We start from the raw sequence: 72089 nt of genomic DNA on the forward strand, positions 1-72089 counted from the left end.
TATTTTTGTTTTATGTCTATATACAGGTTTGTGTGCACTTTTACTAAACAGAAATCGTCATTTGCCTTCGCTTTCATCTGATCTGGAAGGTCTCAGCATCACCATCATGGTGGGGATACGGGCTCTGTGCAGGTTGCCTCCTTTGTTTTTACAAGATATGCTGGTCTCATTGATCTCCCCCCCTGTGGGCAACTCCAAATGTAATTATAACTGTCATTACATAACTCACAAACCCCACTACTATGTCTTTGAATATTGTCTCCTATAACGTGAATGGCTTAAACAACCCCTACAAAAGATTTACTCTTTGGAAAGATATGCGGACCCTTAAAGCGGATATAGTGCTGCTTCAAGAAACTCATTTATTAGAATCCGATAATCATAGACTCCGTAATAAATATTTTCCGCAAATACTCTTCTCAAACAGTAAGAAGAAAAAAGCGGGGGTTGCGATAGCCATCCACAAGGATTTACCTTTTAAAATAATAGATACAATGAAGGACGAGGAAGGTAGACAAATTAGTATTAAGGGGAAACTGGGAGATGTTAATTTCACCATCGCTAACATACATGCCCCCAATTCAAGCCAAATTCGCTTTCTTAATAGATTCAAAAAAAAACTGGAGGACTTCAGTGAGGGTCATGTTGTATGGGACGGGGATTTTAATCATATTGTTGATCCCCATCTGGATTGCTCCTACCCACTGACCTATTATAAACAACAAAATTTATCTAACTGGCTAAGACAATCTGGACTACAAGACAGCTGTAGAGTGCTGAATACTAATTCAAAAGAATTCACAAGATACTGCCCTCACAACAAATCTTTCACTAGGATTGACCATATTTTTACAAGTCTTTCAGTTTTAGATCTATATGAAAAATTTGTCACGGGCCCAATCACTTGGTCAGATCATGCACCTATCCTTCTAAAACTCAAAAACGCAGATAGAGAAAATAAGTCATATAATTGGAAATACAATAAATTCATAACTGTCACACAGGATAATTCCAAATTAATAGAAAAAGCCATCTCCCATTACTTTGTTGAAAATTCTACACAAGATATTAATCCGGAAACATTATGGCAGGCTCACAAGTGTGTAATTAGGGGAATCTTGATTCAGCTTGGAGCTAAACAGAAAAAAATTAGAGAATCTAAACAGAAAGAATTGTTAGACAAAATAAAAGCTCTAGAGGCTGCCGCCCAAAATGATACAAGTTTCGATAGACATAAAGAGCTACACACCTGTAGATTAGAGCTTAGGAACCTATTAATTGCCCAATATGAGAAAAAAGCCACTTTTCTTGGGGCTGGGTACTATACAGATAATAATAGGCCAACCAGATTGATGGCCAATAAATTTAAACCTATCAAGATGAAAAAAGTGGTGGATAGAATCTCTTTGGCTACGAGTGATGTCCTAAAACCAAAGGATATTGCAGGAGCTTTCAGAGATTATTACTTTAATTTATACAATTTGAAAGATAGTAAAAATGTCTTACCTCCCTCCCAAGACCAAATTGATTCTTTTTTGGAGAAAATGAAACTTGGAAGCCTCACGTTAGATCAGAGGGAAATACTAGACATGCCCTTTAGCGAGAAAGAGGTCATAAACGTTATTAATGCCTTTAAACTCAATAAGGCGCCGGGCCCAGACGGTTTTACTAGTGAATATTACAAACAGTTTAAGCAATTGCTTATTCCCCATCTAACCCAAACACTCAACTTTATTAGAGTGAATGGAACATGTAGCAGGGAGATGCTCAGAGCCACAATAGTGGTTATCCCCAAAGCTGACAAGGATGCAACCAAGGTTGAAAATTTTAGACCAATATCATTGCTAAATACTGATATCAAAGCATACGCCAAAATTATAGCAAATAGGTTACAACACATTATCCCAGATATCATTCACCCTGACCAAGTAGGTTTTGTGAAACAGAGACAAACTTACGATAGCACTAGACGGGTGTTAAATCTTCTTTCTCTCTGTAATCGCAGGCAGACTCCCAGCGTGTTCATCACTCTGGATGCAGAAAAGGCGTTTGATCGTCTAAGCTGGGAGTTTGCATTTGCGGTACTAAAAAAATTAAATTTTAGTCCAGGTTTAATCAAAAGCATCCAAACTCTATATTCTGCTCCGTCAGCTGCTGTATTGGTCAATAATACGTTATCAGACCAGTTCCCAATTTCTAACGGAACCAGACAGGGGTGCCCACTTTCCCCTCTGATTTTTATCCTTAGTCTGGAACCATTAGCACAATACATCAGGAATTCTGAGGAAGTTAGAGGTATACGCTCAGATAACACTGATCACAAAATCGGACTATACGCAGACGACATTATCCTTACATTGTCGGATCCAGTTAATTCAATCAAGCATGTCTGGGAAATCATAAATGAGTTTGGTAAAGTGTCCTTTTATAAATTGAATTATTCAAAAACTATAGTGTTGTCTCTCTACCTGTCACTTCAGATGAGGCGACTTCTGCGCGGTTCCTATCCTTTCATCTGGGACCGCACTCAGACCCCATATCTTGGCATTTTGTTGACTGACAATATAAATAAACTATATAGGATCAATGCTGAACATGTCCATAATGAGGTGGAGAAAGTTATTAAAACCATCTCAAAATCCCCTTCCTCGTGGCTCGGGAAAGTCACCTTATATAAAATGTTTGTCCTTCCTAAAATCTTATATTTCTTTAGAAATGTCCCCCTACCACTTCCCAAATCTATTCTACAAAAATTAACAAACCAAATGAATAAATATATATGGTCTGGGGGGAAAACCAGAATAAAAAAACAAATTTTGATTCGATCTAGGGAAAGTGGTGGAATAGCTTTACCTGACATAAATGCATATTACCATTCCATTATACTTGACCAAACTAAGTCATGGTTCAAAAATACTGATGGCCTGGAATGGCCAAAAATGGAATTGGCCTCCATGCCCAATCAGGAACCTCTTCTATATCTATATAATTTTTTCATAAAACAACAAAAGATCAAAGATGTCCATAATCCCATCATCAGGGCATCGGTTGAAAGCTGGCTATACTTTCAATCCCAAAAATCTAACAAACTTCCTTATTTTATTAAACCACTTCCCATCTCATTTTTACTTCCAATTAGACCCTCACTTAGATTCCGCTATGAGCTTTGGTCGAGACAGGGGATTAAATCCATTTATGATTTGGTGGAAGATAATCATTTTATTCCCTTTCATATACTAAAAGACAAATTCAAAATTAATAGTAGTGAATTCATGGATTATTATTTTCTTAAAGAAGAATATAAAAAACAGATAGGCATACCCAAGAAAATATTTTTCAACCAAACTGCTATTAACTTCCTTACAAATCCACCTCCAAAAACCAAGAGCTGTTTGAGTGCCTTTTACAATATCTTAACTGACAAATATACTTTTAGTAGCTCGGGTCCTTTCGAAAAATGGGAACAAAGTTTAAATGTAAAAATTTCGCCACTTCAATGGTCACAGTCCTTTAAATTAGCGACGAAGGCCTCCAGATGCTCAAATATTCTTGAAACTCATTACAAATTGACCCAGAGATATTATTTGACTCCTAATAGACTGAAACATTTTGTTAAAGACCATGATGGAATGTGTTGGAGGAAATGTGGACAGTCAGCAAATCTATTACATACTTTCTGGTCCTGTCCCCTTCTTGCAAATTTTTGGTCTGAAGTTTTTGTGATTATTTCTTTTTTGATTAAAAAAACCATCTCCCCACGTCCTGATATAGCTCTACTACTCATTAATTTAAACCACCTCAAATCGGACAAATTTTTAACCAGTCATATTTTCATGTCTGCAAGTTATTTGATTGCCAGGGAGTGGAATAGTGTTCGTCCCCCTAATGTGAAACATTTAATATTGTTGATTGACAAACATTTTGTATACGAAAAAATTTACTATACAAGCCTTCTCTCTGAGGATCGCTTTCAGATCAGATGGGGTAAATGGCTACAGTTGAAGGAAAAACTTGATGTTTTCTTTCACTAAATGAACATTTATACTTACTGTGGACATGTATCCATTACAATTATCCGGATTGTTTGTACTGTCGTATATATTCTTTAGATACAGTCAAAGAGCTATTTGACGATTCTTCTTTTTCAAAATGTACAATTATACCTGTTGTAGACATTTTCACTACAGTCACTTAGACATTGTTTATGTCATTGTTTATTTTTTCTTATGTTCATTTTTGTTATATACCCAATAAAAACCAATTTTGAAGAAAAATGTGAAATGTTTTCCGTTATCTCTTATACTAATAGAGACTGATGCTCACTGCTTCACTTATGCTTGTAGGCCATTGGAAATAGCAAGAAAACGCATCATTCTAACAGAAGTTTTGACCCAGTGGGGAAATGGGGAAAAATGTGCACTCTCCACCCTACACTCTACAATCTACACCCTACACGCTACACCCTACACCCTACATGCTACACCTTACCCTCTACACCATACACCCTACACGCTATACGCTACATGCTACACTCTACACTCTACACACCACACGCTACACGCTACACGTTACACGCTACACCCTACACTCTACACCCTACACACTACATGCTACACCCTACACCCTACTACCTACACGCTACACGCTACACGCCACACTCTACACGCTACACGCTACACTCTACACCATACACTCTACACAATACACCTTACACTCTACGTTCTACACCCTACACGCTACACGCTACACCCTACACGCTACACTCTACGCGCTACACGCTACACTCTACATCCTACACGCTACACCCTACACGCTACACGCTACATGCTACACGCTACACGATACACGCTACACTCTACACTCTGCATACTACATGCTACATGCTACACGCTACACCCTACACCCTACACGCTACACGCTACACTCTACACCCTACACGCTACACTCTACACCCTACACGCTACATGCTACACTCTACACCATTCACGCTACACTTTACACCCGACAGACTACACCCTACACCCTACATGCTACACGCTACACTCTACACTCTACACACTACACTATACACCCTACACGCTACACTCTACACCCTATACGCTACACCCTACACTCAACACCCTACACCCTACACCCTACACGCTACACGCTACACGATACACTCTACTCCCTACACGCTACACCCTACACTCTACACCCTACACGCTACACGCTACACTCTACACCCTACACCCTACACCCTACACGCTACACGCTACACACTACACGCTACACGCTACACTCTACACGCTACATGCTACACCCTACACGCTACACTCTACACCCTACACGCTACACCCCACACTCTACACGCTACATGCTACACGCTACACTCTACACCCTACACGCTACACCCTACACCCTACACGCTACACTCTACACGCTACACGCTACACGCTACACCCTACACGCTGCACTCTACACGCTACATGCTACTCGCTACACTCTACACCCTATACGCTACACCCTACACTCTACACCCTACACGCTACATGCTACACGCTACACTCTACACCCTACACGCTACACGACACACTCTACACCCTACACCCTACATGCTACACGCTACGCTCTACACCCTACACGCTACACTCTACACCCTTCACGCTACACTCTACACCCTACACGCTACAACCTACACTCTACACCCTACACCCTACACGCTACACTCTACACCCTATACGCTACAACCTACACTCTACACCCTACACCCTACACCCTACGCGCTACACGCTACACGATACACGCTACACTGTACACCCTGCACGCTACACTACACTCTACACCCTACACCCTTCACCCTACACGCTACACGCTACACCATACACTCTACACCCTACACGCTACATGCTACACTCTACACCCTACACGCTACACCCTACACTCTACACCCTACACGCTACACCCTACACCCTACATGCTACACTCTACACCCTACACGCTACACCCTACACTCTCCACCCTTCACGCTACACCCTACACTCTACACCCTACACGCTACATGCTACACGCTACACTCTACACCCTACACGCTACACGACACACTCTACACCCTACACCCTACATGCTACACGCTACGCTCTACACCCTACACGCTACACTCTACACCCTTCACGCTACACTCTACACCCTACACGCTACAACCTACACTCTACACCCTACACCCTACACGCTACACTCTACACCCTATACGCTACACCCTACACTCTACACCCTACACCCTACACGCTACACTATACACGCTACACTCTACACCCTACACGCTACACTCTACACCCTACACCCTACATGCTACACTCTACACCCTACATGCTACACTCTACACCCTACACGCTACACCCTACACTCTACACGCTACACCCTACACCCTACACGCTACACCCTACACTCTACACCCTACACCCTACACGCTACACGCTACACTCTACACCCTACATTCTACACTCTACACCCTACACGCTACACCCTACACCTTACACGCTACACGCTACACGCTTCACCCTACACGCTGCACTCTACACGCTACACACTACACCCTACACCCTACACCCTACACGCTACACCCTACACTCTACACGCTACATGCTACATGCTACACGCTACACTCTACACCCTACACGCTACACCCTACACCCTACACGCTACACGCTACACGCTACACGCTTCACCCTACACGCTGCACTCTACACGCTACACGCTACTCGCTACACTCTACACCCTATACGCTACACCCTACACTCAACACCCTACACCCTACGAGCTACACGCTACACGATACACGCTACACTGTACACCCTACACGCTACACTACACTCTACACCCTACACCCTTCACCCTACACGCTACACGCTACACCATACAATCTACACGCTACTCGCTACACCCTACACTCTACACGCTACACCCTACACCCTACATGCTACACGCTACACTCTCCACCCTTCACGCTACACCCTACACTCTACACCCTACACGCTACATGCTACACGCTACACGCTACACTCTACACCCTACACGCTACACCACACACTCTACACCCTACACCCTACATGCTACACGCTACATGCTACACGCTACACTCTACACCCTACACTCTACACCCTACACCCTACACGCTACACTCTACACCCTATACGCTACACCCTACACTCTACACCCTACACGCTACACTATACACGCTACACTCTACACCCTACACGCTACACTCTACACCCTACACCCTACATGCTACACGCTACACGCTACACCCTACACTCTACACCCTACACCCTACACGCTACACGCTACACGCTACACTCTACACCCTACATTCTACACTCTATACCCTACACGCTACACCCTACACCCTACATGCTGCACACTACACGCTACAATCTACACCCTACACGCTACACCATACACTCTACACCCTACACGCTACACTCTACACCCTATACGCTACACCCTACAATCTACACCCTACACCCTACACCCTTCACGCTACACGCTACACGATACATGCTACACTCTACACCCTACACGCTACACCCTACACTCTACACCCTACACCCTTCACGCTACACGCTACACGATACATTCTACACTCTACACCCTACACGCTACACCCTACACTCTACTCCCTACATGCTACATGCTACACGCTACACCCTACACCCTGCACGCTACACGCTACACTATACACCCTACACGCTACACTCTACACCCTACACACTACACTACACCCTACACGCTACACCCTACACTCTACACCCTACACGCTATACGCTACACGCTACGCGCTACACTCTACACCCTACACGCTACACTCTACACCCTACACGCTACACGCTACACCCTACACGCTACACCCTACACGCTACACTCTACACCCTACACGCTACACACTACACTCTACACCCTACACCCTACACGCTACACTCTACACCCTACACGCTACACCCTACACTCCACACCCTACACCCTACACGCTACACGCTACACGCTACACTCTACACCCTACACGCTACACGCTACACCCAACACCCTACACTGTGCACCCTACACGCTACACTCTACACTCTACACTCTACACCCTACACCCTACACGCTACACCCTACACGCTACACCCTACACGCTACACTCTACACCCTACACGCTACACTCTACACCCTACACACTACACTCTACACCCTACACCCTACACGCTATACTCTACACCCTACACGCTACATCCTACACTCTACACCCTACACCCTACACGCTACACTCTACACCCTACACGCTACACCCTACACTCTAGCGTGTAGCATGTGGCGTGTAGCGGTTAGGGTGTAGGATGTAGAGTGCAGGGTGTAGCATGTAGCGTGTAACGTGTAGGGTGTAGAGTGCAGCATGTAGGGTGTAGCGTGTAGAGTGTAGCATGTGGGGTGTAGGGTGTAGAGTGTAGGGTGTAGCGTGTAGCGTGTATCGTGTAGCATGTAGAGTGTAGCATGTAGGGTGTAGGGTGTAGAGTGTAGGGTGTAGCATGTAGGGTGTAGAGTGTAGCGTGTAGCGTGTAGGGTGTAGAATGTAGAGTGTAGGGTGTAGCGTGTAGTGTGTAGGGTGTAGAGTGTAGGATGTAGCGTGTAGGGTGTAGAGTGTAGCGTGTATCATGCAGCGTGTAGCGTGTAGGGTGTAGAGTGTAGAGTGTAGGGTGTAGCGTATAGGGTGTAGAGTGTAGCGTGTAGGGTGTAGGGCGTAGAGTGTAGGGTGTAGCGTGTAGGGTGTAGAGTGTAGCGTGTAGGGTGTAGGGTGTAGAGTGTAGGGTGTAGCGTGTAGGGTGTAGAGTGTAGCGTGTAGGGTGTAGAGTGTAGCGTGTAGCGTGTAGCGTGTAGAGTGTAGAGTGTAGCATGTAGCATGTAGGGTGTAGGGTGTAGAGTGTTGGGTGTATCGTGTAAGGTGTAGCGTGTAGCGCGTAGCGTGTAGCGTATAGCGTGTAGGGTGTAGAGTGTAGGGTGTAGCGTGTAGGGTGTAGAGTGTAGTGTGTAGCATGTAGGGTGTAGGGTGTAGCGTGTAGGGTGTAGAGTGTAGGGTGTAGCATGTAGGGTGTAGAGTGTTGCATGTAGCGTGTAGGGTGTAGGGTGTAGAGTGTAGGGTGTAGCGTGTAGCGTGTAGGGTGTAGGGTGTAGAGTGCAGTGTAGCGTGTAGGGTGTAGAGTGTAGCGTGTATCGTGTAACGTGTAGCGTGTAGGGTGTAGGGTGTGGGGTGTTGAGTGTAGGGTGTAGCGTATAGGGTGTAGAGTGTAGCGTGTAGAGTGTAGGGTGTAGAGTGTAGGGTGTAGCGTGTAGGGTGTAGAGTGTAGCGTGTAGGGTGTATAGTGTAGCGTGTAGCGTGTAGGGTGTTGGGTGTAGCGTGTAGGGTGTAGAGTGTAGCGTGTAGGGTGTAGAGTGTAGCGTGTAGCGTGTAGCATGTAGAATGTAGCGTGTAGCGTGTAGCGTGTAGGGTGTAGAGTGTAGCGTTTAGCGTGTAGCGTGTAGGGTGTAGAGTGTAGCGTGTAGCGTGTAGGGTGTAGGGTGTAGAGTGTAGAGTGTAGGGTGTAGAGTGTAACGTGTAGTGTGTAGGATGTAGCGTGTTGCGTGTAGCGTGTGTAGTGTAGCGTGTAGGGTGTAGAGTGTAGCGTGTAGCGTGTTGCGTGTAGCATGCAGCATGTAGGGTGTAGAGTGTAAGGGTGTAGAGTGTAGCGTGTAGGGTGTAGGGTGTATCGTGTATCGTGTAGGGTGTAGAGTGTAGCGTTTAGCGTGTAGCGTGTAGGGTGTAGAGTGTAGCGTGTAGCGTGTAGGGTGTAGTGTGTAGGGTGTAGCGTGTAGGGTGGAGTGTAGCGTGTAGGCTGTAGGGTGTAGAGTGTAGGGTGTAGCATGTGGGGTGTAGGGTGTAGCGTGTAGGGTGTAGAGTGTAGCATGTAGCGTGTAGGGTGTAGAGTGTAGCGTGTAGCGTGTAGGGTGTAGGGTGTAGAGTGTAGGGTGTAGCTTGTAGCGTGTAGGGTGTAGGGTGTAGAGTGTAGGGTGTAGCGTGTATCGTGTAGGGTGTAGAATGTCGAGTGTAGGGTGTATGGTGTAGAGTGTAGCGTGTAGCGTGTAGCGTGTAGTGTGTAGGGTGTAGAGTGTAGGGTGTAGCGTGTAGGGTGTAGAGTGTAGCGTGTAGCGTGTAGCATGTAGGGTGTAGAGTGAAGGGTGTAGCGTGTAGGGTGTAGAGTGTAGCGTGTAGGGTGTAGAGTGTAGCGTATAGCGTGTAGAGTGTAGCGTGTAGGGTGTAGCGTGTAGCGGGTAGGGTGTAGAATGTCGAGTGTAGGGTGTATGGTGTAGAGTGTAGGGTGTAGCGTGTAGCGTGTAGGGTGTAGGGTGTAGGGTGTAGAGTGTAGCGTGTAGCAGGTAGGGTGTAGAATGTCGAGTGTAGGGTGTATGGTGTAGAGTGTAGGGTGTAGCGTGTAGCGTGTAGGGTGTAGGGTGTAGGGTGTAGAGTGTAGTGTAGCGTGTAGGGTGTAGAGTTTAGCGTGTATCGTGTAGCGTGTAGCGTGTAGGGTGTAGGGTGTAGGGTGTAGAGTGTAGCGTGTACCGTGTAGAGAATAGCGTGTAGGGTGTAGGGTGTAGCGTGTAGAGTGTAGCGTGTAGGGTGTAGAGTGTAGGGTGTAGCATGTAGGGTGTAGAGTGTTGCATGTAGCGTGTAGGGTGTAGGGTGTAGAGTGTAGGGTGTAGCGTGTAGCGTGTAGGGTGTAGGGTGTAGAGTGTAGTGTAGCGTGTAGGGTGTAGAGTGTAGCGTGTATCGTGTAACGTGTAGCGTGTAGGGTGTAGGGTGTGGGGTGTTGAGTGTAGGGTGTAGCGTATAGGGTGTAGAGTGTAGCGTGTAGAGTGTAGGGTGTAGAGTGTAGGGTGTAGCGTGTAGGGTGTAGAGTGTAGCGTGTAGGGTGTATAGTGTAGCGTGTAGCGTGTAGGGTGTTGGGTGTAGCGTGTAGGGTGTAGAGTGTAGCGTGTAGGGTGTAGAGTGTAGCGTGTAGCGTGTAGCATGTAGAATGTAGCGTGTAGCGTGTAGCGTGTAGGGTGTAGAGTGTAGCGTTTAGCGTGTAGCGTGTAGGGTGTAGAGTGTAGCGTGTAGCGTGTAGGGTGTAGGGTGTAGAGTGTAGAGTGTAGGGTGTAGAGTGTAACGTGTAGTGTGTAGGATGTAGCGTGTTGCGTGTAGCGTGTGTAGTGTAGCGTGTAGGGTGTAGAGTGTAGCGTGTAGCGTGTTGCGTGTAGCATGCAGCGTGTAGGGTGTAGAGTGTAGGGTGTAGAGTGTAGCGTGTAGGGTGTAGGGTGTATCGTGTATCGTGTAGGGTGTAGAGTGTAGCGTTTAGCGTGTAGCGTGTAGGGTGTAGAGTGTAGCGTGTAGCGTGTAGGGTGTAGTGTGTAGGGTGTAGCGTGTAGGGTGGAGTGTAGCGTGTAGGCTGTAGGGTGTAGAGTGTAGGGTGTAGCATGTGGGGTGTAGGGTGTAGCGTGTAGGGTGTAGAGTGTAGCATGTAGCGTGTAGGGTGTAGAGTGTAGCGTGTAGCGTGTAGGGTGTAGAGTGTAGGGTGTAGCTTGTAGCGTGTAGGGTGTAGGGTGTAGAGTGTAGGGTGTAGCGTGTATCGTGTAGGGTGTAGAATGTCGAGTGTAGGGTGTATGGTGTAGAGTGTAGCGTGTAGCGTGTAGCGTGTAGTGTGTAGAGTGTAGGGTGTAGCGTGTAGGGTGTAGAGTGTAGCGTGTAGCGTGTAGCATGTAGGGTGTAGAGTGAAGGGTGTAGCGTGTAGGGTGTAGAGTGTAGCGTGTAGGGTGTAGAGTGTAGCGTATAGCGTGTAGAGTGTAGCGTGTAGGGTGTAGCGTGTAGCGGGTAGGGTGTAGAATGTCGAGTGTAGGGTGTATGGTGTAGAGTGTAGGTTGTAGCGTGTAGCGTGTAGGGTGTAGGGTGTAGGGTGTAGAGTGTAGTGTAGCGTGTAGGGTGTAGAGTTTAGCGTGTATCGTGTAGCGTGTAGCGTGTAGGGTGTAGGGTGTAGAGTGTAGCGTGTACCGTGTAGAGAGTAGCGTGTAGGGTGTAGGGTGTAGCGTGTAGAGTGTAGCGTGTAGTGTGTAGTATGTAGCGTGTAGCGTGTAGGGTGTAGGGTGTAGGGTGTAGCGTGTAGGTTGTAGAGTGTAACGTGTAGGGTGTAGGGTGTATCGTGTATCGTGTAGGGTGTAGAGTGTAGCGTTTAGCGTGTAGCGCGTAGGGTGTAGAGTGTAGCGTGTAGCGTGCAGGGTGTAGCGTGTAGGGTGTAGCCTGCAGGGTGTGGAGTGTAGCGTGTAGGCTGTAGGGTGTAAAGTGTAGGGTGTAGCATGTAGGGTGTAGGGTGTAGCGTGTAGGGTGTAGAGTGTAGCATGTAGCGTGTAGGGTGTAGAGTGTAGCGTGTAGCGTGTAGGGTGTAGGGTGTAGAGTGTAGGGTGTAGCGTGTAGAGTGTAGGGTGTAGGATATAGAGTGTAGGGTGTAGCGTGTAGCGTGTAGGGTGTTGAATGTCGAGTGTAGGGTGTATGGTGTAGAGTGTAGCGTGTAGCGTGTAGCGTGTAGTGTGTAGGGTGTAGAGTGTAGGGTGTAGTGTGTAGGGTGTAGAGTGTAGCGTGTAGCGTGTAGGGTGTAGAGTGAAGGGTGTAACGTGTAGGGTGTAGAGTGTAGCGTGTAGGGTGTAGAGTGTAGCGTATAGCGTGTAGAGTGTAGCGTGTAGGGTGTAGCGTGTAGGGTAGGGTGTAGAATGTCGAGTGTAGGGTGTATGGTGTAGAGTGTAGGGTGTAGAGTGTAGCGTGTAGCGTGTAGGGTGTAGGGTGTAGAGTGTAGGGTGTAGCGTGTAGGGTGTAGAGTGTAGCGTGTAGCGTGTAGAGTGCAGCGTGTAGCGTGTAGGGTGTAGGGTGTAGAGTGTAGGGTGTAGCGTGTAGCGTGTAGCGTGTAGGGAGTAGGCTGTAGGGTGTAGCGTGTGGGGTGTAGCGTGTATGGTGTAGGGTGTAGTGTAGCGTGTAGCATGTAGGGTGTAGAGTGTAGCGTGTAGCGTGTAGGTAGTAGGGTGTAGGGTGTAGCATGTAGAGTGTAGGGTGTAGAGTGTAGAGTGTAGCATGTAGCGTATAGCGTGTAGGGTGTATGGTGTAGAGGGTAAGGTGTAGCATGTAGGGTGTAGGGTGTAGCGTGTAGGGTGTAGATTGTAGAGTGTAGGGTGGAGAGTGCACATTTTTCCCCATTTCCCCACTGGGTCAAAACTTCTGTTAGAATGATGCGTTTTCTTTCTATTTCCAATGGCCTACAAGCATAAGTGAAGCAGTGAGCATCAGTCTCTATTAGTATAAGAGATAACGGAAAACATTTCACATTTTTCCTCATTTCCCCATTGGGTCCTATACTAATAGAAACTGCTGCTCACCGCCTCACTTATGCTTGTAAGCCATTGGAAAGAGCAGGAAAACGCAAAAAATTTCAACCTCTGATCATTGTAACAGAAGTTATGACCCAATGGGGAAAAATGTGAAATGTTTTCTGTTATCTCCTATACTAATAGAGACTGCTGCTCACTGCTTCACTTATGCTTGTAGGCCATTGGAAATAGCAGGAAAACGCATCATTCTAACAGAAGTTTTGACCCAGTGGGGAAATGGGGAAAAATGTGCACATTACACCCTACACTCTATAATCTACACCCTACACGCTACACCCTACACCCTACATGCTACACCCTACCCTCTACACCCTACACCCTACACGCTACACGCTACATGCTACACTCTGCACCCTACCCCCTACACGCTACACCCTACACCCTACTACCTACCCGCTACACGCTACACGCTACACCCTACACTCTACACCCTACACCCTACACGCTACACCCTACACCCTACTACCTACCCGCTACACGCTACACCCTACACTCTACACCCTACACCCTACACGCTACACGCTACACTCTACACGCTACACGCTACACTCTACACCCTACACTCTACACCATACACCTTACACTCTACGTTCTACACCCTACACGCTACACGCTACACCCTACACGCTACACTCTACGCGCTACACGCTTCAGTCTACACCCTACACGCTACACTCTACACCCTACACCCTACACTCTACACACTACAGCCTACACGCTACATGCTACACTCTACATCCTACATGTTACACCCTACACGCTACACGCTACACGCTACACTCTACACTCTACACGCTACACGCTACACTCTACACCCTACAGGCTACACTCTACACGCTACACCCTACACCCTTCACTCTACACCCTACACCCTACACGCTACACGCTACATGCTACACTCTACACTCTACACCCTACATGCTACACGCTACATGCTACACGCTACACGCTACACTCTACACCCTACACCCTACACGCTACACCCTACACGCTACACCCTACTCCCTACACGCAACACTCTACACTCTACACCCTACACCCTACACGCTACACGCTACACTCTACAACCTACACTCTACACCATACACCCTACACTCTACATTCTACACCCTACACGCTACACCCTACACGCTACACTCTACATGCTACACGCTACACTCTACACCCTACACGCTACACTCTACACCCTACACGCTACGCCCTACACTACACGCTACATGCTACACTCTACACCCTACACGCTACACCCTACACTCTATACCCTACATCCTACACGCTACACACTACACGTTACACTCTACACCCTACACGCTACACCCTACATTCTACACCCTACACCCTACACGCTACATGCTACACTCTACACCCTACACGATACACCCTACACTCTACATGCTACACCCAACACTCTACACCCTACACCCTACACCCTACACGCTACACTCTACACCCAACACACTACACCCTACACGCTACACGCTACACTCTACACCCTACACGCTACACGCTACACTCTACACCCTACACGCTACACTCTACACCCTACATGCTACACTCTACACCATGCACGCTACACCCTACACCCTACACGCTACACACTACACGCTACACTCTACACGCTACACCTTACACCCTACACGCTACACTCTACACGCTACACTCTACACCCTACACGCTACACTCTACACGCTACACGCTACACTCTACACCCTACACGCTACACGCTACACTCTACACCCTACACCATACACGCTACACTCTACACGCTACACGCTACATGCTACACTCTACACCATACATGCTACACTTTACACCCTACACACTACACCCTACACCCTACATGCTACACGCTACACTCTATACCCTACACGCTACACTCTACACGCTGCACCATACACCCTACACGCTACACACTACACGCTACACGCTACACTCTACATGCTACATGCTACACCCTACACGCTACACTCTACACACTACACGCTACACCCCACACTCTACACGCTACATGCTACACGCTACACTCTACACCCTACACGCTACACCCTACACCCTACACGCTACACTCTATACGCTACACGCTACACGCTACACCCTACACGCTGCACTCTACACGCTACATGCTACTCGCTACACTCTACAACCTATACGCTACACCCTACACTCAACACCCTACACCCTACACCCTACGCGCTACACGCTACACGATACACGCTACACTGTACACCCTACACGCTACACTACACTCTACAGCCTACACCCTTCACCCTACACGCTACACGCTACACCATACACTCTACACCCTACACGCTACATGCTACACTCTACACCCTACACGCTACACCCTACACTCTACACCCTTCACGCTACACCCTACACTCTACACCCTACACGCTACATGCTACACGCTACGCTCTACACCCTACACGCTACACGCTACACTCTACACCCTACACCATACACGCTACACTCTACACGCTACACGCTACATGCTACACTCTACACCATACACGCTACACTTTACACCCTACACACCACACCCTACACCCTACATGCTACACGCTACACTCTACACCCTACACACTACACTATACACCCTACACGCTAAACCCTACACTCTACACACTACACCCTACACGCTACACTCTACACCCTATACGCTACACCCTACACTCAACACCCTACACCCTACACCCTACACGCTACACGCTACACGCTACACGATACACAATACACTCTACACCCTACACACTACTCTACACCCTACACCCTACACGCTACACCCTACACTCTACACCCTACACCCTACACGCTACATGCTACACTCTACACCCTACACGCTACACCCTACACTCTACACCCTACACGCTACACCCTACACCCTACACGCTACACGCTACACTCTACACCCTACACGCTACACCCTACACTCTACACCCTACACCCTGCACGCTACACGCTACACGCTACACTCTACACCCTATACGCTACACCCTACACTCTACACCCTACACCCTACACCCTTCACGCTACACGTCACACGATACACGCTACACTCTACACCCTACACGCTACACCCTACACTCTACACCCTACACCCTACACGCTACACGCTACACCCTACACCCTACACGCTACACGCTACACGATACACGCTACACTCTACACTCTATGCCCTACTCTCTACATGCTACACGCTACACCCTACACTCTACACCCTACATACTACATGCTACATGCTACACGCTACACCCTACACTCTACACGCTACACGCTACACTCTACACCCTACACGCTACACTCTACACCCTACACGCTACATGCTACACTCTACACCATACACGCTACACTTTACACCCTACACACTACACCCTACACCCTACATGCTATACGCTACACTCTACACTCTACACACTACACTATACACCCTACACGCTACACCCTACACTCTGCACCCTACACCCTACACGCTACACTCTACACCCTATACGCTACACCCTACACTCAACACCCTACACCCTACACCCTACACGCTACACGCTACACACTACACGATACACGATACACTCTACACCCTACACACTACTCTGCACCCTACACCCTACACGCTACACCCTACACTCTACACCCTACACGCTACACCCTACACCCTACACGCTACACCCTACACTCTACACCCTACACCCTACACGCTACACGCTACACGCTACACTCTACACCCTATACGCTACACCCTACACTCTACACCCTACACCCTACACCCTTCACGCTACACGTCACACGATACACGCTACACTCTACACCCTACACGCTACACTCTACACTCTACACCCTACACCCTACACGCTACACGCTACACCCTACACCCTACACCCTACACGCTACACGCTACACGATACACGCTACACTCTACACTCTACGCCCTACTCTCTACATGCTACACGCTACACCCTACACTCTACACCCTACATACTACATGCTACATGCTACAAGCTACACCCTACACTCTACACGCTACACGCTACACTCTACACCCTACACGCTACACTCTACACCCTACACGCTACATGCTACACTCTACACCATACACGCTACACTTTACACCCTACACACTACACCCTACACCCTACATGCTACACGCTACACTCTACACTCTACACACTACACTATACACCCTACACGCTACACCCTACACTCTGCACCCTACACCCTACACGCTACACTCTACACCCTATACGCTACACCCTACACTCAACTCCCTACACCCTACACCCTACACGCTACACGCTACACGATACACGCTACACTCTACACCCTACACACTACTCTACACCCTACACCCTACACGCTACACCCTACACTCTACACCCTACACCCTACACGCTACATGCTACACCCTACACCCTACACCCTACACCCTACACGCTACACGCTACACCCTACACCCTACACCCTACACGCTACACGCTACACGATACACGCTACACTCTACACTCTACGCCCTACTCTCTACATGCTACACGCTACACCCTACACTCTACACCCTACATACTACATGCTACATGCTACACGCTACACCCTACACTCTACACGCTACACGCTACACTCTACACCCTACACGCTACACTCTACACCCTACACGCTACACCCTACACTCTACACCCTACACCCTACACGCTACACGCTACACCCTACACCCTACACCCTACACGCTACACGCTACACGATACACGCTACACTCTACACTCTACGCCCTACTCTCTACATGCTACACGCTACACCCTACACTCTACACCCTACATACTACATGCTACATGCTACACGCTACACCCTACACTCTACACGCTACACGCTACACTCTACACCCTACACGCTACACTCTACACCCTACACGCTACATGCTACACTCTACACCATACACGCTACACTTTACACCCTACACACTACACCCTACACCCTACATGCTATACGCTACACTCTACACTCTACACACTACACTATACACCCTACACGCTACACCCTACACTCTGCACCCTACACCCTACACGCTACACTCTACACCCTATACGCTACACCCTACACTCAACACCCTACACCCTACACCCTACACGCTACACGCTACACACTACACGATACACGATACACTCTACACCCTACACACTACTCTGCACCCTACACCCTACACGCTACACCCTACACTCTACACCCTACACGCTACACCCTACACCCTACACGCTACACCCTACACTCTACACCCTACACCCTACACGCTACACGCTACACGCTACACTCTACACCCTATACGCTACACCCTACACTCTACACCCTACACCCTACACCCTTCACGCTACACGTCACACGATACACGCTACACTCTACACCCTACACGCTACACCCTACACTCTACACCCTACACCCTACACGCTACACGCTACACCCTACACCCTACACCCTACACGCTACACGCTACACGATACACGCTACACTCTACACTCTACGCCCTACTCTCTACATGCTACACGCTACACCCTACACTCTACACCCTACATACTACATGCTACATGCTACAAGCTACACCCTACACTCTACACGCTACACTCTACACCCTACACGCTACACTCTACACCCTACACGCTACATGCTACACTCTACACCATACACGCTACACTTTACACCCTACACACTACACCCTACACCCTACATGCTACACGCTACACTCTACACTCTACACACTACACTATACACCCTACACGCTACACCCTACACTCTGCACCCTACACCCTACACGCTACACTCTACACCCTATACGCTACACCCTACACTCAACTCCCTACACCCTACACCCTACACGCTACACGCTACACGATACACGCTACACTCTACACCCTACACACTACTCTACACCCTACACCCTACACGCTACACCCTACACTCTACACCCTACACCCTACACGCTACATGCTACACTCTACACCCTACACGCTACACCCTACACTCTACACCCTACACGCTACACCCTACACCCTACACGCTACACGCTACACTCTACACCCTACACGCTACACCCGACACTCTACACCCTACACTCTACACGCTACACGCTACACGATACACTCTACTCCCTACACGCTACACCCTACACTCTACACCCTACACGCTACACGCTACACTCTACACCCTACACGCTACACGCTACATGCAACACACTACACCACACACGTTACACTTTACACCCTACACCCTACACGCTACACTCTACATGCTACACCCTACACCCTACACCCTACACGCTACACGCTACACACTACACGCTACACGCTACACGCTACACGCTACACTCTACACCCTATACGCTACACCCTACACCCTACACGCTACACGCTACACACTACACGCTACACGCTACACGCTACACGCTACACTCTACACCCTACACCCTACACGCTACACGCTACACTCTACACCCTATACGCTACACCCTACACTCTACACCCTACACCCTTCACGCTACACGTCACACGATACACGCTACACTCTACACCCTACACGCTACACCCTACACGCTACACCCTACACTCTACACCCTACACCCTACACGCTACACGCTACACCCTACACCCTACACCCTACACGCTACACGCTACACGATACACGCTACACTCTACACTCTACGCCCTACTCTCTACATGCTACACGCTACACCCTACACTCTACACCCTACATACTACATGCTACATGCTACACGCTACACCCTACACTCTACACGCTACACGCTACACTCTACACCCTACACGCTACACTCTACACCCTACACGCTACATGCTACACTCTACACCATACACGCTACACTTTACACCCTACACACTACACCCTACACCCTACATGCTACACGCTACACTCTACACTCTACACACTACGCTATACACCCTACACGCTACACCCTACACTCTGCACCCTACACCCTACACGCTACACTCTACACCCTATACGCTACACCCTACACTCAACTCCCTACACCCTACACGCTACACGCTACACGATACACGCTACACTCTACACCCTACACACTACTCTACACCCTACACCATACACGCTACACCCTACACTCTACACCCTACACCCTACACGCTACATGCTACACTCTACACCCTACACGCTACACCCTACACTCTACACCCTACACGCTACACCCTACACCCTACACGCTACACGCTACACTCTACACCCTACACGCTACACCCGACACTCTACACCCTACACCCTACACGCTACACGCTACACGATACACTCTACTCCCTACACGCTACACCCTACACTCTACACCCTACACGCTACACGCTACACTCTACACCCTACACCCTACACCCTACACGCTACACGCTACACACTACACGCTACACGCTACACTCTACACGCAACATGCTACACCCTACACGCTACACTCTACACCCTACACGCTACACCCCACACTCTACACGCTACATGCTACACGCTACACTCTACACCCTACACGCTACACCCTACACCCTACACGCTACACTCTACACGCTACACGCTACACGCTACACCCTACACGCTGCACTCTACACGCTACATGCTACTCGCTACACTCTACACCCTATACGCTACACCCTACACTCTACACCCTACACGCTACATGCTACACGCTACACTCTACACCCTACACGCTACACGACACACTCTACACCCTACACCCTACATGCTACACGCTACGCTCTACACCCTACACGCTACAATCTACATCCTTCACGCTACACTCTACACCCTACAACCTACACTCTACACCCTACACCCTACACGCTACACTCTACACCCTATACGCTACACCCTACACTCTACACCCTACACCCTACGCGCTACACGCTACACGATACACGCTACACTGTACACCCTGCACGCTACACTACACTCTACACCCTACACCCTTCACCCTACACGCTACACGCTACACCATACACTCTACACCCTACACGCTACATGCTACACTCTACACCCTACACCCTACACCCTACGCGCTACACGCTACACGATACACGCTACACTGTACACCCTGCACGCTACACTACACTCTACACCCTACACCCTTCACCCTACACGCTACACGCTACACCATACACTCTACACCATACACGCTACACTTTACACCCTACACACTACACCCTACACCCTACATGCTATACGCTACACTCTACACTCTACACACTACACTATACACCCTACACGCTACACCCTACACTCTGCACCCTACACCCTACACGCTACACTCTACACCCTATACGCTACACCCTACACTCAACACCCTACACCCTACACCCTACACGCTACACGCTACACACTACACGATACACGATACACTCTACACCCTACACACTACTCTGCACCCTACACCCTACACGCTACACCCTACACTCTACACCCTACACGCTACACCCTACACCCTACACGCTACACCCTATACTCTACACCCTACACCCTACACGCTACACGCTACACGCTACACTCTACACCCTATACGCTACACCCTACACTCTACACCCTACACCCTATACCCTTCACGCTACACGTCACACGATACACGCTACACTCTACACCCTACACGCTACACCCTACACTCTACACCCTACACCCTACACGCTACACGCTACACCCTACACCCTACACCCTACACGCTACACGCTACACGATACACGCTACACTCTACACTCTACGCCCTACTCTCTACATGCTACACGCTACACCCTACACTCTACACCCTACATACTACATGCTACATGCTACACGCTACACCCTACACTCTACACGCTACACGCTACACTCTACACCCTACACGCTACACCCTACACGCTACATGCTACACTCTACACCATACACGCTACACTTTACACCCTACACACTACACCCTACACCCTACATGCTACACGCTACACTCTACACTCTACACACTACACTATACACCCTACACGCTACACCCTACACTCTGCACCCTACACCCTACACGCTACACTCTACACCCTATACGCTACACCCTACACTCAACTCCCTACACCCTACACCCTACACGCTACACGCTACACGATACACGCTACACTCTACACCCTACACACTACTCTACACCCTACACCCTACACGCTACACCCTACACTCTACACCCTACACCCTACACGCTACATGCTACACTCTACACCCTACACGCTACACCCTACACTCTACACCCTACACGCTACACCCTACACCCTACACGCTACACGCTACACTCTACACCCTACACGCTACACCCGACACTCTACACCCTACACCCTACACGCTACACGCTACACGATACACTCTACTCCCTACACGCTACACCCTACACTCTACACCCTACACGCTACACGCTACACTCTACACCCTACACGCTACACGCTACATGCAACACACTACACCACACACGTTACACTTTACACCCTACACCCTACACGCTACACTCTACATGCTACACCCTACACCCTACACCCTACACGCTACACGCTACACACTACACGCTACACGCTACACGCTACACGCTACACTCTACACCCTATACGCTACACCCTACACCCTACACGCTACACGCTACACACTACACGCTACACGCTACACGCTACACGCTACACTCTACACCCTACACCCTACACGCTACACGCTACACTCTACACCCTATACGCTACACCCTACACTCTACACCCTACACCCTTCACGCTACACGTCACACGATACACGCTACACTCTACACCCTACACGCTACACCCTACACGCTACACCCTACACTCTACACCCTACACCCTACACGCTACACGCTACACCCTACACCCTACACCCTACACGCTACACGCTACACGATACACGCTACACTCTACACTCTACGCCCTACTCTCTACATGCTACACTCTACACCCTACACTCTACACCCTACATACTACATGCTACATGCTACACGCTACACCCTACACTCTACACGCTACACGCTACACTCTACACCCTACACGCTACACTCTACACCCTACACGCTACATGCTACACTCTACACCATACACGCTACACTTTACACCCTACACACTACACCCTACACCCTACATGCTACACGCTACACTCTACACTCTACACACTACACTATACACTCTACACGCTACACCCTACACTCTGCACCCTACACCCTACACGCTACACTCTACACCCTATACGCTACACCCTACACTCAACTCCCTACACCCTACACGCTACACGCTACACGATACACGCTACACTCTACACCCTACACACTGCTCTACACCCTACACCATACACGCTACACCCTACACTCTACACCCTACACCCTACACGCTACATGCTACACTCTACACCCTACACGCTACACCCTACACTCTACACCCTACACGCTACACCCTACACCCTACACGCTACACGCTACACTCTACACCCTACACGCTACACCCGACACTCTACACCCTACACCCTACACGCTACACGCTACACGATACACTCTACTCCCTCCACGCTACACCCTACACTCTACACCCTACACGCTACACGCTACACTCTACACCCTACACCCTACACCCTACACGCTACACGCTACACACTACACGCTACACTCTACACTCTACACGCAACATGCTACACCCTACACGCTACACTCTACACCCTACACGCTACACCCCACACTCTACACGCTACATGCTACACGCTACACTCTACACCCTACACGCTACACCCTACACCCTACACGCTACACTCTACACGCTACACGCTACACGCTACACCCTACACGCTGCACTCTACACGCTACATGCTACTCGCTACACTCTACACCCTATACGCTACACCCTACACTCTACACCCTACACGCTACATGCTACACGCTACACTCTACACCCTACACGCTACACGACACACTCTACACCCTACACCCTACATGCTACACGCTACGCTCTACACCCTACACGCTACACTCTACATCCTTCACGCTACACTCTACACCCTACACGCTACAACCTACACTCTACACCCTACACCCTACACGCTACACTCTACACCCTATACGCTACACCCTACACTCTACACCCTACACCCTACACCCTACGCGCTACACGCTACACGATACACGCTACACTGTACACCCTGCACGCTACACTACACTCTACACCCTACACCCTTCACCCTACACGCTACACGCTACACCATACACTCTACACCCTACACGCTACATGCTACACTCTACACCCTACACGCTACACCCTACACTCTACACCCTACACGCTACACCCTACACCCTACATGCTACACTCTACACCCTACACGCTACACCCTACACTCTCCACCCTTCACGCTACACCCTACACTCTACACCCTACACGCTACATGCTACACGCTACACTCTACACCCTACACGCTACACGACACACTCTACACCCTACACCCTACATGCTACACGCTACGCTCTACACCCTACACGCTACACTCTACACCCTTCACGCTACACTCTACACCCTACACGCTACAACCTACACTCTACACCCTACACCCTACACGCTACACTCTACACCCTATACGCTACACCCTACACTCTACACCCTACACCCTACACGCTACACTATACACGCTACACTCTACACCCTACACGCTACACTCTACACCCTACACCCTACATGCTACACTCTACACCCTACATGCTACACTCTACACCCTACACGCTACACCCTACACTCTACACGCTACACCCTACACCCTACACGCTACACCCTACACTCTACACCCTACACCCTACACGCTACACGCTACACTCTACACCCTACATTCTACACTCTACACCCTACACGCTACACCCTACACCCTACACGCTACACGCTACACGCTTCACCCTACACGCTGCACTCTACACGCTACACACTACACCCTACACCCTACACCCTACACGCTACACCCTACACTCTACACGCTACATGCTACATGCTACACGCTACACTCTACACCCTACACGCTACACCCTACACCCTACACGCTGCACTCTACACGCTACACGCTACTCGCTACACTCTACACCCTATACGCTACACCCTACACTCAACACCCTACACCCTACGAGCTACACGCTACACGATACATGCTACACTGTACACCCTACACGCTACACTACACTCTACACCCTACACCCTTCACCCTACACGCTACACGCTACACCATACAATCTACATGCTACACGCTACACCCTACACTCTACACGCTACACCCTACACCCTACATGCTACACGCTACACTCTCCACCCTTCACGCTACACCCTACACTCTACACCCTACACGCTACATGCTACACGCTACACGCTACACTCTACACCCTACACGCTACACCACACACTCTACACCCTACACCCTACATGCTACACGCTACATGCTACACGCTACACTCTACACCCTACACTCTACACCCTACACCCTACACGCTACACTCTACACCCTATACGCTACACCCTACACTCTACACCCTACACGCTACACTATACACGCTACACTCTACACCCTACACGCTACACTCTACACCCTACACCCTACATGCTACACGCTACACGCTACACCCTACACTCTACACCCTACACCCTACACGCTACACGCTACACCCTACATGCTGCACACTACACGCTACAATCTACACCCTACACGCTACACCATACACTCTACACCCTACACGCTACACTCTACACCCTATACGCTACACCCTACAATCTACACCCTACACCCTACACCCTTCACGCTACACGCTACACGATACATGCTACACTCTACACCCTACACGCTACACCCTACACTCTACACCCTACACCCTTCACGCTACACGCTACACGATACATTCTACACTCTACACCCTACACGCTACACCCTACACTCTACTCCCTACATGCTACATGCTACACGCTACACCCTACACCCTGCACGCTACACGCTACACTATACACCCTACACGCTACACTCTACACCCTACACACTACACTACACCCTACACGCTACACCCTACACTCTACACCCTACACGCTATACGCTACACGCTACGCGCTACACTCTACACCCTACACGCTACACCCTACACTCTACACCCTACACGCTACACCCTACACGCTACACCCTACACGCTACACTCTACACCCTACACGCTACACACTACACTCTACACCCTACACCCTACACGCTACACTCTACACCCTACACGCTACACCCTACACTCCACACCCTACACCCTACACGCTACACGCTACACGCTACACTCTACACCCTACACGCTACACGCTACACCCAACACCCTACACTGTGCACCCTACACGCTACACTCTACACTCTACACTCTACACCCTACACCCTACACGCTACACCCTACACGCTACACCCTACACGCTACACTCTACACCCTACACGCTACACTCTACACCCTACACACTACACTCTACACCCTACACCCTACACGCTATACTCTACACCCTACACGCTACATCCTACACTCTACACCCTACACCCTACACGCTACACTCTACACCCTACACGCTACACCCTACACTCTAGCGTGTAGCATGTGGCGTGTAGCGGTTAGGGTGTAGGATGTAGAGTGCAGGGTGTAGCATGTAGCGTGTAACGTGTAGGGTGTAGAGTGCAGCATGTAGGGTGTAGCGTGTAGAGTGTAGCATGTGGGGTGTAGGGTGTAGAGTGTAGGGTGTAGCGTGTAGCGTGTATCGTGTAGCATGTAGAGTGTAGCATGTAGGGTGTAGGGTGTAGAGTGTAGGGTGTAGCATGTAGGGTGTAGAGTGTAGCGTGTAGCGTGTAGGGTGTAGAATGTAGAGTGTAGGGTGTAGCGTGTAGTGTGTAGGGTGTAGAGTGTAGGATGTAGCGTGTAGGGTGTAGAGTGTAGCGTGTATCATGCAGCGTGTAGCGTGTAGGGTGTAGAGTGTAGAGTGTAGGGTGTAGCGTATAGGGTGTAGAGTGTAGCGTGTAGGGTGTAGGGCGTAGAGTGTAGGGTGTAGCGTGTAGGGTGTAGAGTGTAGCGTGTAGGGTGTAGGGTGTAGAGTGTAGGGTGTAGCGTGTAGGGTGTAGAGTGTAGCGTGTAGGGTGTAGAGTGTAGCGTGTAGCGTGTAGCGTGTAGAGTGTAGAGTGTAGCATGTAGCATGTAGGGTGTAGGGTGTAGAGTGTTGGGTGTATCGTGTAAGGTGTAGCGTGTAGCGCGTAGCGTGTAGCGTATAGCGTGTAGGGTGTAGAGTGTAGGGTGTAGCGTGTAGGGTGTAGAGTGTAGTGTGTAGCATGTAGGGTGTAGGGTGTAGCGTGTAGGGTGTAGAGTGTAGGGTGTAGCATGTAGGGTGTAGAGTGTTGCATGTAGCGTGTAGGGTGTAGGGTGTAGAGTGTAGGGTGTAGCGTGTAGCGTGTAGGGTGTAGGGTGTAGAGTGTAGTGTAGCGTGTAGGGTGTAGAGTGTAGCGTGTATCGTGTAACGTGTAGCGTGTAGGGTGTAGGGTGTGGGGTGTTGAGTGTAGGGTGTAGCGTATAGGGTGTAGAGTGTAGCGTGTAGGGTGTAGAGTGTAGGGTGTAGCGTGTAGGGTGTAGAGTGTAGCGTGTAGGGTGTATAGTGTAGCGTGTAGCGTGTAGGGTGTTGGGTGTAGCGTGTAGGGTGTAGAGTGTAGCGTGTAGGGTGTAGAGTGTAGCGTGTAGCGTGTAGCATGTAGAATGTAGCGTGTAGCGTGTAGGGTGTAGAGTGTAGCGTTTAGCGTGTAGCGTGTAGGGTGTAGAGTGTAGCGTGTAGCGTGTAGGGTGTAGGGTGTAGAGTGTAGAGTGTAGGGTGTAGAGTGTAACGTGTAGTGTGTAGGATGTAGCGTGTTGCGTGTAGCGTGTGTAGTGTAGCGTGTAGGGTGTAGAGTGTAGCGTGTAGCGTGTTGCGTGTAGCATGCAGCATGTAGGGTGTAGAGTGTAGGGTGTAGAGTGTAGCGTGTAGGGTGTAGGGTGTATCGTGTATCGTGTAGGGTGTAGAGTGTAGCGTTTAGCGTGTAGCGTGTAGGGTGTAGAGTGTAGCGTGTAGCGTGTAGGGTGTAGTGTGTAGGGTGTAGCGTGTAGGGTGGAGTGTAGCGTGTAGGCTGTAGGGTGTAGAGTGTAGGGTGTAGCATGTGGGGTGTAGGGTGTAGCGTGTAGGGTGTAGAGTGTAGCATGTAGCGTGTAGGGTGTAGAGTGTAGCGTGTAGCGTGTAGGGTGTAGAGTGTAGGGTGTAGCTTGTAGCGTGTAGGGTGTAGGGTGTAGAGTGTAGGGTGTAGCGTGTATTGTGTAGGGTGTAGAATGTCGAGTGTAGGGTGTATGGTGTAGAATGTAGCGTGTAGCGTGTAGCGTGTAGTGTGTAGGGTGTAGAGTGTAGGGTGTAGCGTGTAGGGTGTAGAGTGTAGCGTGTAGCGTGTAGCATGTAGGGTGTAGAGTGAAGGGTGTAGCGTGTAGGGTGTAGAGTGTAGCGTGTAGGGTGTAGAGTGTAGCGTATAGCGTGTAGAGTGTAGCGTGTAGGGTGTAGCGTGTAGCGGGTAGGGTGTAGAATGTCGAGTGTAGGGTGTATGGTGTAGAGTGTAGGGTGTAGCGTGTAGCGTGTAGGGTGTAGGGTGTAGGGTGTAGAGTGTAGTGTAGCGTGTAGGGTGTAGAGTTTAGCGTGTATCGTGTAGCGTGTAGCGTGTAGGGTGTAGGGTGTAGAGTGTAGCGTGTACCGTGTAGAGAGTAGCGTGTAGGGTGTAGGGTGTAGCGTGTAGAGTGTAGCGTGTAGTGTGTAGTATGTAGCGTGTAGCGTGTAGGGTGTAGGGTGTAGGGTGTAGCGTGTAGGTTGTAGAGTGTAACGTGTAGGGTGTATCGTGTATCGTGTAGGGTGTAGAGTGTAGCGTTTAGCGTGTAGCGCGTAGGGTGTAGAGTGTAGCGTGTAGCGTGCAGGGTGTAGCGTGTAGGGTGTAGCCTGCAGGGTGTGGAGTGTAGCGTGTAGGCTGTAGGGTGTAGAGTGTAGGGTGTAGCATGTAGGGTGTAGGGTGTAGCGTGTAGGGTGTAGAGTGTAGCATGTAGCGTGTAGGGTGTAGAGTGTAGCGTGTAGCGTGTAGGGTGTAGGGTGTAGAGTGTAGGGTGTAGCGTGTAGAGTGTAGGGTGTAGGATATAGAGTGTAGGGTGTAGCGTGTAGCGTGTAGGATGTTGAATGTCGAGTGTAGGGTGTATGGTGTAGAGTGTAGCGTGTAGCGTGTAGTGTGTAGGGTGTAGAGTGTAGGGTGTAGTGTGTAGGGTGTAGAGTGTAGCGTGTAGTGTGTAGGGTGTAGAGTGAAGGGTGTAACGTGTAGGGTGTAGAGTGTAGCGTGTAGGGTGTAGAGTGTAGCGTATAGCGTGTAGAGTGTAGCGTGTAGGGTGTAGCGTGTAGGGTAGGGTGTAGAATGTCGAGTGTAGGGTGTATGGTGTAGAGTGTAGGGTGTAGAGTGTAGCGTGTAGCGTGTAGGGTGTAGGGTGTAGAGTGTAGGGTGTAGCGTGTAGGGTGTAGAGTGTAGCGTGTAGCGTGTAGAGTGCAGCGTGTAGCGTGTAGGGTGTAGGGTGTAGAGTGTAGGGTGTAGCGTGTAGCGTGTAGCATGTAGGGAGTAGGCTGTAGGGTGTAGCGTGTGGGGTGTAGCGTGTAGGGTGTAGGGTGTAGTGTAGCGTGTAGCATGTAGCGTGTAGCGTGTAGCGTGTAGGGTGTAGAGTGTAGAGTGTAGCATGTAGCGTGTAGCGTGTAGGGTGTAGGGTGTAGTGTGTAGGGTGTAGCGTGTAGGGTGTAGCATGTAGGGTGTAGAGTTTAGCGTGTAGCGTGTATCGTGTAGGGTGTAGCGTGTAGGGTGTAGAGTCTAGCGTGTAGCGTGTAGAATGTAGCGTGTAGCGTGTAGGGTGTAGCGTGTAGAGTGTAGCGTGTAGCGTGTAGTGTGTAGCGTGTAGGGTGTAGCATGTAGGGTGTAGAGTGTAGCATGTAGCGTGTAGGGTGTAGGGTGTAGAGTGTAGAGTGTAGCGTGTAGGGTGTAGAGTGTAGCGTGTAGCTTGTAGCGTGTAGAGTGTAGGGTGTAGCGTGTAGGGTGTAGAGTGTAGCGTGTAGGGTGTAGAGTGTAGCGTGTAGCGCGTAGAGTGTAGCGTGTAGGGTGTAGCGTGTAGCGTGTAGGGTGTAGAACGTAGTGTGTAAGGTGTATGGTGTAGAGTGTAGGGTGTAGAGTGTAGCGTGTAGCGTGTAGAGTGTAGCGTGTAGCGTGTAGGTAGTAGGGTGTAGGGTGTAGCATGTAGAGTGTAGGGTGTAGAGTATAGGGTGTAGCGTGTAGCGTGTAGCGTGTGGTGTGTAGAGTGTAGAGTGTAGCATGTAGCGTATAGCGTGTAGGGTGTAGGGTGTAGAGGGTAAGGTGTAGCATGTAGGGTGTAGGGTGTAGCGTGTAGGGTGTAGATTGTAGAGTGTAGGGTGGAGAGTGCACATTTTTCCCCATTTCCCCACTGGGTCAAAACTTCTTTTAGAATGATGCGTTTTCTTGCTATTTCCAATGGCCTACAAGCATAAGTGAAGCAGTGAGCATCAGTCTCTATTAGTAGAAGAGATAACGGAAAACATTTCACATTTTTCCCCATTTCTTCAAAATTAGTTTTTATTGGGTATATAACAAAAATGAACATAAGAAAAAATAAACAATGACATAAACAATGTCTAAGTGACTGTAGTGAAAATGTCTACAACAGGTATAATTGTACATCCAAAAAGAAAGAAAAAAATGGCACAACTCCCGACAGAGGATACAAAGGGTGTGTGACGGTTTAACCCCAGACGTAAATCCTGGAGGTGCTAGCGTTAAGATAAAACAGTCTTCAATAGCAGGAAAATAGAACAAATCACGCAGCACTCACCGGCACCGTGGTCAGCAGTCTTCTTTATTGCAACATGAGAAAATGTACAGCTTCACGGCACGGGGGAGTCTCCAAGGTGAGGAGTGTGAGAGGCGGGACGACGGCCGTTTCACGCTGAACAATAGCGCTTCTACGGGTCCATGTCCGAGAGGAAGTTACGCCGAGAGAAGTAGGTAAGATACCCCTCCCCTACAGCGTCCCCTCCAATCAGACAAAAAGGAAAGTGCTGTGTGCATAAGTGAAAGTTAAAATCAAGGAATAAAGCAGGATTCTACAAACTGACATTTTGACAATGGACATCCATAAATGCATAATAAAATTTGCAACACTTGATCAAAGCCATGTTATTTTAGGCTGGTCAAGTGAGCATACACTGCAGGCACATGACCTAAAAACTAGGATGCACGATGTATCTAGAGACGGCTGAACTACCGATATACATAAAAAGGATCATACTGGTATGGATGAAAAAGGCCAACTAAGGAAGCTCCGTACTTATAATTTTGATTTAAGGACAGATATTTTAAGGGCTATAGGAATAAATGGCTTTACCCAATCGACCAAAAATTTCAATAGAAAAATCGGAGATTTTAATGGGGGGTTAATGCGTCTGTACTACAAAAAAATGGACATGTCTGTCCTGTCATTGAAACCGGCAGGACCAGTGGCACGTGTCCTCATGATCCACCTAGCTTCTTGTTGTAGTAAGATTTTCCCTAAGTCGCCTCCTTGAGCAGTCGGAGTAACCCTTTCTAAACCTGCAAAAGTGAGGACAGTTGAATCCCCCCCATGGCATTCTCTAACATGATTGATGAGCCTGGGCACACCTTTACCTGAGGAAATAGATCTAAAATGTTCCCTGAATCTGATAAATAGTTTACGTATAGTTTTCCCAATATAGAAGCGTTTACAGGGGCAGAATAATACATAGACAACATATTCCGTTTTGCAGGAAATAAACTGCCGGACATTATGTATAATGGGACCAATTTCCAAGGTTTGTCCTATCCTGCAGTAGCTTTACTTAAAAGGTCACGATCTCCCTCCATTGGCACGTATTGGAGGGAGATCGTGACCTTTTAAGTAAAGCTACTGCAGGTCCTCTGATATCGAACAGAAGGAGCACTAGGGTTAGAGATGTACTAGTACGTAACAGGGTGACAAAAGATAAAAAAAGTACGTGGTTAGATCAGACCATTCCAAAAGGAAATTTTCGGTGTGGGCAGTGTTCGTTCTGCCAATATCACAGGATAGGACAAACCTTGGAAATTGGTCCCATTATACATAATGTCCGGCAGTTTATTTCCTGCAAAACGGAATATGTTGTCTATGTATTATTCTGCCCCTGTAAATGCTTCTATATTGGGAAAACTATACGTAAACTATTTATCAGATTCAGGGAACATTTTAGATCTATTTCCTCAGGTAAAGGTGTGCCCAGGCTCATCAATCATGTTAGAGAATGCCATGGGGGGGATTCAACTGTCCTCACTTTTGCAGGTTTAGAAAGGGTTACTCCGACTGCTCAAGGAGGCGACTTAGGGAAAATCTTACTACAACAAGAAGCTAGGTGGATCATGAGGACACGTGCCACTGGTCCTGCCGGTTTCAATGACAGGACAGACATGTCCATTTTTTTGTAGTACAGACGCATTAACCCCCCATTAAAATCTCCGATTTTTCTATTGAAATTTTTGGTCGATTGGGTAAAGCCATTTATTCCTATAGCCCTTAAAATATCTGTCCTTAAATCAAAATTATAAGTACGGAGCTTCCTTAGTTGGCCTTTTTCATCCATACCAGTATGATCCTTTTTATGTATATCGGTAGTTCAGCCGTCTCTAGATACATCGTGCATCCTAGTTTTTAGGTCATGTGCCTGCAGTGTATGCTCACTTGACCAGCCTAAAATAACATGGCTTTGATCAAGTGTTGCAAATTTTATTATGCATTTATGGATGTCCATTGTCAAAATGTCAGTTTGTAGAATCCTGCTTTATTCCTTGATTTTAACTTTCACTTATGCACACAGCACTTTCCTTTTTGTCTGATTGGAGGGGACGCTGTAGGGGAGGGGTATCTTACCTACTTCTCTCGGCGTAACTTCCTCTCGGACATGGACCCGTAGAAGCGCTATTGTTCAGCGTGAAACGGCCGTCGTCCCGCCTCTCACACTCCTCACCTTGGAGACTCCCCCGTGCCGTGAAGCTGTACATTTTCTCATGTTGCAATAAAGACTGCTGACCACGGTGCCGGTGAGTGCTGCGTGATTTGTTCTATTTTCCTGCTAGGTATAATTGTACACCTTGAAAAAGAAGAATCGTCAAATAGCTCTTTGACTGTGTCTAAAGAATATATACAACAGTACAAACAATCTGGATAACTGTAATGGATACATGTCCACAGTAAGTATAAATGTTCATTAGTAAAAGAAAACATCAAGTTTTTCCTTCAGCTGTAGCCATTTACCCCATCTGATTCGAAAGCGATCCTCAGAGAGAAGGTTTGTATAGTAAATTTTTTCGTGTACAAAATGTTTGTCAATCAACAATATTAAATGTTTCACATTAGGGGGACGAACACTATTCCACTCCTTGGCAATCAAATAACTTGCAGACATGAAAATATGACTGGTTAAAAATTTGTCCGATTTGAGGTGGTTTAGATTAATGAGTAGTAGAGCTATATCAGGACGTGGAGAGATGGTTTTTTTAATCAAAAAAGAAATAATCACAAAAACTTCAGACCAAAAATTTGCAAGAAGGGGACAGGACCAGAAAGTATGTAATAGATTTGCTGACTGTCCACATTTCCTCCAACACATTCCATCATGGTCTTTAACAAAATGTTTCAGTCTATTAGGAGTCAAATAATATCTCTGGGTCAATTTGTAATGAGTTTCAAGAGTATTTGAGCATCTGGAGGCCTTCGTCGCTAATTTAAAGGACTGTGACCATTGAAGTGGCGAAATTTTTACATTTAAACTTTGTTCCCATTTTTCAAAAGGACCCGAGCTACTAAAAGTATATTTGTCAGTTAAGATATTGTAAAAGGCACTCAAACAGCTCTTGGTTTTTGGAGGTGGATTTGTAAGGAAGTTAATAGCAGTTTGGTTGAAAAATATTTTCTTGGGTATGCCTATCTGTTTTTTATATTCTTCTTTAAGAAAATAATAATCCATGAATTCACTACTATTAATTTTGAATTTGTCTTTTAGTATATGAAAGGGAATAAAATGATTATCTTCCACCAAGTCATAAATGGATTTAATCCCCTGTCTCGACCAAAGTTCATAGCGGAATCTAAGTGAGGGTCTAATTGGAAGTAAAAATGAGATGGGATGTGGTTTAATAAAATAAGGAAGTTTGTTAGATTTTTGGGATTGAAAGTATAGCCAGCTTTCAACCGATGCCCTGATGATGGGATTATGGACATCTTTGATCTTTTGTTGTTTTATGAAAAAATTATATAAATATAGAAGAGGTTCCTGATTGGGCATGGAGGCCAATTCCATTTTTGGCCATTCCAGACCATCAGTATTTTTGAACCATGACTTAGTTTGGTCAAGTATAATGGAATGGTAATATGCATTTATGTCAGGTAAAGCTATTCCACCACTTTCCCTAGAGCGAATCAAAATTTGTTTTTTTATTCTGGTCTTCCCCCCAGACCATATATATTTATTCATTTGGTTTGTTAATTTTTGTAGAATAGATTTGGGAAGTGGTAGGGGGACATTTCTAAAGAAATATAGGATTTTAGGAAGGACAAACATTTTATATAAGGTGACTTTCCCGAGCCACGAGGAAGGGGATTTTGAGATGGTTTTAATAACTTTCTCCACCTCACTATGGACATGTTCAGCGTTGATCTTATATAGTTTATTTATATTGTCAGTCAACAAAATGCCAAGATACGGGGTCTGAGTGCGGTCCCAGATGAAAGGATAGGAACCGCGCAGAAGTCGTCTCATCTGAAGTGGCAGGTAGAGAGACAACACTATAGTTTTTGAATAATTCAATTTATAAAAGGACACTTTACCAAAATCATTTATGATTTCCCAGACACGTTTGATTGAATTAACTGGATCCGACAATGTAAGGATAATGTCGTCTGCGTATAGTCCGATTTTATGATCAGTGTTATCTGAGCGTATACCTCTAACTTCCTCAGAATTCCTGATGTATTGTGCTAATGGTTCCAGACTAAGGATAAAAATCAGAGGGGAAAGTGGGCACCCCTGTCTGGTTCCATTGGAAATTGGAAACTGGTCTGATAGCGTATTATTGACCAATACAGCAGCTGACGGAGCAGAATATAGTGTTTGGATGCTTTTAATTAAACCTGGACTAAAATTTAATTTTTTTAGTACCGCAAATGCAAACTCCCAGCTTAGACGATCAAACGCCTTTTCTGCATCCAAAGTGATGAACACGCTGGGAGTCTGCCTGCGATTACAGAGAGAAAGAAGATTTAACACCCGTCTAGTGCTATCGTAAGTTTGTCTCTGTTTCACAAAACCTACTTGGTCAGGGTGAATGATATCTGGGATAATGTGTTGTAACCTGTTTGCTATAATTTTGGCGTATGCTTTGATATCAGTATTTAGCAATGATATTGGTCTAAAATTTTCAACTTTGGTTGCATCCTTGTCAGCTTTGGGGATAACTACTATTGTGGCCCTGAGCATCTCCCTGCTACATGTTCCATTCACTCTAATAAAGTTGAGTGTTTGGGTCAGATGGGGAATAAGCAATTGCTTAAACTGTTTGTAATATTCACTAGTAAAACCGTCTGGGCCCGGCGCCTTATTGAGTTTAAAAGCATTAATAACGTTTATGACCTCTTTCTCGCTAAAGGGCATGTCTAGTATTTCCCTCTGATCTAACGTGAGGCTTCCAAGTTTCATTTTCTCCAAAAAAGAATCAATTTGGTCTTGGGAGGGAGGTGAGACATTTTTACTATCTTTCAAATTGTATAAATTAAAGTAATAATCCCTGAAAGCTCCTGCAATATCCTTTGGTTTTAGGACATCACTCGTAGCCAAAGAGATTCTATCCACCACTTTTTTCATCTTGATAGGTTTAAATTTATTGGCCATCAATCTGGTTGGCCTATTATTATCTGTATAGTACCCAGCCCCAAGAAAAGTGGCTTTTTTCTCATATTGGGCAATTAATAGGTTCCTAAGCTCTAACCTACAGGTGTGTAGCTCTTTATGTCTATCGAAACTTGTATCATTTTGGGCGGCAGCCTCTAGAGCTTTTATTTTGTCTAACAATTCTTTCTGTTTAGATTCTCTAATTTTTTTCTGTTTAGCTCCAAGCTGAATCAAGATTCCCCTAATTACACACTTGTGAGCCTGCCATAATGTTTCCGGATTAATATCTTGTGTAGAATTTTCAACAAAGTAATGGGAGATGGCTTTTTCTATTAATTTGGAATTATCCTGTGTGACAGTTATGAATTTATTGTATTTCCAATTATATGACTTATTTTCTCTATCTGTGTTTTTGAGTTTTAGAAGGATAGGTGCATGATCTGACCAAGTGATTGGGCCCGTGACAAATTTTTCATATAGATCTAAAACTGAAAGACTTGTAAAAATATGGTCAATCCTAGTGAAAGATTTGTTGTGAGGGCAGTACCTTGTGAATTCTTTTGAATTAGTATTCAGCACTCTACAGCTGTCTTGTAGTCCAGATTGTCTTAGCCAGTTAGATAAATTTTGTTGTTTATAATAGGTCAGTGGGTAGGAGCAATCTAGATGGGGATCAACAATATGATTAAAATCCCCGCCCCATACAACATGACCCTCACTGAAGTCCTCCAGTTTTTTTTTGAATCTATTAAGAAAGCGAATTTGACTTGAATTGGGGGCATGTATGTTAGCAATGGTGAAATTAACATCTCCCAGTTTCCCCTTAATACTAATTTGTCTACCTTCCTCGTCCTTCATTGTATCTATTATTTTAAAAGGTAAATCCTTGTGGATGGCTATCGCAACCCCCGCTTTTTTCTTTTTACTGTTTGAGAAGAGTATTTGCGGAAAATATTTATTACGGAGTCTATGATTATCGGATTCTAATAAATTAGTCTCTTGAAGCAGCACTATATCAGCTTTAAGGATCCGCATATCTTTCCAAAGAGTAAGTCTTTTGTAGGGGTTGTTTAGGCCATTCACGTTATAGGATACAATATTCAAAGACATAGTAGTGGAGTTTGTGAGTTATGTAATGACAGTTATAATTACATTTGGAGTTGCCCACAGGGGGGGAGATCAATGAGACCAGCATATCTTGTAAAAACAAAGGAGGCAACCTGCACAGAGCCCGTATCCCCATCATGATGGTGATGATGAAACCCTCCAGATCAGATGAAAGCGAAGGCAAATGACGATCTCTGTTTAGTAGAAGCGCACACAAACCTGTATATAGACATAAAACAAAAATAACATATTTGCTAACAGCAAGAAAGTGGGTTAGCAACCCAACAGTTAATGCACACCGAGGTGTGTGAGTGAATGAGTAAATATTCATTCAAAGTTCAGGGGGTGAAATTAAGGGCCAAGTGAGTGAGGCCAGCCTAACATATTTCAAAAGCTTTATCTGTTTTTCTTCATGATCCACGAGGGCTTGACATGTCCTGGAAGATGATCAGAAACTCCGCTGTCTTTGTGTCCAGAACTTGATCTCTCCATGGGCGGCAGGCCTAGATCATGAATAAATTTGTCAGAGTTATTTAAGTCAGTTAGCGCAAAAATGACATCTTCCTTAATCACGATCAATTTGGTTGGAAATCCCCATTTATACAGTATCTTATTATTCCTAAGATGGTCAGTGACAGGAATGTATTCTCTCCGTTTTTGTAATGTGGCTCTTGAAAAATCTGCGAAAATTTTAATCTTGTTGTAGGGGGTCGGTAAATTTGGCAATTGCTTGCTTTTCCTGAGAATTTCCTCTTTAATTTGAAAATAGTGGAAACAAGCTATGACGTCCCTGGGAGCTGTAGTTGGCGCGTATTTGGATTTAGGTAGTCTGTGAATGCGCTCCAGTGTTAAATCACCCCTAGAAGCTTTAGGAAGAACTGAGTGAAGCATTTTTTGGGTGTATTCTGTAAGATCACGATCTTTGATTGACTCAGGTATCCCTCTAAATTTTAAGTTACTACGCCTGCTTCTATCTTCTTGTTCAACCTGTTTTGATTTTATTTGGGCCACCTCATCTTCCAGGTTATAATGTGCGTCTATCAATTTATTATGGGACTCCACCAGTTCTCCCATTTTCCGTTCAAGGTGGTCCACACGCCGTCCAAGACCATCTATATCTTTGCGAAGGGATAGATTATGAGATTCTAATTGTGACTGGAAAGATTGAGCCAAAAGAAGAATAATGTTCTTAATGAATATTTCTGATGCATTTTTATTAGAAGCGTCCACATCAGATAGTGACTGTATGAGAGTATCAGCAAGTGTTGGGTTGCCGAGATCCTTGGGAGAATGAATAAAAATTGAATCCTTATTCTGGAGGCTCTCCTGAGCTGCAGCAACCAAGATATTCCCTTTAGAATAGGGAGTACCATGGGTGCCGATCGGCACCTTAATGGGGCTGGCATTAATATTAGATCCGGTACTGTGTTTAGCACAAGCAGCCTTTCCAGGGGCTGGTGGGGTAAAGGGAGCATCAGATATAAATGAAACATCCTGGCAAGATGTGGCCCCTTTAACCGGCGTTATAAATTGATCCCCGGCTGTTAAAATAGCCGGCGCACACTTATCAGCCTTTCCGGCGCTTTGTTTTTGTGAGCGCTGCTGAGAGCGCTCATTCTCCTTTTCAAGATGGCCGCTCTCGCGGGAAGACGAGCGAGAGCGGGAGCTCCGTGCAGGGCTATTTTCCAGCGGTCCCCTCCGCTTACTCACGGTTACCGCTGACTTCCTCTGTGTGAGCCGCGGGTTCATTCTTGTCTTAAAAGCGGCGTGCTTCTGCCGCTGTGGCGTCGCTCTTAAGTGCTGGCGTCCCCGGCCATAGATACGGGACTTGCTTGCACTTCCTGGATTTTTACATGCAGGATGTGGGGAGCCGCCGCCGCCATCTTGGGTCATCTCTTCAGCGCTGCAGCGTTCTGTATCAGCGTCTTTTTCTCTGCGGCTGTTGCGGTCAGCCATGGCAGCTTAGTAGCGAACTGTGCAGGAGATATTCCGGTGCCGGAGGCTGTAGCTTTTAGGTGGAATCTCGAAGAAAAGCTTTATAAAATCGCTTAATTAGGTGGCCCCAGTGTGGAGCTCACAGCTGAGACGTCCTCTCAGAATCAGCGCTGGCCACGCCCCCCATTTTTCCCCATTTCCCCATTGGGTCCTATACTAATAGAAACTGCTGCTCACCGCCTCACTTATGCTTGTAAGCCATTGGAAAGAGCAGGAAAACGCAAAAAATTTCAACCTCTGATCATTGTAACAGAAGTTATGACCCAATGGGGAAAAATGTGAAATGTTTTCTGTTATCTCCTATACTAATAGAGACTGCTGCTCACTGCTTCACTTATGCTTGTAGGCCATTGGAAATAGCAGGAAAATGCATCATTCTAACAGAAGTTTTGACCCAGTGGGGAAATGGGGAAAAATGTGCACATTACACCCTACACTCTATAATCTACACCCTACACGCTACACCCTACACTCTACATGCTACACCCTACCCTCTACACCCTACCCCCTACACGCTACACGCTACATGCTACACTCTACACTCTACACGCTACACGCTACACCCTACACCCTACTACCTACACGCTACACGCTACACGCTACACCCTACACTCTACACCCTACACCCTACACGCTACACCCTACACCCTACTACCTACACGCTACACGCTACACGCTACACCCTACACTCTACACCCTACACCCTACACGCTACACCCTACACCCTACTACCTACACGCTACACGCTACACCCTACACTCTACACCCTACACCCTACACGCTACACCCTACACCCTACTACCTACACGCTACACGCTACACGCTACACCCTACACTCTACACCCTACACCCTACACGCTACACGCTACACTCTACACGCTACACGCTACACTCTACACCCTACACTCTACACCATACACCTTACACTCTACGTTCTACACCCTACACGCTACACGCTACACCCTACACGCTACACTCTACGCGCTACACGCTTCACTCTACACCCTACACGCTACACTCTACACCCTACACGCTACACCCTACACTCTACACGCTACAAGCTACACGCTACACTCTACACCCTACACTCTACACCCTACAGCCTACACGCTACATGCTACACTCTACATCCTACATGTTACACCCTACACGCTACACGCTACACACTACACTCTACACTCTACACTCTACACGCTACACGCTACACTCTACACCCTACAGGCTACACTCTACATGCTACACCCTACACCCTTCACTCTACACCCTACACCCTACACGCTACACGCTACATGCTACACTCTACACTCTACACTCTACACCCTACATGCTACACGCTACACGCTACATGCTACACGCTACATGCTACACGCTACACCCTACACTCTACACCCTACACCCTACATGCTACACGCTACACGCTACACTCTACACCCTATACGCTACACCCTACACTCTACACCCTACACCCTACACCCTTCACTCTACACGCTACACGATACACGCTACACTCTACACCCTACATGCTACACCCTACACTCTACACCCTACACCCTACACGCTACACGCTACACTCTACACCCTACACGCTACACCCTACACTCTACACCCTACACCCTACACGCTACACTTTACATCCTATATGCTACACCCCACACTCTACACCCTACACCCTACACCCTACACGGTACACGCTACACGCTACACTCTACACTCTACGCCCTACACCCTACATGCTACACGCTACACCCTACACTCTACACCCTGCATACTACATGCTACATGCTACACGCTACACCCTACACCCTACACGCTACACGCTACACTCTACACCCTACACGCTACACTCTACACCCTACACGCTACATGCTACACTCTACACCATTCACGCTACACTTTACACCCTACACACTACACCCTACACGCTACACTCTACACTCTACACACTACACTATACACCCTACACCCTACACGCTACACTCTACACCCTATACGCTACACCCTACACTCAACACCCTACACCCTACACCCTACACGCTACACGCTACACGATACACTCTACACCCTACACACTACTCTACACCCTACACCCTACACGCTACACCCTACACTCTACACCCTACACCCTACACGCTACATGCTACACTCTACACCCTACACGCTACACCCTACACTCTACACCCTACACGCTACACCCTACACCCTACAAGCTACACGCTACACTCTACACCCTACACGCTACACCCTACACTCTACACCCTACACGCTACACGCTACACGCTACACTCTACACCCTACACGCTACACCCTACACTCTACACCCTACACGCTACACTCTACACCCTACACGCTACACGCTACATGCAACACACTACACTGTACATGTTACACTTTACAACCTACACCCTACACGCTACACTCTACACGCTACACCCTACACCCTAAACCCTACACGCTACACGCTACACACTACACGCTACAGGCTACACTCTACACGCTACATGCTACACCCTACACGCTACACTCTACACCCTACACGCTACACCCCACACTCTACACGCTACATGCTACACGCTACACTCTACACCCTACACGCTACACCCTACACCCTATAAGCTACACTCTACACGCTACACCCTACACGCTGCACTCTACACGCTACATGCTACTCGCTACACTCTACACCCTATACGCTACACCCTACACTCAACACCCTACACCCTACACCCTAGGCGCTACACGCTACACGATACACGCTACACTGTACACCCTACACGCTACACTACACTCTACACCCTACACCCTTCACCCTACACGCTACACGCTACACCATGCACTCTACACCCTACACGCTACATGCTACACTCTACACTCTACACGCTACACCCTACACTCTACACTCTACACGCTACACCCTACACCCTACATGCTACACGCTACACTCTCCACCCTTCACGCTACACCCTACACTCTACACCCTACACGATACATGCTACACGCTACACGCTACACTCTACACCCTACACGCTACACCACACACTCTACACCCTACACCCTACATGCTACACGCTACACTCTACACCCTTCACGCTACACTCTACACCCTACACGCTACAACCTACACTCTACACCCTACACCCCACATGCTACACTATACATGCTACACTCTACACCCTACATGCTACACTCTACACCCTACACCCTACATGCTACACGCTACACGCTACACCCTACACTCTACACCCTACAACCTACACGCTACACGCGACACTCTACACCCTACATTCTACACTCTACACCCTACACGCTACACCCTACACGCTGCACACTACACGCTACAATCTACACCCTACACCCTACACGCTACACTCTACACCCTACACGCTACACCCTACACGCTACACTCTACACCCTACACGCTACACACTACACTCTACACCCTACACGCTACACGCTACATGCTACACTCTACACCCTACACGCTACACTTTACAACCTACACCCTACACGCTACACTCTACACGCTACACCCTACACCCTACACCCTACACGCTACACGCTACACACTACACGCTACACGCTACAATCTACATGCTACATGCTACACCCTACACTCTACACTCTACACCCTACACGCTACACCCTACACTCTACACGCTACATGCTACACGCTATACGCTACACTCTAAACCCTACACGCTACACCATACACCCTACACCCTACACGCTACACTCTACACGCTACACGCTACACGCTACACCCTACACGCTGCACTCTACACGCTAAACGCTACTCGCTACACTCTACACCCTATACGCTACACCCTACACTCAACACCCTACACCCTACACCCTACGAGCTACACGCTACACTGTACACCCTACACGCTACACTACACTCTACACCCTACACCCTTCACCCTACACGCTACACGCTACACCATATACTCTACACGCTACACGCTACACCCTACACTCTACACCCTACACGCTACACCCTACACCCTACATGCTACACGCTACACTCTCCACCCTTCACGCTACACCCTACACTCTACACCCTACACGCTACATGCTACACGCTACACGCTACACTCTACACCCTACACACTACACCACACACTCTACACCCTACACCCTACATGCTACACGCTACACGCTACACGCTACACTCTACACCCTACACGCTACACTCTACAACCTTCACGCTTCACTACACCCTACACGCTACAACCTACACTCTACACCCTACACGCTACACTCTACACCCTATACGCTACACCCTACACTCTACACCCTACACCTTACACGCTACACCCTACACCCTACATGCTACACGCTACACGCTACACCCTACACTCTACACCCTACACCCTACACGCTACATGCTACACTCTACACCCTACATTCTACACTCTACACCCTACACGCTTCACCCTACACCCTACATGCAGCACACTACACGCTACAATCTACACCCTACACGCTACACCATACACTCTACACCCTACACGCTACACTCTACACCCTATACGCTACACCCTACAATCTACACCCTACACCCTAAACCCTTCACGCTACACGCTACACGATACATGCTACACTCTACACCCTACACGCTACACCCTACACTCTACACCCTACACCCTACACCCTTCACGCTACACGCTACACGATACATGCTACACTCTACACCCTACACGCTACACCCTACCCTCTACACCCTACATCCTACATGCTACATGCTACACGCTACACCCTACACCCTACACGCTACACGTTACACTCTACACCCTACACGCTACACTCTACACCCTACACGCTACACCCTACACGCTACACTCTACACCCTACACCCTACACGCTACACCCTACACGCTACACCCTACACTCTACACCCTACACCCTACATGCTACACGTTACACTCTACACCCTACATGCTACACTCTACACCCTACACCCTACACGCTACACCCTACACGCTACACCCTACACGCTACACTCTACACCCTACACGCTACACACTACACTCTACACCCTACACCCTACACGCTACACTCTACACCCTACACGCTACACCCTACACTCTACACCCTACACCCTACACGCTACACGCTACACGCTACACTCTACACCCTACACGCTACACGCTACACCCAACACCCTACACTGTGCACCCTACACGCTACACTCTACACTCTACACTCTACACCCTACACCCTACACGCTACACCCTACACGCTACACGCTACACTCTACACCCTACACGCTACACTCTACACCCTACACCCTACACGCTACACTCTACACCCTACACGCTACATCCTACACTCTACACCCTACACCCTACATGCTACACTCTACACCCTACACGCTACACCCTACACTCTAGCGTGTAGCATGTGGCGTGTAGCGGGTAGGGTGTAGGGTGTAGAGTGCAGGGTGTAGCATGTAGCGTGTAGCGTGTAGGGTGTAGAGTGCAGCATGTAGGGTGTAGCGTGTAGAGTGTAGCATGTGGGGTGTAGGGTGTAGAGTGTAGGGTGTAGCGTGTAGCGTGTATCGTGTAGAGTGTAGCATGTAGGGTGTAGGGTGTAGAGTGTAGGGTGTAGCGTGTAGGGTGTAGAGTGTAGCGTGTAGCGTGTAGCGTGTAGGGTGTAGAGTGTAGGGTGTAGCGTACAGGGTGTAGAGTGTAGCGTGTAGGGTGTAGGGTGTAGAGTGTAGGGTGTAGCGTGTAGGGTGTAGAGTGTAGCGTGTAGGGTGTAGAGTGTAGCGTGTAGCGCGTAGAGTGTAGCGTGTAGGGTGTAGCGTGTAGCGTGTAGGGTGTAGAACGTAGAGTGTAAGGTGTATGGTGTAGAGTGTAGGGTGTAGAGTGTAGCGTGTAGCGTGTAGAGTGTAGCGTGTAGGTAGTAGGGTGTAGGGTGTAGCATGTAGAGTGTAGGGTGTAGAGTATAGGGTGTAGCGTGTAGCGTGTAGCGTGTGGTGTGTAGAGTGTAGAGTGTAGCATGTAGCGTATAGCGTGTAGGGTGTATGGTGTAGAGGGTAAGGTGTAGCATGTAGGGTGTAGGGTGTAGCGTGTAGGGTGTAGATTGTAGAGTGTAGGGTGGAGAGTGCACATTTTTCCCCATTTCCCCACTGGGTCAAAACTTCTGTTAGAATGATGCGTTTTCTTGCTATTTCCAATGGCCTGCAAGCATAAGTGAAGCAGTGAGCATCAGTCTCTATTAGTATAAGAGATAACGGAAAACATTTCACATTTTTCCCCATTTCCCCATTGGGTCCTATACTAATAGAAACTGCTGCTCACCGCCTCAGTTATGCTTGTAAGCCATTGGAAAGAGCAGGAAAACGCAAAAAATTTCAACCTCTGATCATTGTAACAGAAGTTATGACCCAATGGGGAAAAATGTGAAATGTTTTCTGTTATCTCCTATACTAATAGAGACTGCTGCTCACTGCTTCACTTATGCTTGTAGGCCATTGGAAATAGCAGGAAAACGCATCATTCTAACAGAAGTTTTGACCCAGTGGGGAAATGGGGAAAAATGTGCACATTACACCCTACACTCTATAATCTACACCCTACACGCTACACCCTACACCCTACATGCTACACCCTACCCTCTACACCCTACCCCCTACACGCTACACGCTACATGCTACACTCTACACTCTACACGCTACACGCTACACCCTACACTCTACACCCTACACGCTACACCCTACACCCTACTACCTACACGCTACACGCTACACGCTACACCCTACACTCTACACCCTACACCCTACACGCTACACGCTACACTCTACACGCTACACGCTACACTCTACACCCTACACTCTACACCATACACCTTACACTCTACGTTCTACACCCTACACGCTACACGCTACACTCTACACGCTACACGCTACACTCTACACCCTACACTCTACACCATACACCTTACACTCTACGTTCTACACCCTTCACTCTACACCCTACACGCTACACTCTACACCCTACACGCTACACCCTACACTCTACACGCTACAAGCTACACGCTACACTCTACACCCTACACGCTACACCCTACACTCTACACCCTACAGCCTACACGCTACATGCTACACTCTACATCCTACATGCTACACCCTACACGCTACACGCTACACACTACACTCTACACTCTACACTCTACACGCTACACCCTACACTACACGCTACATGCTACACTCTACACCCTACACGCTGCACCCTACACTCTACACCCTACACCCTACACGCTACACACTACACGTTACACTCTACACCCTACACGCTACACCCTACATTCTACACCCTACACCCTACACGCTACATGCTACACTCTACACCCTACACGATACACCCTACACTCTACATGCTACACCCAACACTCTACACCCTACACCCTACACCCTACACGCTACACTCTACACCCAACACACTACACCCTACACGCTACACGCTACACTCTACACCCTACACGCTACACGCTACACTCTACACCCTAGACGCTACACTCTACACCCTACATGCTACACTCTACACCCTACACACTACACCCTACACCCTACACGCTACACGCTACACACTACACGCTACACTCTACACGCTACACCTTACACCCTACACGCTACACTCTACACGCTACACTCTACACCCTACACGCTACACTCTACACGCTACACGCTACACTCTACACCCTACACGCTACACTCTACACCCTACACCATACACGCTACACTCTACACGCTACATGCTACACTCTACACCATACACGCTACACTTTACACCCTACACACTACACCCTACACCCTACATGCTACATGCTACACTCTACACCCTACACGCTACACTCTACACGCTACACCCTACACCCTACACCCTACACGCTACACACTACACGCTACACGCTACACTCTACACGCTACATGCTACACCCTACACGCTACACTCTACACCCTACACGCTACACCCCACACTCTACACGCTACATGCTACACGCTACACTCTACACCCTACACGCTACACCCTACACCCTACACGCTACACTCTACACGCTACACCCTACACGCTGCACTCTACACGCTACATGCTACTCGCTACACTCTACACCCTATACGCTACACCCTACACTCAACACCCTACACCCTACACCCTACGCGCTACACGCTACACGATACACGCTACACTGTACACCCTACACGCTACACTACACTCTACACCCTACACCCTTCACCCTACACGCTACACGCGACACCATACACTCTACACCCTACACGCTACATGCTACACTCTACACCGGTGCTACACGCTACACCCTACACTCTACACCCTTCACGCTACACCCTACACTCTACACCCTACACGCTACATGCTACACGCTACACTCTACACCCTACACGCTGCACCACACACTCTACACCCTACACCCTACATGCTACACGCTACGCTCTACACCCTACACGCTACACGCTACACTCTACACCCTACACCATACACGCTACACTCTACACGCTACACGCTACATTCTACACTCTACACCATACACGCTACACTTTACACCCTACACACTCCACCCTACACCCTACATGCTACACGCTACACTCTACACCCTACACACTACACTATACACCCTACACGCTAAACCCTACACTCAACACCCTACACCCTACACCCTACACGCTACACGCTACACGCTACACGATACACGCTACACTCTACACCCTACACACTACTCTACACCCTACACCCTACACGCTACACCCTACAGTCTACACCCTACACCCTACACGCTACACGCTACACTCTACACCCTACACGCTACACCCTACACCCTACACGCTACACGCTACACTCTACACTCTACACTCTACACGCTACACCCTACACTCTACACCCTACACCCTACACGCTACACGCTACACGCTACACTCTACACCCTACACGCTACACCCTACACTCTACACCCTACACCCTACACGCTACACGCTACACTCTACATCCTATACGCTACACCCTACACTCTACACCCTACACCCTACACCCTTCACGCTACACGTCACACGATACACGCTACACTCTACACCCTACACGCTACACCCTACACTCTACACCCTACACCCTACACGCTACACGCTACACGCTACACTCTACACCCTACACGCTACACCCTACACTCTACACCCTACACCCTACACGCTACACTCTACATCCTATATGCTACACCCCTCACTCTACACCCTACACCCTACACCCTACGCGCTACACGCTTCACGATACATGCTACACTCTACACTCTACGCCCTACACCCTACATGCTACACGCTACACCCTACACTCTACACCCTACATACTACATGCTACATGCTACACGCTACACCCTACACCCTACACGCTACACTTTACACCCTACACACTACACCCTACACCCTACATGCTACATGCTACACTCTACACTCTACACACTACACTATACACCCTACACGCTACACCCTACACTCTGCACCCTACACCCTACACGCTACACTCTACACCCTATACGCTACACCCTACACTCAACTCCCTACACCCTACACCCTACACGCTACACGCTACACGATACACGCTTCACTCTACACCCTACACACTACTCTACACCCTACACCCTACACGCTACACCCTACACTCTACACCCTACACCCTACACGCTACATGCTACACTCTACACCCTACACGCTACACCCTACACTCTACACCCTACATGCTACACCCTACACCCTACACGCTACACGCTACACTCTACACCCTACACGCTACACCCGACACTCTACACCCTACACCCTACACGCTACACGCTACAAGCTACACTCTACACCCTACACGCTACACCCTACACTCTACACCCTACACCCTACACGCTACACGCTACACTCTACACCCTACACGCTACACGCTACATGCAACACACTACACCATACACGTTACACTTTACACCCTACACCCTACACGCTACACTCTACATGCTACACCCTACACCCTACACCCTACACGCTACACGCTACACACTACACGCTACACGCTACACTCTACATGCTACATGCTACACCCTACACGCTACACTCTACACCCTACACGCTACACCCCACACTCTACACGCTACATGCTACACGCTACACTCTACACCCTACACGCTACACCCTACACCCTACACGCTACACTCTACACGCTACACGCTACACCCTACACGCTGCACTCTACACGCTACATGCTACTCGCTACACTCTACACCCTATACGCTACACCCTACACTCAACACCCTACACCCTACACCCTACGCGCTACACGCTACACGATACACGCTACACTGTACACCCTACACGCTACACTACACTCTACACCCTACACCCTTCACCCTACACGTTACACGCTACACCATACACTCTACACCCTACACGCTACATGCTACACTCTACACCCTACACGCTACACCCTACACTCTACACCCTACACGCTACACCCTACACCCTACATGCTACACTCTACACCCTACACGCTACACCCTACACTCTCCACCCTTCACGCTACACCCTACACTCTACACCCTACACGCTACACGACACACTCTACACCCTACACCCTACATGCTACACGCTACGCTGTACACCCTACACGCTACACTCTACACCCTTCACGCTACACTATACACCCTACACGCTACAACCTACACTCTACACCCTACACCCTACACGCTACACTCTACACCCTATACGCTACACCCTACACTCTACACCCTACACCCTACACGCTACACTATACACGCTACACTCTACACCCTACACGCTACACTCTACACCCTACACCCTACATGCTACACGCTACACGCTACACCCTACACTCTACACCCTACACCCTACACGCTACACGCTACACTCTACACCCTACATTCTACACTCTACACCCTACACGCTACACCCTACACTCTACACGCTACACCCTACACCCTACACGCTACACCCTACACTCTACACCCTACACCCTACACGCTACACCCTACACTCTACACGCTACATGCTACACGCTACACGCTACACCCTACACTCTACACGCTACACCCTACGCCCTACATGCTACACGCTACACTCTCCACCCTTCACGCTACACCCTACACTCTACACCCTACACGCTACATGCTACACGCTACACGCTACACTCTACACCCTACACACTACACCACACACTCTACACCCTACACCCTACATGCTACACGCTACATGCTACACGCTACACTCTACACCCTACACTCTACACCCTACACCCTACACGCTACACTCTACACCCTATACGCTACACCCTACACTCTACACCCTACACCCTACACGCTACACTATACACGCTACACTCTACACCCTACACGCTACACTCTACACCCTACACCCTACATGCTACACGCTACACGCTACACCCTACACTCTACACCCTACACCCTACACGCTACACTCTACACCCTACATTCTACACTCTACACCCTACACGCTACACCCTACACCCTACATGCTGCACACTACATGCTACAATCTACACCCTACACGCTACACCATACACTCTACACCCTACACACTACACTCTACACCCTATACGCTACACCCTACAATCTACACCCTACACCCTTCACGCTACACGCTACACGATACATGCTACATTCTACACGCTACATGCTACACCCTACATGCTACACTCTACACCCTACACGCTACACCCCACACTCTACACGCTACATGCTACACGCTACACTCTCCACCCTACACGCTACACCCTACACCCTACACGCTACACTCTACACGCTACACGCTACACCCTACACGCTGCACTCTACACGCTACATGCTACTCGCTACACTCTACACCCTATACGCTACACCCTACACTCAACACCCTACACCCTACACCCTACGCGCTACACGCTACACGATACACGCTACACTGTACACCCTACACGCTACACCCTACACTCTACTCCCTACATGCTACATGCTACACGCTACACCCTACACCCTACACGCTACACGCTACACTCTACACCCTACACGCTACACTCTACACCCTACACGCTACACCCTACACTCTACACCCTACACCCTTCACGCTACACGCTACACGATACATGCTACACTCTACACCCTACACGCTACACCCTACACTCTACTCCCTACATGCTACATGCTACACGCTACACCCTACACCCTACACGCTACACTCTACACCCTACACGCTACACTCTACACCCTACACGCTACACCGTACACGCTACACGCTACACTCTACACCCTACACCCTACATGCTACACCCTACACGCTACACCCTACACGCTACACTCTACACCCTACACGCTACACACTACACTCTACACCCTACACCCTACACGCTACACTCTACACCCTACACGCTACACCCTACACTCTACACCCTACACCCTACACGCTACACGCTACACGCTACACTCTACACCCTACACGCTACACTCAACACTCTACACTCTACACCCTACACCCTACACACTACACCCTACACGCTACACCCTACACGCTACACTCTACACCCTACACGCTACACTCTAAACACTACACTCTACACCCTACACCCTACACGCTATACTCTACGCCCTACACGCTACATCCTACACTCTACACCCTACACCCTACACGCTACACTCTACACCCTACAAGCTACACCCTACACTCTAGCGTGTAGCATGTGGCGTGTAGCGGGTAGGGTGTAGGATGTAGAGTGCAGGGTGTAGCATGTAGCGTGTAATGTCTAGGGTGTAGAGTGCAGCATGTAGGGTGTAGCGTGTAGAGTGTAGCATGTGGGGTGTAGGGTGTAGAGTGTAGGGTGTAGCGTGTAGCGTGTATCGTGTAGCATGTAGAGTGTAGCATGCAGGGTGTAGGGTGTAGAGTGTAGGGTGTAGCATGTAGGGTGTAGAGTGTAGCGTGTAGCGTGTAGGGTGTAGAATGTAGAGTGTAGGGTGTAGCGTGTAGCGTGTAGCGTGTAGGGTGTAGAGTGTAGGATGTAGCGTGTAGTGTGTAGAGTGTAGCGTGTATCATGTAGCGTGTAGGGTGTAGAGTGTAGAGTGTAGGGTGTAGCGTATAGGGTGTAGAGTGTAGCGTGTAGGGTGTAGGGTGTAGAGTGTATGGTGTAGCGTGTAGGGTGTAGAGTGTAGCGTGTAGGGTGTAGGGTGTAGAGTGTAGGGTGTAGCGTGTAGGGTGTAGAGTGTAGCGTGTTGGGTGTAGAGTGTAGCGTGTAGCGTGTAGCGTGTAGAGTGTATAGTGTAGCATGTAGCATGTAGGGTGTAGGGTGTAGAGTGTTGGGTGTATCGTATAAGGTGTAGCGTGTAGCGCGTAGCGTGTAGCGTATAGCGTGTAGGGTGTAGAGTGTAGGGTGTAGCGTGTAGGGTGTAGAGTGTAGTGTGTAGCATGTAGGGTGTAGGGTGTAGCGTGTAGGGTGTAGAGTGTAGGGTGTAGCATGTAGGGTGTAGAGTGTTGCATGTAGCGTGTAGGTGTATCGTGTAGGGTGTAGAGTGTAGCATGTAGCGTGTAGGGTGTAGGGTGTAGAATGTAGGGTGTAGCGTGTAGGGTGTAGAGTGTAACGTGTAGTGTGTAGCGTGTAGGGTGTAGGGTGTAGAGTGTAGGGTGTAGCGTGTAGGGTGTAGAGTGTAGCATGTAGCGTGTAGTGTAGGGTGTAGCGTGTAGGGTGTAGAGTGTAGCGTGTAGGGTGTAGAGTGTAGCGTGTAGCGTGTAGAGTGTAGCGTGTAGGTTGTAGCGTGTAGGGTGTAGAATGTAGAGTGTAAGGTGTATGGTGTAGAGTGTAGGTTGTAGAGTGTAGCGTGTAGCGTGTAGGGTGTAGGGTGTAGAGTGTAGAGTGTTGCGTATAGGGAGTAGGGTGTAGGGTGTAGCGTGTAGGTTGTAGGGTGTAGAGTGTAGGGTGTAGCGTGTAGGGTGTAGAGTGTAGCGTGTATCATGTAGCGTGTAGCGTGTAGGGTGTATAGTGTAGAGTGTAGGGTGTAGCGTACAGGGTGTAGAGTGTAGCGTGTAGGGTGTAGGGTGTAGAGTGTAGGGTGTAGCGTGTAGGTTGTAGAGTGTAGCGTGTAGGGTGTACGGTGTAGAGTGTAGGGTGTAGCGTGTAGGGTGTAGAGTGTAGCGTGTAGGGTGTAGAGTGTAGCGCGTAGCGTGTAGCGTATAGCGTGTAGGGTGTAGAGTGTAGGGTGTAGCGTGTAGGGTGTAGTGTAGTGTGTAGCATGTAGGGTGTAGGGTGTAGCGTGTAGGGTGTAGAGTGTAGGGTGTAGCATGTAGTGTGTAGAGTGTTGCATGTAGCGTGTAGGGTGTAGGGTGTAGAGTGTAGGGTGTAGCGTGTAGGGTGTAGGGTGTAGAGTGTAGTGCAGGGTGTAGAGTGTAGCGTGTATCGTGTAGCGCGTAGCGTGTAGGGTGTAGGGTGTGGGGTGTTGAGTGTAGGGTGTAGCATATAGGGTGTAGAGTGTAGCGTGTAGAGTGTAGGGTGTAGAGTGTAGGGTGTAGCGTGAATGGTGTAGAGTGTAGCGTGTAGGGTGTAGAGTGTAGCGTGTAGGGTGTTGGATGTAGCGTGTAGGGTGTAGAGTGTAGCGTGTAGCGTGTAGAATGTAGAGTGTAGCGTGTAGCGTGTAGCGTGTAGCGTGTAGGGTGTAGGGTGTAGAGTGTAGCGTGTAGGGTGTAGGGTGTAGAGTGTAGGGTGTAGCGTGTAGGGTGTAGAGTGTAGCGTGTAGCGTGTAGCGTGTAGGGTGTAGGGTGTAGAGTGTAGAGTGTAGGGTGTAGAGTGTAGGATGTAGCGTGTTGCGTGTAGCATGCAGCGTGTAGGGTGTAGAGTGTAGCGTGTAGCGTGTAGAGAGTAGCGTGTATGGTGTAGGGTGTAGCGTGTAGAGTGTAGCGTGTAGTGTGTAGTTTGTAGCGTGTAGCGTGTAGGGTGTAGGGTGTAGCGTGTAGGGTGTAGAGTGTAACGTGTAGGGTGTAGGGTGTATCGTGTATCGTGTAGGGTGTAGAGTGTAGCGTTTAGCGTGTAGCGTGTAGGGTGTAGAGTGTAGCGTGTAGCGTGCAGGGTGTAGCGTGTAGGGTGTAGCGTGCAGGGTGTGGAGTGTAGCATGTAGGCTGTAGGGTGTAGAGTGTAGGGTGTAGCATGTAGGGTGTAGGGTGTAGCGTGTAGGGTGTAGAGTGTAGCATGTAGCGTGTAGGGTGTAGAGTGTAGCATGTAGCGTGTAGGGTGTAGGGTGTAGAGTGTAGGGTGTAGCGTGTAGAGTGTAGGGTGTAGGGTATAGAGTGTAGGGTGTAGCGTGTAGCGTGTAGGGTGTTGAATGTCGAGTGTAGGGTGTATGGTGTAGAGTGTAGCGTGTAGCGTGTAGTGTGTAGGGTGTAGAGTGTAGGGTGTAGCGTGTAGGGTGTAGAGTGTAGCGTGTAGGGTGTAGAGTGTAGCGTATAGCGTGTAGAGTGTAGCGTGTAGGGTGTAGCGTGTAGCGGGTAGGGTGTAGAATGTCGATTGTTGGGTGTATGGTGTAGAGTGTAGGGTGTAGAGTGTAGCGTGTAGCGTGTAGCGTGTAGGGTGTAGGGTGTATAGTGTAGGGTGTAGCGTGTAGGGAGTAGGATGTAGGGTGTAGCGTGTAGGGTGTAGCGTGTAGGGTGTAGGGTGTAGAGTGTAGGGTGTAGCATGTAGCATGTAGCGTGTAGTGTGTAGGGTGTAGGGTGTAGTGTGTAGGGTGTAGCGTGTAGGGTGTAGCGTGTAGCGTTTAGGGTGTAGCATGTAGGGTGTAGAGTGTAGCATGTAGCGTGCAGGGTGTAGGGTGTAGAGTGTAGGGTGTAGCGTGTAGGGTGTAGAGTGTAGCGTGTAGCGTGTAGCGTGTAGGATGTAGGGTGTAGAGTTTAGGGTGTAGCGTGTAGGGTGTAGAGTGTAGCGTGTAGCGTGTAGCTTGTAGCGTGTAGAGTGTAGGGTGTAGCGTGTATTGTGTAGAGTGTAGCGTGTAGGGTGTAGAGTGTAGCGTGTAGCATGTAGAGTGTAGCGTGTAGGGTGTAGGGTGTAGAGTGTAGGGTGTAGCGTGTACACCCAACACTCTACACCCTACACCCTACATGCTACATGCTACACTCTACACTCTACACGCTACACGCTACACGCTACACTCTACACCCTACACCCTACACGCTACACTCTACACCCTATACGCTACACAAAACACTCTACACTCTACACCCTACACGCTACACGCTACATGATACACGCTACACTCTACACCCTACACGCTACATCCTACACTCTACACCCTACACGCTACACGCTACACGCTACACCCTACACTCTACATTCTACACCCTACACGCTACACGCTACACTCTACACCCTACATGCTACACCCTACACTCTACACCCTACACCCTGCATGCTACACTCTACATGCTACACGATACACGCTACACGCTACACCCTACACTCTACACCCTACACCCCACATGCTACACTCTACACGCTACACCCTACATGCTGCACTCTACACCCTAGACGTTACACGCTACATGCTACACCCTGCACTCTACATCCTACACCCTACCCGCTACACGCCACATGCTACACGCTAGAGTGTAGGGTGTAGCGTGTAGGGTGTAGAGTGTAGCGTGTAGGGTGTAGGGTGTAGAGTGTAGGATGTAGCGTGTAGGGCGTAGAGTATAGCGTGTAGGGTGTAGGGTGTAGAGTGTAGTGTGTAGGGTGTAGAGTGTAGCGTGTAGGGTGTAGAGTGTAGCGTGTAGGGTGTAGCGTGTAGGGTGTAGCGTGTAGGGTGTAGGGTGTAGAGTGTAGAGTGTTGAGTGTAGCGTGTAGGGTGCACAGTGTAGGGTGTTGGGTGTAGCGTGTAGCGTGTAGGGTGTAGAGTGTAGCGTGTAGCGTGTAGGGTGTAGGGTGTAGAGTGTAGGGTGTAGCGTGTAGGGTGTAGAGTGTAGCGTGTAGGGTGTAGGGTGTAGAGTGTAGTGTGTAGCGTGTAGGGTGTAGAGTGTAGCGTGTAGGGTGTAGCGTGTAGGGTGTAGCGTGTAGGGTGTAGGGTGTAGAGTGTAGCGTGTAGCGTGTAGGGTGTAGCGTGTAGGGTGTAGAGTGTAGCGTGTAGGGTGTAGAGTGTAGCGTGTAGCGTGTAGGGTGTAGGGTGTAGCGTGTAGCATGTAGCATGTAGGGAGTAGAGTGTAGGGTGTAGCGTGTAGGGTGTAGAGTGTAGCATGTATCGTGTAGCGTGTAGCGTGAAGGGTGTAGGGTGTAGAGTGTAGGGTGTAGCGTGTAGGGTGTAGAGTGTAGCATGTATCGTGTAGCGTGTAGCGTGAAGGGTGTAGGGTGTAGATTGTAGGGTGTAGCGTATAGGGTGTAGAGTGTAGCGTGTAGGGTGTAGAGTGTATGGTGTAGCGTGTAGGGTGTAGATTGTAGCGTGTAGTGTGCAGCATGTAGGGTGTAGGGTGTAGCGTGTAGGGTGTAGAGTGTAGAATGTAGGGTGTAGAGTGTAGCGTGTAGGGTGTAGGGTGTAGAGTGTAGGGTGTAGCGTGTAGCGTGTAGCATGTAGGGTGTAGGGTGTAGAGTGTAGCGTGTAGGGTGTAGAGTGTAGCGTGTATAGTGTAGCGTGTAGGGTGTGGGGTGTAGAGTGTAGGGTGTAGCGTGTAGGGTGTAGAGTGTAGCTTGTAGCGTGTAGCGTGTAGGGTGTAGGGTGTAGAGTGTCGGGTGTAGCGTGTAGGGTGTAGAGTGTAGCGTGTAGCGTGTAGGGTGTAGGGTGTAGAGTGTAGGGTGTAGCGTGTAGGGTGTAGGGTGTAGAGTAGTGTGTAGGGTGTAGAGTGTAGCGTGTATCGTGTAGCGTGTAGCGTGTAGGGTGTAGGGTGTAGGGAGTTGAGTGTAGGGTGTAGCGTATAGGGTGTAGAGTGTAGCGTGTAGGGTGTAGGGTGCAGAGTGTAGGGTGTAGCGTGTAGGGTGTATAGTGTAGTGTGTAGAGTGTAGAGTGTAGCATGTAGCATGTAGGGTGTAGGGTGTAGTGTGTAGGGTGTAAAGTGTAGCGTGTATGGTGTAGAGTGTAGCGTGTAGCATGTAGGGTGTAGGGCGTAGAGTGTAGAGTGTAGCGTGTATCGTGTGACGTGTAGCGTGAAGGGTGTAGGGTGTAGAGTGTAGGGTGTAGCGTATAGGGTGTAGAGTGTAGCGTGTAGCGTGTAGGGTGTAGGGTGTAGAGTGTAGGGTGTAGCGTGTAGGGTGTAGAGTGTAGCGTGTAGCGTGTAGGGTGTAGGGTGTAGAGTGTAGGGTGTAGCGTGTAGGGTGTAGAGTGTAGCGTGTAGCGTGTAGGGTGTAGGGTGTAGCGTGTAGGGTGTAGAGTGTAGCGTGCAGCGTATAGGGTGTAGGGTGTAGAGTGTAGGGTGTAGCGTGTAGGGTGTAGGGTGTAGAGTAGTGTGTAGGGTGTAGAGTGTAGCGTGTATCGTGTAGCGTGTAGCGTGTAGGGTGTAGGGTGTAGGGTGTTGAGTGTAGGGTGTAGCGTGTAGGGTGTATAGTGTAGTGTGTAGGGTGTAGAGTGTAGCGTGTAGCATGTAGGGTGTAGGGTGTAGTGTGTAGGGTGTAAAGTGTTGCGTGTATGGTGTAGAGTGTAGCATGTAGCGTGTAGCGTGTAGAGTGTAGCGTGTATGGTGTAGGGTGTAGAGTGTAGCGTGTAGCGTGTAGGGTGTAGAGCGTAGCGTGTAGCATGTAGGGTGTAGGGTGTAGAGTGTGTGGTGCAGAGTGTAGGGTGTAGAGTTTAGCGTGTAGCATGTAGCGTGTAGGGTGTAGAGTGTAGGGTGTAGCGTGAAGGGTGTAGAGTGTAGGGTGTAGCGTGTAGCACCGGTGTAGAGTGTAGCATGTAGCGTGTAGGGTGTAGAGTGTATGGTGTAGCGTGTAGCGTGTAGGGTGAAGGGTGTAGGGTGTAGGGTGTAGAGTGTAGTGTAGCGTGTAGGGTGTAGCGTGTAGCGTGTAGGGTGTAGAGTGTAGCGTGTAGCGTGTAGGTAGTAGGGTGTAGGGTGTAGCATGTAGAGTGTAGGGTGTAGAGTATAGGGTGTAGCGTGTAGCGTGTAGCGTGTGGTGTGTAGAGTGTAGAGTGTAGCATGTAGCGTATAGCGTGTAGGGTGTATGGTGTAGAGGGTAAGGTGTAGCATGTAGGGTGTAGGGTGTAGCGTGTAGGGTGTAGATTGTAGAGTGTAGGGTGGAGAGTGCACATTTTTCCCCATTTCCCCACTGGGTCAAAACTTCTGTTAGAATGATGCGTTTTCTTTCTATTTCCAATGGCCTACAAGCATAAGTGAAGCAGTGAGCATCAGTCTCTATTAGTATAAGAGATAACGGAAAACATTTCACATTTTTCCTCATTTCCCCATTGGGTCCTATACTAATAGAAACTGCTGCTCACCGCCTCACTTATGCTTGTAAGCCATTGGAAAGAGCAGGAAAACGCAAAAAATTTCAACCTCTGATCATTGTAACAGAAGTTATGACCCAATGGGGAAAAATGTGAAATGTTTTCTGTTATCTCCTATACTAATAGAGACTGCTGCTCACTGCTTCACTTATGCTTGTAGGCCATTGGAAATAGCAGGTAAACGCATCATTCTAACAGAAGTTTTGACCCAGTGGGGAAATGGGGAAAAATGTGCACATTACACCCTACACTCTATAATCTACACCCTACACGCTACACCCTACACCCTACATGCTACACCCTACCCTCTACACCCTACACCCTACACGCTACACGCTACATGCTACACTCTGCACCCTACACCCTACACGCTACACCCTACACCCTACTACCTACCCGCTACACGCTACACACTACACCCTACACTCTACACCCTACACCCTACACGCTACACCCTACACCCTACTACCTACCCGCTACACGCTACACCCTACACTCTACACCCTACACCCTACACGCTACACGCTACACTCTACACGCTACACGCTACACTCTACACCCTACACTCTACACCATACACCTTACACTCTACGTTCTACACCCTACACGCTACACGCTACACCCTACACGCTACACTCTACGCGCTACACGCTTCACTCTACACCCTACACGCTACACTCTACACCCTACACGCTACACCCTACACTCTACACACTACAGCCTACACGCTACATGCTACACTCTACATCCTACATGTTACACCCTACACGCTACACGCTACACACTACACTCTACACTCTACACTCTACACGCTACACGCTACACTCTACACCCTACAGGCTACACTCTACACGCTACACCCTACACCCTTCACTCTACACCCTACACCCTACACGCTACACGCTACATGCTACACTCTACACTCTACACCCTACATGCTACACGCTACATGCTACACGCTACTAGCTACACTCTACACCCTACACCCTACACGCTACACCCTACACGCTACACCCTACTCCCTACACGCAACACTCTACACTCTACACCCTACACCCTACACGCTACACGCTACACTCTACAACCTACACTCTACACCATACACCCTACACTCTACATTCTACACCCTACACGCTACACTCTACATGCTACACGCTACACTCTACACCCTACACGCTACACTCTACACCCTACACGCTACGCCCTACACTACACGCTACATGCTACACTCTACACCCTACACGCTACACCCTACACTCTATACCCTACATCCTACACGCTACACACTACACGTTACACTCTACACCCTACACGCTACACCCTACATTCTACACCCTACACCCTACACGCTACATGCTACACTCTACACCCTACACGATACACCCTACACTCTACATGCTACACCCAACACTCTACACCCTACACCCTACACCCTACACGCTACACTCTACACCCAACACACTACACCCTACACGCTACACTCTACACCCTACACGCTACACGCTACACTCTACACCCTACACGCTACACTCTACACCCTACATGCTACACTCTACACCATGCACGCTACACCCTACACCCTACACGCTACACACTACACGCTACACTCTACACGCTACACCTTACACCCTACACGCTACACTCTACACGCTACACTCTACACCCTACACGCTACACTCTACACGCTACACGCTACACTCTACACCCTACACGCTACACGCTACACTCTACACCCTACACCATACACGCTACACTCTACACGCTACACGCTACATGCTACACTCTACACCATACATGCTACACTTTACACCCTACACACTACACCCTACATGCTACACGCTACACTCTATACCCTACACGCTACACTCTACACGCTGCACCATACACCCTACACGCTACACACTACACGCTACACGCTACACTCTACATGCTACATGCTACACCCTACACGCTACACTCTACACACTACACGCTACACCCCACACTCTACACGCTACATGCTACACGCTACACTCTACACCCTACACGCTACACCCTACACCCTACACGCTACACTCTACACGCTACACGCTACACCCTACACGCTGCACTCTACACGCTACATGCTACTCGCTACACTCTACAACCTATACGCTACACCCTACACTCAACACCCTACACCCTACACCCTACGCGCTACACGCTACACGATACACGCTACACTGTACACCCTACACGCTACACTACACTCTACACCCTACACCCTTCACCCTACACGCTACACGCTACACCATACACTCTACACCCTACACGCTACATGCTACACTCTACACCCTACACGCTACACCCTACACTCTACACCCTTCACGCTACACCCTACACTCTACACCCTACACGCTACATGCTACACGCTACACTCTACACCCTACACGCTACACCACACACTCTACACCCTACACCCTACATGCTACACGCTACGCTCTACACCCTACACGCTACACGCTACACTCTACACCCTACACCATACACGCTACACTCTACACGCTACACGCTACATGCTACACTCTACACCATACACGCTACACTTTACACCCTACACACTACACCCTACACCCTACATGCTACACGCTACACTCTACACCCTACACACTACACTATACACCCTACACGCTAAACCCTACACTCTACACACTACACCCTACAAGCTACACTCTACACCCTATACGCTACACCCTACACTCTACACCCTACACCCTACACCCTTCACGCTACACGTCACACGATACACGCTACACTCTACACCCTACACGCTACACCCTACACTCTACACCCTACACCCTACACGCTACACGCTACACCCTACACCCTACACCCTACACGCTACACGCTACACGATTCACGCTACACTCTACACTCTACGCCCTACTCTCTACATGCTACACGCTACACCCTACACTCTACACCCTACATACTACATGCTACATGCTACACGCTACACCCTACACTCTACACGCTACACGCTACACTCTACACCCTACACGCTACACTCTACACCCTACACGCTACATGCTACACTCTACACCATACACGCTACACTTTACACCCTACACACTACACCCTACACCCTACATGCTACACGCTACAGTCTACACTCTACACACTACACTATACACCCTACACGCTACACCCTACACTCTGCACCCTACACCCTACACGCTACACTCTACACCCTATACGCTACACCCTACACTCAACACCCTACACCCTACACCCTACACGCTACACGCTACACACTACACGATACACGATACACTCTACACCCTACACACTACTCTACACCCTACACCCTACACGCTACACCCTACACTCTACACCCTACACCCTACACGCTACATGCTACACTCTACACCCTACACGCTACACCCTACACTCTACACCCTACACGCTACACCCTACACCCTACACGCTACACGCTACACTCTACACCCTACATGCTACACCCTACACTCTACACCCTACACCCTACACGCTACACGCTACACGCTACACTCTACACCCTATACGCTACACCCTACACTCTACACCCTACACCCTACACCCTTCACGCTACACGTCACACGATACACGCTACACTCTACACCCTACACGCTACACCCTACACTCTACACCCTACACCCTACACGCTACACGCTACACCCTACACCCTACACCCTACACGCTACACGCTACACGATACACGCTACACTCTACACTCTACGCCCTACTCTCTACATGCTACACGCTACACCCTACACTCTACACCCTACATACTACATGCTACATGCTACACGCTACACCCTACACTCTACACGCTACACGCTACACTCTACACCCTACACGCTACACTCTACACCCTACACGCTACATGCTACACTCTACACCATACACGCTACACTTTACACCCTACACACTACACCCTACACCCTACATGCTACACGCTACACTCTACACTCTACACACTACACTATACACCCTACACGCTACACCCTACACTCTGCACCCTACACGCTACACTCTACACCCTATACGCTACACCCTACACTCAACTCCCTACACCCTACACCCTACACGCTACACGCTACACGATACACGCTACACTCTACACCCTACACACTACTCTGCACCCTACACCCTACACGCTACACCCTACACTCTACACCCTACACCCTACACGCTACATGCTACACTCTACACCCTACACGCTACACCCTACACTCTACAACCTACACGCTACACCCTACACCCTACACGCTACACGCTACACTCTACACCCTACACGCTACACCCGACACTCTACACCCTACACCCTACACGCTACACGCTACACGATACACTCTACTCCCTACACGCTACACCCTACACTCTACACCCTACACGCTACACGCTACACTCTACACCCTACACGCTACACGCTACATGCAACACACTACACCACACACGTTACACTTTACACCCTACACCCTACACGCTACACTCTACATGCTACACCCTACACCCTACACCCTACACGCTACACGCTACACACTACACGCTACACGCTACACGCTACACGCTACACTCTACACCCTATACGCTACACCCTACACCCTACACGCTACACGCTACACACTACACGCTACACGCTACACGCTACACGCTACACTCTACACCCTACACCCTACACGCTACACGCTACACGCTACACTCTACACCCTATACGCTACACCCTACACTCTACACCCTACACCCTTCACGCTACACGTCACACGATACACGCTACACTCTACACCCTACATGCTACACCCTACACGCTACACCCTACACTCTACACCCTACACCCTACACGCTACACGCTACACCCTACACCCTACACCCTACACGCTACACGCTACACGATACACGCTACACTCTACACTCTACGCCCTACTCTCTACATGCTACACGCTACACCCTACACTCTACACCCTACATACTACATGCTACATGCTACACGCTACACCCTACACCCTACACGCTACACGCTACACTCTACACCCTACACGCTACACTCTACACCCTACACGCTACATGCTACACTCTACACCATACACGCTACACTTTACACCCTACACACTACACCCTACACCCTACATGCTACACGCTACACTCTACACTCTACACACTACACTATACACCCTACACGCTACACCCTACACTCTGCACCCTACACCCTACACGCTACACTCTACGCCCTATACGCTACACCCTACACTCAACTCCCTACACCCTACACCCTACACGCTACACGCTACACGATACACGCTACACCCTACACACTACTCTACACCCTACACCCTACACGCTACACCCTACACTCTACACCCTACACCCTACACGCTACATGCTACACTCTACACCCTACACGCTACACCCTACACTCTACACCCTACACGCTACACCCTACACCCTACACGCTACACTCTACACCCTACACGCTACACCCGACACTACACCCTACACCCTACACGCTACACGCTACACTCTACACCCTACACGCTACACCCTACACTCTACACCCTACACGCTACACGCTACACTCTACACCCTACACGCTACACTCTACATGCAACACACTACACCATACACGTTACACTTTACACCCTACACCCTACACGCTACACTCTACATGCTACACCCTACACCCTACACGCTACACGCTACACACTACACGCTACACGCTACACTCTACACGCTACATGCTACACCCTACACGCTACACTCTACACCCTACACGCTACACCCCACACTCTACACGCTACATGCTACACGCTACACTCTACACCCTACACGCTACACCCTACACCCTACACGCTACACTCTACACGCTACACGCTACACCCTACACGCTGCACTCTACACGCTACATGCTACTCGCTACACTCTACACCCTATACGCTACACCCTACACTCAACACCCTACACCCTTCACCCTACACGCTACACGCTACACCATACACTCTACACCCTACACGCTACATGCTACACTCTACACCCTACACGCTACACCCTACACTCTACACCCTACACGCTACACCCTACACCCTACATGCTACACTCTACACCCTACACGCTACACCCTACACTCTCCACCCTTCACGCTACACCCTACACTCTACACCCCACACGCTACATGCTACACGCTACACTCTACACCCTACACGCTACATGACACACTCTACACCCTACACCCTACATGCTACACGCTACGCTCTACACCCTACACGCTACACTCTACACCCTTCACGCTACACTCTACACCCTACACGCTACAACCTACACTCTACACCCTACACCCTACACGCTACACTCTACACCCTATACGCTACACCCTACACTCTACACCCTACACCCTACACGCTACACTATACACGCTACACTCTACACCCTACACGCTACACTCTACACCCTACACCCTACATGCTACACTCTACACCCTACATGCTACACTCTACACCCTACACGCTACACCCTACACTCTATACGCTACCCCCTACACCCTACACGCTACACCCTACACTCTACACCCTACACCCTACACGCTACACGCTACACTCTACACCCTACATTCTACACTCTACACCCTACACGCTACACCCTACACTCTACACGCTACACCCTACACCCTACACGCTACACCCTACACTCTACACCCTACACCCTACACGCTACACCCTACACTCTACACGCTACATGCTACACGCTACACTCTACACCCTACACGCTACACCCTACACCCTACACCCTACACGCTACACGCTACACGCTTCACCCTACACGCTGCACTCCACGCTACACACTACACCCTACACCCTACACCCTACACGCTACACCCTACACTCTACACGCTACATGCTACACGCTACACGCTACACTCTACACCCTACACGCTACACCCTACACGCTACACGCTACACGCTACACGCTTCACCCTACACGCTGCACTCTACACGCTACTCGCTACACTCTACACCCTATACGCTACACCCTACACTCAACACCCTACACCCTACGAGCTACACGCTACACGATACACGCTACACTGTACACCCTACACGCTACACTACACTCTACACCCTACACCCTTCACCCTACACGCTACACGCTACACCATACAATCTACACGCTACACGCTACACCCTACACTCTACACGCTACACCCTACACCCTACATGCTACACGCTACACTCTCCACCCTTCACGCTACACCCTACACTCTACACCCTACACGCTACATGCTACACGCTACACGCTACACTCTACACCCTACACGCTACACCACACACTCTACACCCTACACCCTACATGCTACACGCTACATGCTACACGCTACACTCTACACCCTACACTCTACACCCTACACCCTACACGCTACACTCTACACCCTATACGCTACACCCTACACTCTACACCCTACACCCTACACGCTACACTATACACGCTACACTCTACACCCTACACGCTACACTCTACACCCTACACCCTACATGCTACACGCTACACGCTACACCCTACACTCTACACCCTACACGCTACACTCTACACCCTACATTCTACACTCTACACCCTACACGCTACACGCTGCACACTACACGCTACAATCTACACCCTACACGCTACACCATACACTCTACACCCTACACGCTACACTCTACACCCTATACGCTACACCCTACAATCTACACCCTACACCCTACACCCTTCACGCTACACGCTACACGATACATGCTACACTCTACACCCTACACGCTACACCCTACACTCTACACCCTACAGCCTTCACGCTACACGCTACACGATACATGCTACACTCTACACCCTACACGCTACACCCTACACTCTACTCCCTACATGCTACATGCTACACGCTACACCCTACACCCTACACGCTACACGCTACACTCTACACCCTACACGCTACACTCTACACCCTACACACTACACCCTACACGCTACACGCTACACGCTACACTCTACACCCTACACCCTACACGCTACACTCTACACGCTACACCCTATACGCTACACTCTACACCCTACACGCTACACACTACACTCTACACCCTACACCCTACACGCTACACTCTACACCCTACACGCTACACCCTACACGCTACACGCTACACTCTACACCCTACACGCTACACGCTACACCCAACACCCTACACTGTGCACTTTACACGCTACACTCTACACTCTACACTCTACACCCTACACCCTACACGCTACACCCTACACGCTACACCCTACACGCTACACTCTACACCCTACACGCTACACTCTACACCCTACACTCTACACTCTACACCCTACACCCTACACGCTATACTCTACACCCTACACGCTACATACTACACTCTACACCCTACACCCTACACGCTACACTCTACACCCTACACGCTACACCCTACACTCTAGCGTGTAGCATGTGGCGTGTAGCGGTTAGGGTGTAGGATGTAGAGTGCAGGGTGTAGCGTGTAGCGTGTAGCATGTAGAGTGTAGCATGTAGGGTGTAGGGTGTAGAGTGTAGGGTGTAGCATGTAGGGTGTAGAGTGTAGCGTGTAGCGTGTAGGGTGTAGAATGTAGAGTGTAGGGTGTAGCGTGTAGCGTGTAGCGTGTTGCATGTAGGGTGTAGAGTGTAGGATGTAGCGTGTAGGGTGTAGAGTGTAGCGTGTATCATGCAGCGTGTAGCGTGTAGGGTGTAGAGTGTAGAGTGTAGGGTGTAGCGTATAGGTTGTAGAGTGTAGCGTGTAGGGTGTAGGGTGTAGAGTGTAGGGTGTAGCGTGTAGGGTGTAGAGTGTAGCGTGTAGGGTGTAGGGTGTAGAGTGTAGGGTGTAGCGTGTAGGGTGTAGAGTGTAGCGTGTAGGGTGTAGAGTGTAGCGTGTAGCGTGTAGCGTGTAGAGTGTAGAGTGTAGCATGTAGCATGTAGGGTGTAGGGTGTAGAGTGTTGGGTGTATCGTGTAGGGTGTAGAGTGTAGGGTGTAGCGTGTAGGGTGTAGAGTGTAGTGTGTAGCATGTAGGGTGTAGGGTGTAGCGTGTAGGGTGTAGAGTGTAGGGTGTAGCATGTAGGGTGTAGAGTGTTGCATGTAGCGTGTAGGGTGTAGGGTGTAGAGTGTAGGGTGTAGCGTGTAGGGTGTAGGGTGTAGGGTGTAGAGTGTAGTGTAGCGTGTAGGGTGTAGAGTGTAGCGTGTATCGTGTAACGTGTAGCGTGTAGGGTGTAGGGTGTGGGGTGTTGAGTGTAGGGTGTAGCGTATAGGGTGTAGAGTGTAGCGTGTAGAGTGTAGGGTGTAGAGTGTAGGGTGTAGCATGTAGGGTGTAGAGTGTAGCGTGTAGGGTGTATAGTGTAGCGTGTAGCGTGTAGGGTGTTGGGTGTAGCGTGTAGGGTGTAGAGTGTAGCGTGTAGGGTGTAGAGTGTAGCGTGTAGCGTGTAGCATGTAGAATGTAGCGTGTAGCGTGTAGGGTGTAGAGTGTAGCGTTTAGCGTGTAGCGTGTAGGGTGTAGAGTGTAGCGTGTAGCGTGTAGGGTGTAGGGTGTAGGGTGTAGAGTGTAGAGTGTAGGGTGTAGAGTGTAACGTGTAGTGTGTAGGATGTAGCGTGTTGCGTGTATCGTGTGTAGTGTAGCGTGTAGGGTGTAGAGTGTAGCGTGTAGCGTGTTGCGTGTAGCATGCAGCGTGTAGGGTGTAGAGTGTAGGGTGTAGAGTGTAGCGTGTAGGGTGTAGGGTGTATCGCGTATCGTGTAGGGTGTAGAGTGTAGCGTTTAGCGTGTAGCGTGTAGGGTGTAGAGTGTAGCGTGTAGCGTGTAGGGTGTAGTGTGTAGGGTGTAGCGTGTAGGGTGTGGAGTGTAGCGTGTAGGCTGTAGGGTGTAGAGTGTAGGGTTTGGCATGTAGGGTGTAGAGTGTAGGGTGTAGAGTGTAGCATGTAGCGTGTAGGGTGTAGAGTGTAGCGTGTAGCGTGTAGGGTGTAGGGTGTAGAGTGTAGGGTGTAGCGTGTATCGTGTAGGGTGTTGAATGTCGAGTGTAGGGTGTATGGTGTAGAGTGTAGCGTGTAGCGTGTAGCATGTAGTGTGTAGGGTGTAGAGTGTAGGGTGTAGCGTGTAGGGTGTAGAGTGTAGCGTGTAGCGTGTAGCATGTAGGGTGTAGAGTGAAGGGTGTAGCGTGTAGGGTGTAGAGTGTAGCGTGTAGGGTGTAGAGTGTAGGGTGTAGAGTGTAGTGTAGCGTGTAGGGTGTAGAGTGTAGCGTGTATCGTGTAGCGTGTAGCGTGTAGGGTGTAGGGTGTAGAGTGTAGCGTGTACCGTGTAGAGAGTAGCGTGTAGGGTGTAGGGTGTAGCGTGTAGAGTGTAGTGTGTAGTTTGTAGCGTGTAGCGTGTAGGGTGTAGGGTGTAGCGTGTAGGTTGTAGAGTGTAACGTGTAGGGTGTAGGGTGTATCGTGTATCGTGTAGGGTGTAGAGTGTAGCGTTTAGCGTGTAGCGTGTAGGGTGTAGAGTGTAGCGTGTAGCGTGCAGAGTGTAGCGTGTAGGGTGTAGCCTGCAGGGTGTGGAGTGTAGCGTGTAGGCTGTAGGGTGTAGAGTGTAGGGTGTAGCATGTAGGGTGTAGGGTGTAGCGTGTAGGGTGTAGAGTGTAGCATGTAGCGTGTAGGGTGTAGAGTGTAGCGTGTAGCGTGTAGGGTGTAGGGTGTAGGGTGTAGAGTGTAGAGTGTAGGGTGTAGAGTGTAACGTGTAGTGTGTAGGATGTAGCGTGTTGCGTGTATCGTGTGTAGTGTAGCGTGTAGGGTGTAGAGTGTAGCGTGTAGCGTGTTGCGTGTAGCATGCAGCGTGTAGGGTGTAGAGTGTAGGGTGTAGAGTGTAGCGTGTAGGGTGTAGGGTGTATCGTGTATCGTGTAGGGTGTAGAGTGTAGCGTTTAGCGTGTAGCGTGTAGGGTGTAGAGTGTAGCGTGTAGCGTGTAGGGTGTAGTGTGTAGGGTGTAGCGTGTAGGGTGTGGAGTGTAGCGTGTAGGCTGTAGGGTGTAGAGTGTAGGGTTTGGCATGTAGGGTGTAGCGTGTAGGGTGTAGAGTGTAGCATGTAGCGTGTAGGGTGTAGAGTGTAGCGTGTAGCGTGTAGGGTGTAGGGTGTAGAGTGTAGGGTGTAGCGTGTAGCGTGTAGGGTGTAGGGTGTAGAGTGTAGGGTGTAGCGTGTATCGTGTAGGGTGTTGAATGTCGAGTGTAGGGTGAATGGTGTAGAGTGTAGCGTGTAGCGTGTAGCGTGTAGTGTGTAGGGTGTAGAGTGTAGGGTGTAGCGTGTAGGGTGTAGAGTGTAGCGTGTAGCGTGTAGCATGTAGGGTGTAGAGTGAAGGGTGTAGCGTGTAGGGTGTAGAGTGTAGCGTGTAGGGTGTAGAGTGTAGGGTGTAGAGTGTAGTGTAGCGTGTAGGGTGTAGAGTGTAGCGTGTATCGTGTAGCGTGTAGCGTGTAGGGTGTAGGGTGTAGAGTGTAGCGTGTACCGTGTAGAGAGTAGCGTGTAGGGTGTAGCGTGTAGAGTGTAGTGTGTAGTTTGTAGCGTGTAGCGTGTAGGGTGTAGGGTGTAGCGTGTAGGTTGTAGAGTGTAACGTGTAGGGTGTAGGGTGTATCGTGTATCGTGTAGGGTGTAGAGTGTAGCGTTTAGCGTGTAGCGTGTAGGGTGTAGAGTGTAGCGTGTAGCGTGCAGGGTGTAGCGTGTAGGGTGTAGCCTGCAGGGTGTGGAGTGTAGCGTGTAGGCTGTAGGGTGTAGAGTGTAGGGTGTAGCATGTAGGGTGTAGGGTGTAGCGTGTAGGGTGTAGAGTGTAGCATGTAGCGTGTAGGGTGTAGAGTGTAGCGTGTAGCGTGTAGGGTGTAGGGTGTAGAGTGTAGGGTGTAGCGTGTAGAGTGTAGGGTGTAGGATATAGAGTGTAGGGTGTAGCGTGTAGCGTGTAGGGTGTTGAATGTCGAGTGTAGGGTGTATGGTGTAGAGTGTAGCGTGTAGCGTGTAGCGTGTAGTGTGTAGGGTGTAGAGTGTAGGGTGTAGTGTGTAGGGTGTAGAGTGTAGCGTGTAGCGTGTAGGGTGTAGAGTGAAGGGTGTAACGTGTAGGGTGTAGAGTGTAGCGTGTAGAGTGTAGAGTGTAGCGTATAGCATGTAGAGTGTAGCGTGTAGGGTGTAGCGTGTAGCGGGTAGGGTGTAGAATGTCGAGTGTAGGGTGTATGGTGTAGAGTGTAGGGTGTAGAGTGTAGCGTGTAGCGTGTAGGGTGTAGGGTGTATAATGTAGGGTGTAGCGTGTAGGGAGTAGGGTGTAGGGTGTAGGGTGTAGCGTGTAGGGTGTAGGGTGTAGAGTGTAGGGTGTAGCATGTAGCATGTAGCGTGTAGTGTGTAGGGTGTAGTGTGTAGGGTGTAGCGTGTAGGGTGTAGCGTGTAGCGTGTAGGGTGTAGCATGTAGGGTGTAGAGTGTAGCATGTAGCGTGCAGGGTGTAGGGTGTAGAGTGTAGGGTATAGCGCGTAGGGTGTAGAGTGTAGCGTGTAGCGTGTAGGGTGTAGGGTGTAGAGTGTAGGGTGTAGCGTGTAGGGTGTAGAGTGTAGCGTGTAGCGTGTAGCTTGTAGCGTGTAGAGTGTAGGGTGCAGCGTGTAGGGTGTAGAGTGTAGCGTGTAGGGTGTAGAGTGTAGCGTGTAGCGTGTAGAGTGCAGCGTGTAGCGTGTAGGGTGTAGGGTGTAGAGTGTAGGGTGTAGCGTGTAGCGTGTAGCGTGTAGGGTGTAGAGTGTAGCGTGTAGGGTGTAGAGTGTAGGGTGTAGAGTGTAGGGTGTAGCGTGTAGAGTGTAGCGTGTAGCGTGTATGGTGTAGGGTGTAGAGTGTAGGGTGTAGCGTGTAGAGTGTAGGGTGTAGGATATAGAGTGTAGGGTGTAGCGTGTAGCGTGTAGGGTGTTGAATGTCGAGTGTAGGGTGTATGGTGTAGAGTGTAGCGTGTAGCGTGTAGCGTGTAGTGTGTAGGGTGTAGAGTGTAGGGTGTAGTGTGTAGGGTGTAGAGTGTAGCGTGTAGCGTGTAGGGTGTAGAGTGAAGGGTGTAACGTGT

This window comes from Ranitomeya variabilis, chromosome 6 (assembly GCF_051348905.1).
Source record: "Ranitomeya variabilis isolate aRanVar5 chromosome 6, aRanVar5.hap1, whole genome shotgun sequence".
Lineage (NCBI taxonomy): Eukaryota > Metazoa > Chordata > Amphibia > Anura > Dendrobatidae > Ranitomeya > Ranitomeya variabilis.